This window comes from Lynx canadensis, chromosome D1, assembly GCF_007474595.2.
Source record: "Lynx canadensis isolate LIC74 chromosome D1, mLynCan4.pri.v2, whole genome shotgun sequence".
Taxonomy (NCBI): Eukaryota; Metazoa; Chordata; class Mammalia; order Carnivora; family Felidae; genus Lynx; species Lynx canadensis.
In genome coordinates, this window is record NC_044312.2 from 79286146 (window position 1) to 79358234 (window position 72089).

Here is a 72089-nt window from a genome sequence, read left to right on the forward strand (position 1 = left end):
ATTATCACAATATCACTTACTATATTTATGTGCTTTTATCCCTGTGACTTTGAATGGAACATTTTTTAAAAGGAAGGAAATAAACACATTAATGCCAAAATTAATAAAAGAGAGCATTTGTGTGTGTGAATGAGTAATCTAATAGAAAAATTTTATATAAAAGTACAGAATGCAATACACTATTCTGAGAACTTTATATTTATTAAATTATTTGCATATTATCCTTTGAAATATTTATTATTATTGTTGTTGTTATTATTCCCATTTAGCAAGGGAGGAAACAGTGACACAGAGAGGTTATGCAACTTGCCCAAAGTCAAATGCCTGTTAATAGTCTCTTAATTTTTCAATAGTCTCTGTTACCTGGGTAGTGGAAACACAAACATTTCTCTCAGTAGACATTTGGCCTGTATCTACTACACCATGAAGAAATATATGCTAATCTGTGTGTGTGTGTGTGTGTGTGTATGTGTTTGAGTATCTATCTATCTATCTATCTATTTATCTATCTATCATCTATCCATCCACGGGTTGAGGGTGAATTTTGCTGACTTTGCAATTTGTTTTGAGGCTCTATTAAAATCAATGTAAGAGAGGAATAGTCAAGTTCCTTCAAGAAGTATTCTATTCTGAAAATTTGGAAGCCAGCATACACTGTAAATAGAACATGCATCACTATCTGAAAAGTGGCTCGCAGGGAACAGTGGGGAAATAGTTCACTCCCAAGCAATTCAGCACCATTTTTGTGTGTTCAAAAGAAAGAATAGAAAGGAATATACTGCAGACAGTTGTAGCATTATTGGTGATTTGCTTGTCTCTCCCAGATCTAAGAAAGTAAATGAAATTCAATGAGCTGTAGATAATCTGGGTATCATTGCAATGAGTTTCAGCCCATATTGTATTAGCTTTGTGTTTTGGATAGGTTTAGAGAAAGAAAGATTTGTGGCTGAGTTAGGTCAGAGGAGATATCTGTTAGGTGGTGAACTGCTTTTGATGTGCTGCTTTTAGTTTATCTTAAGGTTGTTGTATTTAAAATGGTAGATATCAAAACTTTAGGTGTCGGGGCACCTGGGTGGCTCAGTGTGTTAAGCTTCAGACTTTTGCTTTCGGCTCAGGTCATGATCTCATGGTTTGTGAGGTCGAGCCCCTCATCAGGTTCTGTGCTGACATTACAGAGCCTGGTTGGGATTCTCTCTCTCCCTCTCTCTGCCCCTCATCAGCTCATGTGCTCTGTCACTCTCTCTCAAAATAAAAAAAAACATAAACTTAATAAATAAATGAATAAATAAATAATAAATAAAATTTCAGGTGCCTACCATTAACTAACTGAATCTTTAAGAGTTTTGATAAAGCCAGAAATTCAAAAACTCATGTCCAGCACTCACATATTTGTAAAATGAGGCAGGTGCAATTCTAAATGGATCCTAAGTATTTGTGAGAGTCCTCTTTTATCATTTTATTATTTTACAGAACATGCATATTGAACTCTTGGATTTCTTTAAATAATAATAATTATTATTTTAAAGCAGAAAAGCTTGGGATAAATTTGCAGGGACAAAAGAAGGTAATAGAAAGTGAGAAAATATATTTTAGCTGCTTCTCTTAAACATTTATTAAGGATAATGTCAATTAATTGGATTTTAAATAAGTTTTTAAAAAATTTTTACAAATAAAAGATAAATTGAAATAATTTAGGAGTGTTGAGTGACAAGTGATCAGGCACAAAAGAAAGCCTCTGAAATGTTTGTTATGATAGTTTCCTGACCTGTTGAGCTTTCTAGAGAGCAGCTTTGTTGAATCATGTAGGTTCTTGTACCCTCATGTAATGGATAGCCACAAAAGTCCTGGTATCTTTTTAAAAGCTAATGATTCTGAATTCTTTTCATATGTCTCTGTATATCAAACGGTATTTTCTAGTTGCTAAGGTTCATTGCGTTTTCTCTGATTTTCTCTCCTTAACAACCTCATTTGAGTGAAAACCAGCTATCAACAAGTACTGAATAACCTTTAGTTTTGGAGTCACTCAAAAAGGAGGGGGCAAAGGTGAAGGTGTGTGTGTGTGTGTGTGTTGGTTTTTTTAGTAGATTCATGTCCAGTGAAGATCCCATAGCAGGGCTTGAACTCACACACCTAAGATCAAGACCTGAGCTGAGATCAACAGTGTGTCGCTGAGACACCCCCGTGTGTGTGTATGTGTGTGTGTGTGTGTGTGTGTGTGTGTGTGTGTGTTTTAAACAAGTCAAAAGACCCTTCTGATTTTGTTTTCTCATCAACAAAATGGGGCTTGTGCTGTGCCTGCTTCCCACAATTGTTTCATATTTTGATTAAGCATTAAGTATTTGGGAAGTTTGCCTTAAGGTACTAAGGTTACATGCTGAATAAGACAAAATCCTCTGCCCTCATGAGCATATACTCGAGTTCAGTCAGTTCTTTTTTTTTTTTTTTATTAAAAATTTTTTTTTCAACGTTTATTTATTTTTGGGACAGAGAGAGACAGAGCATGAACGGGGGAGGGGCAGAGAGAGGGCGACACAGAATCAGAAACAGGCTCCAGGCTCTGAGCCATCAGCCCAGAGCCCGACGCGGGGCTCGAACTCACGGACCGCAAGATCGTGACCTGGCGAAGTCGGACGCTTAACCGACTGCGCCACCCAGGCGCCCTGAGTTCAGTCAGTTCTAATAGACTGACAGGATACTGGGTAATAACTCAAGACTATGGGCCCTAAGAAATTTTAAAGCCAAACCAAAAATTGGCTCAATGGCTCATTGGAATAGTGTTGTTATTTATCTTCCCGAACATTTCAGAGAGATTGCAAACTAAGACTCTCTCTAGCAACACAGAATGCAGGTATTCAAAAAGAAATAGAAAAAAAGTCTTGTCCTACACAGAGAGCCTGGTGGCTGACAGCTACTAAGGGAAGTTTACTGAACGGGGGAGGGAGGCATGTCTGTGGGCTCTATTAGAAATACCTGCCTTGGGGGGTGTCTGGGTGCCTCAGTTGGTTAAGCCACGGCCACTTGATTTCAGCTCAGGTTGTGATCTTACAGTTTGTGGCATCAAGCCCCACATCAGGCTTCACGCTCACAGTGCCGAGCCTGCTTGGGATTCTCTTTCTCTCTCTCCCTTTCTCTCTCTGCCTTTGCTCTGCTCTCTCTCTCTCTCTCTCCTCTCTCTCTCTCTCTGCCTCTCAAAATAAATAAACAAACAAACAACCTTAAAAAGAGAAATCTCTGCGTGGACATTAGGGAGAAGAATGGACCTGCTAGCTTGTTATTTCCCATCACTGCTCTAAAATATCTGTTAATGCTTGAGATTGATGAGGCCAGTTTATTTCTGTGTTGTTCCCTTTGTCTTTTGCATACATCTGTATAACCTTCCTGCACTGTTCCCTTAGCTCTTCACCCCCCTGAGAGTTTCGTAACCCACCTTCCATATGCATGGGGACAAATAATATAAGAAAGACCAATTTGGAAACAAGTAACAAGGAAACAGCATCATTTAAATTCTCCTTAAGAAAAATATCATTTCCTTTAAAAGATTAATGAATAACAAAAAGATGTCCCAGAAACACATTCTTCTCTTACCATTCAAATTCAACCTTGTATTAGAATAATTAGGTAGTGAAATGAGAGAAGAAAGAAAATCAGAGGCATGCATATTAGAAAGGAAGAAGTAAAACTGTGGTTTTTTTGTAAATGTTATGATTGTCTACATAAAATATCCCAAGAAATCTATAAAAAGCTCTTAGAACTAGTAATGGTTTTATAAGATTATGAGATAAAAGATTTTATACTAAAGTCAATTTTCTTTCTATATACTAACTCATCACTGGTATTTGAATTATGTTTCAACTGATAATTAAAACAAAAAAATAAAACAGTACTATTAATAATAGTACCAAAAAATCCCAAATGATTGGATAAAAATCTAATTAAATATCTAAAGGATTTTTATGGTAAAAACTAAACAATACTTACAGATGAATTAAGATGTTAAAAATGGTGGGGCGCCTGGGTGGCGCAGTCGGTTAAGCGTCCGACTTCAGCCAGGTCACGATCTCGCGGTCCGTGAGTTCGAGCCCCGTGTCAGTCTCTGGGCTGATGGCTCGGAGCCTGGAGCCTGTTTCCGATTCTGTGTCTCCCTCTCTCTCTGCCCCTCCCCCATTCATGCTCTGTCTCTCTCTGTCCCAAAAATAAATAAACGTTGAAAAAAAAATTAAAAAAAAAAATGGAGAGATAGACCATGTTTATTTATGCATTGCAAGTATCAATATTAAGACATCAAATCTTCCCAAATTGATCCATAAATTCACCATAAAATTCTTTCAGAATTTTTTGTAAGTCAACAAGTTAATTTTAAAACTCATTACAAGATAAAGGAACTAGAATAGTCAAAATAACTTTGAAAAGAAAAATAACGTTAGAGGATTTGTACTATTTGTTTCCAAGTCTTGCTATAGAGCTACAGTAATCAAGACAGTGTGGGCATCATGCAAACATAGCCATAGAGAACAATGAAACAGAAGAGAAAGTCCAGAAATAGACCCACACACATAAATTGCCATAATGGTCATGTAATTTTGAGAAAATAAACAAAATTGCTAAGCAAAGTGTTACAAATGTAGCTTCAGTCAATTGATTGATCATAATCAACTTTCATCTCTCTGTACATTTCTGGCCAGTTCCTGGATATTAATTATCATATGTACTTCTTTGGAATAAACTTCTACCAATCATCTTTACTAAAACGATTAGCATTGCTGAGCCTTTCACATCAGTGACACATGGTGACATCCATTTCCAGCTTTGTGTCAGCTGTGTAACACTGCCTGGCCTAGAAAGAACTACACTTGTGACCTTTCCGATTATTGAGCTGGATAGAGTACCATGAAAGCAAAATTACACAGCCAGAAATCTAATCATGAAAGCACTCTTGCCAGAGTAGATAGGTGTTTCATCAAGCAATTTCCAAGCCTCTCTAATGTGGTAAAAAAGAGTTACTAATGTAGAACAAGCAAGACAAATAACAAAGAAGGAACAGTGTTAAAGCCTCATTAATACCGTGAAAGACTCTTAGCTGCTCAGACAGCTTTGCGATGATTAGCTCACACTTCTCTACTTAAACTTCTTCACATTTCCTATCAATGCAACAGTCAAAAGTTTCCTTCCTTACATTAAGTGGATCATTTGCATGAGTGTCCTGGGTCTGGAGAGACACAGAGCCTTGGGATTGCTAGGGGCAAGAGAGCTCCGTAATGGCAGAAATGTCAAACATCTGACATCTACCACCTGAGGATTTGACTGTGATTGTTCAGATTTCCAGGGCTAATGTGCCATGCTCTTCAGCTCAATCACGTAAATGCATTTTAAGGGTATGCAATGTTCTTGGAGTATAGTTTTATATTGGCAGATTTTAATTCTTGCCTCAGGTCTGCCATTGAGCATCCATATAAACTTTAGTGGGCGATTTCATCTTTTGAGTCTCAGTTCCCTTTTCTTTAATACAATGCCTTTGACATTTATTTACAATCAAAAATATACGAAGACAATAGACTTTAAAAGTAACCTGTAGGGGCGCCAGAGTGGCTCAGTCAGTTAAGCTTCTGACTCTTGGTTTTGGCTCAGGTCATGATCTCATGGTCATGAGATGGATCCCCGCCTCAGGCTCTGTGCTGACTGCAGGGAGCCTGTTTGGGCTTCTGTCTCTCCTTTCTCTCTGCCCCTCCCTCTGCTCTCTCTCATTTTCTCTCTCAAAATAAATAAATAAACTTTAAAAAAGTAACCTGTAGACATTTAATCATATGAAGTGTATTATTATTCCTAAAAGAGTTCCATGAGAGTTCTTAGGGCAACCAAGTTGAGAAACAGAGGAAAGGACACAGGGATCGATATTTTTGTTGTTAGAGAACAGAATACAGTTCAGGGGCAAATATCCCCAGAAAACACAGTACGACTCAGGGCAAATGGACTTTTGGTAGCTTCTCTATTAAATGAGAATTATATGCGCATACATACACAGAACCAGAGGAAGGGTTGCTGGCATCTGCTGCAGGGAAGCCCCCGTGGGCTTAGTCCATGGATTGCTGGAGAATGAGCTCATGTTGAAAAAACAGAGAGGTACACCTCCCTTGTACATATAGTGACCGTTTTCTCCTCAGATTTAACAGTCAGATAAATATGAATGGGAGATAAATACGTAAAGTGTTAGAGGCTTTCTTCTTCATACTTCCTAAAGAACACAAGTTTCAATTTTTCGTTTCAACCAAGGTACAGATACAAGAAGAAAGAATCAGATGCCCTAAGCCCTGACCAAGGCTGTAGAACTTTGACTGTGATTTTAATGACATAAAAGTGATCAACTGTGTCAGTAAAGAGAATTTTACAGAATACGATTAATTTTCTTTGAGGAGAAAAAAACTGACAAAAATTATAAACACAAACTCTAACAAAAGACAATTTAAATTTTTGTCTGTGATACTCTCTCTCTAGGAATCAGATTTCCTCATGAATTCAAAGAGTAACAAACTAGATTAGTCTGAAAAAAAGGTTTTAGTCTCAGAATCAAAAGTCAGAGAATAGAGAATGAATACTGTAAAAGGAAAAGAAGGTAAACAAAGGTGGAAGGAGTGTGCAGAGAGAAAGGAAGAAAGAATGAAGGCAATTGATCTAGAGAACCAATAAGCACATTTTCCATTTTGTTTTATTTATTTTATTATTTTTTTCATTTTAATTCCACTGTCATTAATATATAGTGTTATATTAGTTTCAGGCATACAACATATTGATTCAACAATTCCATATATTACCTAGTTTTCATCAAAATAAGTAAAATGCAAATATCTAGGAGGTTAAAGGAGTCAAAAATAAAATGGAGAATGAGATATATTCAAAACTAACCACGATTCAAGATGGAACTAAGAATATGGAATCTAATTCAATTTTCATGAGGGTTAGTGGAAGCCTAAGTGATTATATGGAAGAAAATAAGTGAGACTTTAAAAAACAGATTACTTTCCTCCTGAGATAAAATCAGAAGCAAGAAGATATTGAAAGTTTGGCTCTTAAAGCTGTTACTAAGGAGTTAATAAGAATAATTGAGAAGTCTGGAACAGAAATATTCTATCGTCACATACAACCATGAGAAATTTGAAGGGGATGATTAGATGACACATATCAACCTTTATCAGATGAGATTCAAGGTCATAGTTGTTTCTGCTGGTGTGACAATTGCATGACGACCATCCCCAGCACATTGTATCAGATTGAATCTCTTCAGAAAAGATAAACCATATGGAAGAATGTCTTGGGGAGGAATGGGAATATGGATGGAGGCACTTCCTGAGTGGAATTATCTGCTTAGGGATGTGGAGGTGAGCCAAATGGGTTGGAACATATGAACCCTCATTTACTTCATTTTTCTCGCTTTAGAGGATATCCATAAATCCAAATATAGAGAAATACATAATCAAAACAAATAGCTTGGCCTTAAGGCAAACAAACAAAATGTAAAATAAACAATGGTACACTACTCTGATCTAATCAACAGTGATAACACGGCACAAAAACAGCAAAGAAAGGCAACATATAAAATAGTCTAAAATGTTGCAGACTTAGGAAAGATGACTAGATGTGGGGGTGCAACACAGAGAGAAGTGAAAAATGAGGTCCATAGCTGCAGGAAAATTCACGGTATAAAGCAATATACTTTTGATGACCTTGTGCAGCTAAAATGTAAGAACCTATTTCAGCTAATTCCTTTATAAAAGAACATACAGGATGTGGAAGAGGAATTTATAGGCTTCAAAGTTCACCTCCAAAAGACAATGATAGTACATAGGGCTAAAAGTCTTATGGTATAATAACATATAATATATTAATTACATATAATATGATAATGTAAAAACAAAGGTGAAAGTCTAAGAATGTGGTGAATGCAAAGCTAAGAAATGAATTTCAAAAAATTTCCTTTCCAAATATATGTATTAATATATCAACATAATCAGGTGGAGTTGAAGTTATTAGAGAGAGCCCTCATTTAATTCATGATTAAATTGATTACCAGAGACACAGTTAAAATAGCCAAAGCAGTGCTCTAATCTTGTAGCAATTTATAGGTTCAGATAAATCACTTCTAATATGGCATTCTTGAAATGCCATATCCAGTAGAAAACATTGCTTTTTAAATGTATGCTTGAGGTGGTCTTTCATGAAGGGCAAACATTACAAAACAAATTTAATCCAGGGGTTTGAGTTATAACTGGTTCCAGATTTTAACTTCGAGGACTCGGCTGATCCCAGAGCCTGAATCTTCACTACAGACACTTCAGCACATGGTGATGGGCACCAACTGAGGGTGGGTCACCCAACCCAGAGCATTTATGGTGCAAGGAGGACAGCCTGTGCAATTGGATAAAAAGATACCAAAGCAGAGGCTAACAGGATGGTGGTCAGATCAGAGGAAACTGTATAAAGCAGAGACACCTAATAGGTGACACCTTTGGGGGTATAATGGCATCTCGAGAAGGAGATGCTACCGAAGACTCTTAAACTCAGGCTACCCCACATATAGATTTGGGTCTAGAATTTATGCACATGGATACTCTCTTTCAAAAACAAAAACAAAAACAAAAACAAAACCAGAAAAATTAATTAACTTTTCTTTGATAGTTAAAGTTGCAGAAGCTTAATAGATACAAATGTAATTTCTCTTTAAGACACTGGACTCAAATAATTCCAGGGAAATGAGATTACAGAAAAGTATCATTACACCCCAAAAAAAAAAAAAAAAAAAAAAAAAACAAGCCAAGGGAGATGGTTAGCAAAACTTTTTAAAAATACATACAATCAGACCCGCAAAATGGATGACCTCTCCCCTCTCATATATAAAAGTTAAATAAATTTAATAGAGCTAAGAAGTAAATAGACAGAGGTATTATAAAATAATCTGAGGCCATTGAAATTAAGATGACATAATGGAAAAAGAACAAACAGTATAAATTAATAAAGCATATTATTAATTAGGACTCTAAACATTAGTACTAAAATTTAATAAAAAGATTAAATTAGCTGAACATAAGGAGGAGACATATAGACTATCAAGTGAAATACCTAACATATCACAAGAAATAACTCAGAATAAATTTCACAGACACAAAAATAAGAAAATATTTGAAATGAGGAATGAACAATATGGAGTATAAAGTGAGAAAATTCAAAATGAATCTAATGAGAGAATTAAAAGTAGAAATGAAAGAAAACATACAAAGGGATATACAAAGAGAGAAAATGGCTGAAGATTTCCTAGAGTTAGTGAAATCTACCAGTTATTACATTTAGGAAGCCAATAAATTCCAAGCAGAATTTAAAAAAGAGAAAATATATTGACATTTAGAGACTTCACAACATAATTAAAGAACAGCAAAGTTAAAGAGAGAGATGTATAAGCAGAGAATTACTAGGAGCAGTCAAAGGTACTGGGGAGAGCTATTCAAGGTCAGCAATAGAACACAATAATAGAAACCAGTAATAGAATACCAATATACAGTAGAATCGTATATTCAAAGCCTTGAGGAAAAACAACTGTCATTCAGGAATTTCATGTCTATATTTTCTCTAAAGTACAAGAATTACATAAGCATTTTCAACCAAAGAAAATCAGAGAGCCCACTGTCAACAAGCTATTCTTTACTAAAAATACTTCTAAGGATAGTATTTAGAAGGAAGAAAATGACCCAGGAAGAAAGGTTTTAGGTGAAATCTTGACAATAATATTTACTTGGGAAGCAGATTGGATCTGTGACATATTGTATTTTTTTATGTTTATTTTATTTTTGAGAAAGAGAAAGAGAGAGCAGGGGAGGGGCAGAGAGAAAGGGAGACAGAGGATCTGAAGCAGGCTCCATGCCAACAGCAGAGAGCCTGATGTGGGGCTTGAACTCATGAATTGCGAGATCATAACCTGAGCCCAAGGTGGACAGGTAACTGACTGAGCCACCCAGGTGCTTCCATGTTGTTTTTTTTTTTTTTTAAAGGCCCAGAATAATTATGATTTCCTATGTTCTTCTAAAATTTTGAGATGATACTTTTTCCTCCTCCTTTTTAACTTGGGCAAGCCTTGTGATTGCTTCAATAAATAGAATGTGGTAAAAGTTATTTTTAATGTCTTTTGATAACTAGGTTGTAAAGGTTGATGTGGTTTCTATTTAGCTCTGCAGAGACCATATGGAAAGATCGCAAAAAGGAAGACATGCGCAAACAGTCCCAATTATTCCTGTCCTCAACTGTTTTGAGTTTCCTAGTAAGGCTATTAATGTGTAACACAGATTTCAGAAGATGCCAGCCCCAGCCACTATCTGACTACAACTTCCCCAAAGAATCTGAGTAAGAACCACCCACCTAACCCAGCCAATCCCCTAAATCATGACAGATAATCACTAAATAGGTGGTTATTTGGAGTCACTAAGATTTGTGCTGGTACACCACGCCACAATAATAACTGGAAGCTGTTTCAGCACCTGAAAGAGGAGTGATGCTAAAACATATGGAATTGGCTTTCAAGCCAGGTATTGGAAGAAAAAAATAAAACTGCCTTAGAGAAACTTAGCAAAAGCCTGATGGGTCTCAAGGAGGCTGTCAATAAGAACCTAAAAGTGAGGATAGTGATCTCAGGACCTGTGGGAAATGGGCACTTGTCCTGTGGTGACAGAAAGTTTAACAATACTATCAACTGCAGTGACATGGAAAATAGAAAAGTACCAATTAAACCAGAGGATCTAGAGAAAGAGGTTTCTAAGCACAGTGCTGAAGGTGCTGATTGTCTTCTGATTGACTATTAAAATATGAGAAGAGGGATAACCAGTGAGATAACTGGTAGATAGAAAGGCACCAGGATCTGCATGGACCTAAAATAAAACTGATTCTTATTCCTTTTTTTTTCTTCCAAGTTTTTATTTAAATTCAAATTAGTTTACCTGTAGTGTAGTATTGGTTTCAGGAGTAGAATTTAGTGATTCATCACTTACATGTAACACCCAATGCTCAACACAAGTGCCCTCCTTAATGCCCATCACCCATTTACGCATCCCCCACCCCCCACCCCTCCAGCAGCAACCCTCAGTTTGTTCGCTATAGTCAAGAGTCTCTTATGAAAACCGGTTCTTACTCTGATTATCATATTCTCAATGTTAAAATTGAGAAATCGCTGCTGGGAAGACATAAAATCCAGGGTGCTGTCAAGGAGAATGGTTTAAATACAGAATTCCAGTTATGGAATGAGTAAGTTACAGTAATAAAAGGCACAGCGTAAGGAACACAGTCAATGATATTGTAATAGCATTACATGGTGAGTGATGACAGCTACACTTGTGGTGAGCATAGCATAATGTATAGAGTTGTGAAATCACTAAATTGCATACCTGAAACTAATGTAACATTGTGTGTCAAACTATACTTACATTTAAAAAAAGGGTATGTGACAAGATATGATTTACATGCTTTTGTTGACACCTCAGAAAGATTTAAGGAGGTGGCATAAACAGAATTCCATTCAAGGATCTTAACAGCATGTCTTACAAATATTTTCTGTTAAGCAATAGAATTTCTTTCTTTCTTTCTTTCTTTCTTTCTTTCTTTCTTTCTTTCTGAAGAGAGAGCATGAGTGGGGGAAGGAGCAGAGTAAAAAGAGAGAGAGAGAGAGAGAGAGAGAGAGAGAGAGAGAGAGAGAGAGAGAATCTCATATGGGGCCCAGGCCTAGTGTGGAGCCTGACTCTGGGCTCAATCTCATGACTACGGACTATGAGATCAGGACCTGAGCCAAAATTAAGAGTTGGAAGCTTAATCAACTGAGCCATACAGGTACCCCTAAGCAATAGAATTTCTAGAAGTCTTAAGATTGTTGTCACTTAACAACCTTGTAGGAAATCCAAGACAGAAAAGGCATATTTTGAAGAGATTTTGTCTATTAAAATGACAACAGCTTTTGTCTATTAAAATGAACCATAATAAGAATTATAGGAACTACCAATGCTTTAAAAAGAATTATGTTGGCAGAACACCATCAACTAGATCTAAAATGGATAGAGACTGTACAAAATCAGCAAAGGTCTTTGGATCCTAGAATTATCATTGACAAAACTGACTCAGTTTTAAATATTGTTATTTACCATGGCAAACAAAGGATGACTTAGAAGAACTAAGAACCCAGAGGTTGAAGTTAAAAGTCATTGCAAATAGTTCCCAAAGAGTCAGACTTACTCCTAATGAAAGAAATTCCAAAATGATGCATTTTGGAACTACTATGGATCAATGACTTCTGGTACCTTGTAGTTTTCACTATTTTGAGTGGAATGGTCTATAATTCCTATCATGACTGTCCCACTGTTGTATGTTGGTTGTGTATGTGGGGGTGGGGCAGTGCAGATTAATTATTTCTTTAGTTTACACAGGTCTTTATGTCAATTAGCTGACTTAAAGTTATTGCAACAGAAGAGTCTCATCTACTTATAAACTTTACATATATTATGAGATCCTGGACCTCAAGCCTAAATCTGATGTAGTTAAGAGATGAGATATCATAGGGAAAGGCTGATTTCATTGTGCTTGTGAGAGGGATGCAAATTGTTTTGACCAGAAGATGAATTGCAGTGTATTACATTTTCCAAAATTAGCTATGGCAATATATTCAGTCTCATGTGGTCTTCCTATCTACTCACCATCAATATGAAGAACCTACTTCTTCTCTTGAAGTTGAATGGAGCTTTGTGACTGCCTGAACGAATACAATGTGGCAGAGTTGACATTGCTTGATTTCCAACACTACATTATAAAAGATAGTATGGTTTGGCCTGACGTTCTCTCTTCAGGGACAGATGTCTTTGGAGCCTAAGACATCATGAAGGAAATCTGGATCCCTTGATGTTGACATGATAGGGAGGACATGTGGAGTCATCACATGGAGATCAAAATAGAGTTCCTTCAGCAACAAGCTCTTTAAGTGTTCCCTTCTAAGGCATTAGATATGTAATCCAATGAACCTTCAAATGATTCCAGACCTAGCCTGTCTGAAATAGTATGTGTATCCGAGATTGCAATGACAAAACAACACAAAGAGAAAGCCTCGCGTTGGGCTCTGTGCTGACAGCTTGGAGCCTGGAGCCTGCTTTGGATTCTCCCCTACTCACACTCTGTATCTCTCTCTCTCTCTGTCTCTCTGTCTCTGTCTCTCTCTCAAATAAGTAAACATTAAAAAACAAAAAGTATGATGGTGTTCAATTCATGAAGCTTGTTGAAGGGCACAGGCTTTTTAAACACTTTAAAAATGTTTTATGTACTTTTTTGGGGGATGCACATGATTCTACAATTAAGATGTAAAGATATTAGAAATCTCCAGCAAAATAAAAATCTCAGTAAAAAAAATAAAATAATTGTGATGTACCACCTGGCTCTTTTCATCAGAGTAGGTTGGCCATTGATACAAGAGAGATCAATTCTCGTATATCATGGCAGGTAGTCAACAAATATTTAAATGTCCAAAGTTAATCATTTCAGAAATAACATTGTTATCATAGATCTACCAGAGGAAATAGTTAAGAACTGCAAAAAGGTGGCTGTTTTAGGAAATACAAATGGAATGGGGTAGTAAGATGTTGGGCAGGAATTTTCATAAACTTTTTTACATATTTGAATCTTTAATATCCATTAAACTATGCTTAAAATACTATAAAAGTAAATGTTAACTTTACCAGTTAGTGTAACTTCTAGCACAGCAAATTCTAAAATTTTAGAAAAATAAGATTGTTGCAAATGCTATTCTACGAGAGAGGAGACACTACGTTGTTTACCTAAACTTTGTAAACATACGGTATAAAAATTAGTCTCTAGTTGAAAGTTTTCTTTCAATTTTAATTTTAGAAGTTGAAATTCCAAAAGGTTGAAATTTTAAATCTATCAAAGACTAATTGTCTCATATCTTAGCTGGGCTGACCCAATAACTTTTATATTTGTTCTGATGATTTTTTTGAATACTTTTTACTGTCTGATACATTATGCCTGATTGGGGGAAAAAGAAGCAAATCATTAACCCTCACGATAGTTATCCCATGAAAATGATGTTTCCAAACCTCAAAACACACTGTAACTTAGAATCACATTATTGTTTTTGATGGGCAATTAGTGTGTGTGTGTGTGTGTGTGTGTGTGTGTGTGTGTGTGTATACATATATACACACACGTTATTGTTTTTGATGGGCAATTAGTGTGTGTGTGTGTGTGTGTGTATATATATATACATATATAGATAGATATATGTATATATATGTGTGTGTATATATATGTGTGTGTGTATATATATGTATACATATGTGTATACACACACACACACACACACACACACTAATTGCCCATCAAAAACAATAATGTGATTCTAAGTTACAGTGTGTTTTGAGGTTTGGAAACATCATTTTCATGGGATAACTATCGTGGGGGTTAATGATTTGCTTCTTTTTCCCCCAATTTTTCTTTTGATAAACACATGTCTCATCTTGATACTTTGGGCTCATTTAAAAAGTGAGAGCCACCTCAATGCACAATAAAAATTCCTAGACTAGAGCATATCATTTATGAGAGAGTTGCTTAAAATCTCTCTTGAAAATATTAAGATATTTCCCCCCTGTGTTGATTGAAAGTATTATGCGAAATCTCTCCCTTATTCTATTCATATTGTATATAATATTAACGGGTTTTCAGATCTCAAACATCCTTGAGATAAACCTCACTTGGTCCTAGTAAGACAGATGTAATATTCCTGTCTTTGAGATAAAGACAAAAGGTGACTAGCCATGGGATGTGGGCATCTTTTGGAAGATGGTAAAGTTGGGTAAATGGACTCTTTCCTTGAGCACACAAAAAGGAACTCAGCCCTGCTGGCATATGGATTTTATCCAGTGGGAATCATGCCAGACTCTGATACACAGAACTGTAAGATAATAAAAATGTGTTATTTTAAACCTCTAAGTTTGTGGTAATTTGTTACAGAAGCAATAAAAAACTAAGACAACACTCCTAGCTGAACTATTTCCCAGGCAATGACAATGATATAAAATTATAACACCCCTATATAAGGGGAAATGAAATGATAGAACGTGCTATGACTGTGTGTAGCTTTTGCTCATGGCATTGCAGGCAAGTTCTCATTGAGAAATTGATTATGGTCTTTAAGCGTAATCACCTTGAAAAGCATGATGGGGAACACAATGTTGTATATACCTTTTTATTTTCTGTGTGTACTCACTCAACATTAAATCTGTATTCCCAGTCTAAATACGAATCAAATTCAAACTTATCCTCAGCAATTTATAGAGTACTACAATTTAGGCATTTTAAACATGAGTTAGCATGACCCTACTTCAGCATTTATCTTACTTCTTTTTAAGACTGTTACAATATTATTAAAAACTATTAGAAGAGGAGGTGCCAAATTTAAGGGATACATACTGTAGGGTACATTTCCAGATAATGTATTATTACAACCGAGTAAATCATAGTAGTATGCTCGAATTTAAAAATGTTACCGAGCTCTTACTATTTGCTAACCTTGAGAGAACGAAGATGAATAAGATAAAGTCCTAGCCATTAGATAAATCATAGTCTCTCCTAGCAGGTGAGAGAAATATAGTCCAAATGCAATGCATTATGATAGTGTGTATAAAGCACATGCACATAGATAGGCTGGGAATAATAAAGGGGGAGTGTAAACGGCAAGATGAAAAATGATAGGAACCGAAACAGGCAAAGTAGTCAAGTTATGAGACAAGGTTATGAATGGCCTTACAACCTGTGCCACTAGGCTTGGACTTCACCTCTAAACCATGTTTTTCAAATGTAATTAATTTGTATGCTATTTTTAGGATGTGTATTTTCCACACATCAACTGAGGAAAAAGCTCTTATTCCATGATCTCTCTGTAGCATATATATATATATATATATATATATATATATATATATATATATATATATAAATGGATCAGTTCTGTCTCATTATCTAAAACATAAAGTATAGGCTCAGGGACACCTGGGTGGCTCAGTCAGTTAAGTCACCAGCTCTTGATTTCAACTCAGGTAATGCTCTCACTGTTCCTGAGATTGAGTGCCATGTTGTCCTCTGTGCTGAGCATAGAACCTATTTGGGATTTTCTCTCTCCCTCTCTCTCTGTCCCTCCCCTGCTTGTGCGTACTCGTGCACTCTCTTTCTCTAAAAAATAAAAGTAAAAATAAATAAATAAATAAATAAATAAATAAACAAACAAATGAATAATAAATAGATTATAGCTTCATGTATCATATACATTTATATCACACATGTCACATGTGTATATACATAAAGTAGGACTCTTATTGAATGAAAGTTTTTACATGCTTTTATGTGTATAAATTACAATATAGACATTATTACTCTGGTTCTGTTTTGCCATTTTTCTAGATTATCATATTTTTAAAATATTACTGTATACAATGTATCTAATATCTCCAAAAGTATTTTATGAAGATGGAAAAAGTGCTAGACTTAAGCCCTACTTCTTATTCTTCCCACTTACTACACTGCTTCCTAAACCCTCTGGTGAAGTAGTGAGCACTATGTAGAGGCTGAGGGCTGGGGTAACTGAAAGCCTGGGGTTGACCTTTCCTGAGCCAAGATGGCAGACAAAGACTGCCCTGAGATTACAGCTGGATGAAGGAGACAGAGTGGCCTAGACACAGAAGGCTAATAACCTATCCAGACAGAGGAGGAAGCCAAACAAATACCTGTGTGTAAGGCACAGATTGGAAAGTCCATGGTCAGGAGGAACATTCCTTTTAGGTGAAAGAGAGTTCCATCACCCATAAATCCCCTCGTTCTGGCCCCTGGGAATGTTTGTAAAATTGTCTCAGTGGAATTGAATACAAAAGGAGCCTAGTCAATATTCAGGATCATGGAAATAATTTACCAATGACCAGGTCAAAGTGGCCAATTGACCTGGAAATACTAGAGGACCATGGGAGAAACATCAGTGAGGGTGGTAAGGCTGGAAAACAGAAGCAGAAATAGGAAAGCTATCTGGGAAGATGTTGGGTAAGGACTTCTCAGGAGACTGAGAGCTGACCAAAGCACCAGACAATCAACAAGGTGGTACATGCTTAGCTTCAACAATTAACAGACATAACAACTTCATAAACATAACCGCTATAAATAGATTAGAGCACAGGGTAAATATAGATCCCATGGTAGAAAGCCCTGTAACTGGTTAAAAGCATGGATATAATCTGGATTCCAATTCTTATTTTTCCACTGTAGGATCACCCATCTTACATTGTTTAACCTCTCAAATCTCAAAATCTCATGTATTAAACTAAACCAGCATATTAATAACATAGGTTGCAAATACAGCTGTGCAGATTCAATGAGTACACTCACAGCAATTAGCAGAATGTTTGTGACATGGCAAATCCTGGATAAATGTTAAGGATGACAACTGATTATGATGATTAGAAACAACAGTCACAATGGCAGGGGAAGGGGTTAATTGACTTGGGGAAAGCGTGAAATATCAGAGTAATAATTATATCTAGTATATAATGAGTGTCTTCTAGATCTCAGGTATCATCTTAAGTCCTTTATGTTTTTTAATTCATTTAATCCATACAACGCCTCTGTAGTAACTGCTACTGTCTTTTCTATTTTACCAGTGACAGATAGAAGGTACAGGACAGTCGGAGTAGCCAAAATGAGAGAGCAAATAATGGAGTTGGATTTCACATGCAAATGGCCTGTTTACTCTCCATGATGGTGAGTTGGCTTCATAGAAACCGCGTTGAGCAGAAAGTTAAAGAAAAAATTGTAACAATTATCACTAAAGAAACTTGAGTATGATGACACCTGAGGAAAACAGGGATTTGAAACAGTTTCTAAAGAGAAGAGTCACTGGGGAGCCTAGGTGTCTCAGTCAGTTAAGCATCTAACTTTGACTCAGGTCATGAGCTCACGGTTTGTGAGTTCCAGCCCTGTGCTGACAGCTGGAGCCTGAAGCCTGCTTCAGATTCTGTGTCTCCCTTTCTCTCTGCCCCTCCCCAGCTCATGCTCTCTCTCTCTCTCTCTCTCTCTCACTCTCTCTCTCTCTCTCTCAAATAAATAGATGTTAAAAAAAAAACATTTTGAAAAAGAGAAGAGTCACTGTAGAAATCTGGGCAAAGTTTTCAAAATCCAAACTTTGCCAACAGCAAAAAAAGAAAACAAGAAAAAAAAAAACCCAAAGAAACCCCAGAAGTTTCAAAAATTTCTCAACAATACCCAAAGGATCCAGCTAACCACACTATACTGATTAAATAATTTATTATGCTGAAACACAGAAAATTACTGTACTAAAATAGAAATCAAATGAAAATTATTTTTTAAAAAATTCATTTTTAAGGAAATAAAATGAAGAAATCTTAGCTTTATCAAAAATCCAATATGTGTGTGCATTTTCATACATCGTTCTCAGAAAGCACAGCAATATCAAAATTACGGCAGAGGGTTAATTTTAGCATCAGCCTCTTCACAAAGGAAAACGAATTGGATCTCCAGAGAACATTTCCTCTCACTTTCCATGAAGTGAATTTCAAGACTTGAAAAAACTTGTAAAAATTATGAGAGAGGCTTTAATTCGAACATTCATACCAAGAAATCTTAAATCACTGTATTTCTCTACATATCATCATTCTGAAAGTAATATTGCTTTAGTACTCTAGATTTACATTGGTTTTTAGAAATAAAACTCTATTGAAATAAAACTATATGAGAGTCTCCAGTGTAAAAAACAGCTCTAAGCAGGGCTCTCCTAGACAGGTAAAGTAGTGGTGTGGATCCCAAATCTGGCCCTCTTACATTTTCTTCTCAACCAGGAAGTCATAGAAAGGAAAAACATAGATGGATTTTCTGAAACAATCCAGCTCCAATTAAAATAAATACAGTGATTTTACATATTCTAACATGGAAAACTGTCTCCAGCATATCAAGTCAAAATGCATTTTGCAGAGCAATATGTATAATATGATCTTTAAAAAAATAAAAATCGCAAATGGAAGGGTGTGCATGTATGTGTGAGTGTGTCTAGAAAAATGTCTGATAGAACATTTATTACAATGTTAACAGTGGTTACCTCAAGGAAGTAAGCTACAGAATTTCAATGGCACACTTTTGTGTTGTTTGACTGTTTACAGTGGAAATGTATTATTTTATAATAAATACACAGTTTTAAAAGAAAACAGTGCTCCATGCTTTCACAGTGATGACTTAAACATAGAGATTTACTTGTACTCTTGTTTAATATAACTCAAATTCAAACAACCCAGCAGCAAGCTCTTGAAGTCCAAGTGGGGAATGTTATGTAAATCTCAGGCATATTTTTCGCTGGCCAAAATATCCTGCTCTTTTGAAAAAAAATTTTTTTAACGTTTATTTATTTTTGAGACAGAGAGAGACAGAGCATGAACGGGGGAGGGTCAGAGAGAGGGAGACACAGAATCTGAAACAGGCTCCAGGCTCTGAGCTGTCAGCACAGAGCCCGACGCGGGGCTTGAACTCACTGACCGTGAGATCATGACCTGAGCCGAAGTCGGACGCTCAACCGACTGAGCCACCCAGGCACCCCTATCCTGCTATTTTGAATGGTAGTGTTCAAAATCTAGGTTCAGCGCTCTTTGACACCAAAGATAAGACGTTTAGTGAAGATAACAATTCTTGAGATCAATCATCATCTCTCTGCTCATGGTGAGAGTAGCATCCTCAAGAATTATATGAATTAATAGAGAACATATTTAAGTAAGGGTAGGAACATTCTTTAAACTGTGTTTTAAATGATAATTTCACTTTATAATTATCAGCTTATTAGAACTCAGGGTAAGAAATATAGGATCTGACAAAAAATTCCCTTTATTTCTGGAGGTTCACTCCTAGCTTCAAGCCACAGAATATAGTAGAGTAACTTAAAAAAGTGTTTGAGTACAGTCATCTTGCACTTAGAAAATCATGATATTTTACTTATGTCACAGATAGAATGCTAAATTTTTCCTTGAAATATCTCTTAATTTACTTACGAACTTGCATCCCCTTTCTAGTCAGGTATAAATGATATCCTAGCAAAAGTAATATAAAGTAGGATGGAGGTGTCACAGCTGAATATTAAGATAGCTTTGGTATGGGGCACCTGGGTGGCTCAGTCAGGTAAGTGGTTGATTTCGCCTCAGGTCATGATCTTCTGGTATATGAGTTGGAGCCCCACGTCAGGCTTTGTGCTGACAGCTCAGAGCCTGGAGCCTCGTTCAGATTCTGTGTCTCCCTCTCTCTCTACCCCTCCCTGTCTTGCACTCTGTCTCTCTCTGAAAAAACAAATAAACTTAAAAAAAAAAAAAAAAGACAGCTGTGATATAAATCTGTGAAGGTAAAACAAATGGGCTGATACTTATTCAGAAATTCAAGTATTCATTTCTCATTATTTACCAACTAGATGTAATACACTTTGCTAGTTATTGAATTTACCTATGGTTCATGTCCAAATCTAAAAATAACCTGCCTTTTACTTTTGTCTTTGGTATCTAAACTTGAGGCGTGACATTTAGTATCTGATACAATAGCTTTTATTTGTTGTTGTTATACGTAATTAAATTCAATAAAATTTATTCGAGTTAAATGCATACATCGTGGCTACCGGCCTCCAGTATCTCAAAACATAAAGATTCAAAAATATATTTAAAGTACAAATGAGAAGTCTGAAATAAAAAAGTCTGGCCACCAGATCTCAGAAAATCAGACAATGATACTGATGATGCCTATGCTGGTTAACTCTCTCCTACTCAAAATTACCAGAAGTAATTAGTCACACCTTTAACAAGGCCTCTACTTTGTTTCCCAGTCTCTAAAATCAGGTAATTATTTGAAGCCCAGTAACTGGGCTTATGAATTCATGCTTATGAACTCATAAGACTTCCTCTGTATCCAAAACCAATTCAAATTCTGTTTGCATGGCTGTACCTACTATAATTCCACTTGAAAAATTCATAGATATCATGATAGATTTGGGATTTGGAGGATGAAGGGAGAAGTTGGTAACTTTTCCATCAACATAAGAAGAAGAAAGAATGAAGGAGGCAAATGATGAGGTTACACATTCCCAGACTTAGCCTAAGGGACCAGCTCCAAAACACACTGAAAAGGAAGGTCATGACTGGAAAGGCTAACAAACCTGAATGAATAAAAAGGTTTTTGAGACTCACTACAAGTTATGCTACCAATTCCAAATGGCTTTACCCTACAGAGTTACATTTCTACCTGACAACTTAGAGCAGAGACAGCAGTCTTTGGCATGGCTGATGAGTGGACACGAGTGGGGAAATGTGAGCTGATATTTTTCTTGGCCTGCATGATTCTGACTTCATAGATCTCCCTGGCATAACCAAAAAAGACTAAGGATTTTGGTACGGTGGGAAGGGTGAGGCCCAGTCTGAGTGGCTGAGAGCTAAATGCTAATGTGCTCTAATCCTGACAACAGGTTGGAGACGCAGTTCGTGAACATTTACATTACCCACAAGCTCCTGCTTTCCCTGTAGACTAGTTACTCCCTACGTCTTAGCTCATCTATCACACAGTATTCAATTCCTGCTCATGCCTTCTGCACATTTATTTTGAGCAAAAATATCCCTCAGGGAAAATGGAATTTAGAGAGATTATTGAAAAAAAGATAAGTAAATTTTATCCCTTAATAGGTTTGAGGGTTTTTTTAAAATAATTTGGGGTTTGCAATAAAGGAAAATATAAAGTGTCCTTGGGGTCTAGACAGACACAACTGTTTAGACCATTCCTAATAAACATGATTCTGCAGAATTTTGCAGTTGTAATAGATTGTAGCCAGATAATATCCAAATATTACAAGGAGAAGGACCATAATGAATATACAAGTGGTCTCCCACTCCATTTATTTAGAGATTCTGTTTATTTTTATTGAAAAAGATATGTAAGTAGTCAATGAAAACAATATGGGATAAAATATATACACAAAGAAATAAGAATAAATCTTATCCTGAGAATAAAAACAGATTATCTCACCATTATGTGAATTTGCTACATTTAGAACACTCAGATCTGCTACTATGCAACCTCTACTGATGATTCACTCATGTATTTAAAAAAGAAAGGAAAATTGGGTGGTTATATTTCAATCATGCACCACTGTAGGAAGAACGAACAGATATTCTCCTATATGTGTGGACTTTATAATCCAAAAACAGAGCTAAACTTAAAAATTTTTTTTGAACATTTATTCATTTTAGAGAGACAGAGCACGAGTGGAGGGGTGGGGCAGAGAGAGACACACAGAACCCAAAGCAGGCTCCAGGTTCTGAGCTGTCAGCACAGAGCCCAACACGGTCAAGCTGTGAGATCAAGACCTGAGCTGAAGTCAGATGCTTAACTAACTGAGCCACCCAGGTGCCCCAGAAACTTTAAAGAAATAACCACCCTTGAATTGTAAAATTAGAACTGTATTTGAAAAAGGTAAAATGCATAGCTCTATATTATAGTAGGGAAATTTGATTTCTTTAAAGAAATAGAGAAAGGGAAATAGAAGGAATGTAATAGTTGAGCTGAAATATGAAGGTATTGATTACTAACAGTTGAAGAAGAGAAAAGGAAATCATGCCTGGCAGAGGATCTGAATATTCAATTCCCTTATAGGTGTAATGAGCAAAACACCTGTGGATGCAACCAAGACAGTTGACAAAGAGAAGATTAGGGTGTGTCAGTGGAGACAATGATTCTAGAATCATTCTCCAGCCACTGATTGAGACTCTGGTAGCTGGTCTTGCAAAGAAGTACAGAATATCAATATAGCTCTTTGAGTCTCCTGGACACATTGTGACTTTGACAGCTTCAGTAATGCTTTTATAAACTGTCTTAATTTTACTCACAGCAAAATCTGCTTTATATTACAAACAGCAAAATAATCCAAGGAAGGAAGATGTGAAAAACATTGCCAACTTTATAAGAACTATATAAACAATGGATCTTCATTAGATTTCAGGAATTTGAGGCCATCTTCCTATATTTTTACTAGAATGATGATTAATTTTCTTACTCAGCTTGTAAACTTGCAAGCAGTGTGAGAAAGGTGACAATCAGTGCAGGTGCATCACCAGCACTGATTACATGCCATGATGGTCACCTCCACAGTAAACTGGGAAACTTTGTTTGGTGGTTACTCTCAATGCCACCAAACATGCTGTCTTGGTGAACATCTTTATGATATTGAAGCCCATGTGGTACCAGGTGAACTTTTGCTCAGAGCTTCATGCTGCATATTTCCAGATTTAACTTCAATCTGACCATATAATGGCATGGGTGACCTGGAATATTAGTCCCCTGGGAGGAAGGGCTTCCTCTGTTCATTCACTGCAGCATCCTTAGCCACTAGGACAAGGCCTGTACACAGTGGTTCTTAAATGACATTTGTGGGATGAATGACTAGCTTCCTTCGAAGAAACTTTGGTTATGTCAGTGCCATGGGAAACTGCCATATAGGAGAAGTGACATCTTTAGTGTAAATCTGCCTTTTATATGTTATTATATAAAAATGAATATAAATAGATGGGATGATATTGTGATCCTACACTCTACTTTGAAGACAAATTTTGTCTAAAGGGAAAACTAATTGAGGCTTCTCTTCTATTTACTTACTGATTTTACTTATAATTCTGTTTTTAACATTTCCCCCTACGTTGAAATTAGTTATGTCTATCCTTTCACAAATGTCCGTTATCACTGTAGAGTTTAGTTGATACGATTACCATATAAGAACTAACATAATACACCAACATAAATCATATACATAGAGCAAATGAGAGGTTTTTTTTCTTATATAAATGTCCCATGGTTTTTCCTACCATTGATGACCCTTACCTTTTTTAACACCTCTCTATAACATAAGCTGATTTGGAAATTTTTTTACCTACCTGTCAATGACTGATTTAGTTTTGTGTGCATGTAAGCAGATTTAAAGCCTCAAGCTAAAGGCATGTGACTCCTAACTTTGAAAATGGATTTCAAGCTTCTTTCAATCAAAGAAAAGGTATGTACAGCTTAGAAACTGTTGGCATACAAGTATCTAGATCTTCATATCTCTACATAGACCTGGTCTTGAATTGGAAAAAAAAAAAAGAAAGAAAAGAAAGGAAACAAAGAATAACAATCATCTTCTGTAGTTAGGACAATCCTTTATTATGTTGTATTAAAGGCACTCAACAGAGAATGGCAGAGATACATGGACCTTTATAATTCAAATGTGGAAACTGAGGGGCAAAAAGAAGGGACTTAACATAAAGTTTCATATCTAATGAGTAACAGCAAACAAAAAAGACTAGAACAGTTGTCTCTGGTACAGAGCCATTGGAATTTTTCAGTATTCTTACAAAATCGAGTCTTAAATCTCAGGCTATCTTAAAACATGAAATATTAATTCAGTGGCAAGAAATATGAATCTAAAAAATAATTCAACACTACATGATCAGAGAGGCATGGAATAGATATAGATCCAAATAAAATAAAAATCAGTATTAATAAAAATTCACATTTTAAACCTTCTCTCTGTGAAGAAATAATCATGTTTCATTATAATTATTAGTATGTCATTGCAAAAAAGGTGTCATTTATGATTCTTATAATCATATCTGTAATTTTATATGGCTCATAAAAATGTGACATCCATGAAATAGAATATCAATTGTAAGATGCCTTTTATTTGCTTTACATTTTTGGAGAATCGATTCAATTAGCTTTCATGATTAGATCCAAATATTGAACCTGCAAGTTATAGCTCAATGTGTAATGGGTGACTTAATGGATATCTTAATAACTTAAACAAAATATGCTATTGACATGAAATATATTAGTAAGTAAATAGGTGATTATTTAAGTGAGTATAAAACAATAACAGAAGAGAGAGAAGAAATTAGATTATCAAGCTAGGGAGGTTTATTTTCAATATCTCTGTTCCATCTATCCCAAATTTCAAAGACCATTTTATTATCCTTTCTAGCTCCCCAGCTACCCTGGGCTCGAATATCGTCCTTAAATTCATCCTATATGATATAGCAATGAACCAAACGCATTTAATGTATTTTTTATTAACTTACAAGAGTTTTAGCAACGTCCTGAAATACCCATATTGTGTGCTCAAAATTTTTAAGAGGATAATGTTTAATCAAAACAAATATATATTGGTAGAATCTCAATTTTGTGCCAGGTTTTTGGAAGGGGGAAAGGAACTAAGAATTTTGAGCATTACAGTATATATGAATGACAATCTACAAGGTAATTTATGTCTAAAATTTTATTTAAATCTCAATTCTGTAATGTAGGTGTTAATTTTAATTTTAATAATTTTCAAGCTGAAACTTTTTTCGAAATAAATAGAACTTAGTAAAATTTTCATGTTTATCTTACTAGGAAATGATTTTTTTTTAATTTTTCAATGTTTATTTATTTTTGAGAGAGAGAAAGAGACAGAGAGTGTGAGTGCAGGAGGGACAGAGAGAGGGGGAGACACAGAATCCAAAGCAGGCTCCAGTCTCTGAGCTGTCTTCACAGAGTCCCACGCGGGACATGAACTCACAAACCTAGAGACCATGACCTGAGCCGAAGTCGGACGCTTAACCAACTGAGTCACCCAAGTGCCTCGGCAGGGAAATGATTTTGGACTGCTTGCATTGTTAGCATTTTACTTAGGATTTGCACTTCTAAATTCTTTTTTTTTTAAATTTTTTTTTTCAACGTTTATTTATTTTTGGGACAGAGAGAGACAGAGCATGAACGGGGGAGGGGCAGAGAGAGAGGGAGACACAGAATCGGAAACAGGCTCCAGGCTCCGAGCCATCAGCCCAGAGCCTGACGCGGGGCTCGAACTCACGCACTGCGAGATCGTGACCTGGCTGAAGTCGGACGCCCAACCGACTGCGCCACCCAGGCGCCCCTGCACTTCTAAATTCTTAATGACAGAGTTCTTATTTTGTGATTTTGTTGTCAGATTTCATGCCAGTATTCGTGTCTCTCAATAAATTTACATCAGTTTTCATAACTTGCCTAGGCTAAAATTTAACTGAAACTTTAGGAAACAATTTTCTTTATTCATTACATAGGCAATTATGCCTTACCATGATGGAACCGAAAGGTACAACCTTTGAGAATTCAAAGAGTAATAAATTTTAGAAAATACAAACTAATCTATAGTGACAGAAAGGAGATCAGTTGTTGCCTAGGACCAAGGTGAGGAGGTAGAGAGGGATAGGGAGTAGAGATTATAAAGGTATTTGAGAAGGGGTGCCTGGGTGGTTCAGTCCTTAAGCATCCACTCTTGATTTCAGCTCAGGTCACGATGTCCGGGTTCGTGATTTCAAGCCCTGTGCCAGGCTCTGAGCTGACAGTGCGGGACCCTCTTGGGATTCTCTCTCCCATTATCTCTGCCCATCCCCTGTTCATTTTCTCTTTCTGAATGAATGAATGAATGAATGAATAAATAAATAAATAAATAAATAAATAAATGTATATAGACACACACACACACACACACACACACACTAAAAGGTATTTGAGGAAACTTGGGAATCTGGATTATGTTCATTATCTTGTTTGGCTTAATGGGTTCACTGGTAAATACATATGTCAAAATGTATCAGATTGTGTACTTTAAATACTTGTAGTGTTTTTTTTTGTGTCAAGGACTCCTCAATAAAGGTGTTAAAAAGAGAATTCAAAGAGCAGACATAAGGGAATTAGAGTTGTACTAATTCCATTTCTACTGCTTTGTTTGATGAGCTTTAAATTTTGTTTACCATAGCAATTAGCAATACAGTTGTAAAATTGATAAAAATGTGGGCAATGTTTAAAAAGGGCTTTACTCAACATAATACATGTTGCAGTAGAAAACGAAAGTCCCATATTCTTGACTAAATGTGAAGAAATCAGATGTAGATATACTGAACGATGCTTTAATTTTATTGCTATGTACAGAAAACTATTACAAAAGCCAACTTATTAGTAAAGTTCATGTAGGAAAAATATTGCTCCTCCAGAAAAATGTCTGAATTTTAAAGCCCAGAGCCCTCTCTTTTCTCATTGAAATAGTTGTATTTGACAGCATATTTTAAAAATAAAATTCGATATCTTAGAGATATCTATCTCTAAGAGATAGATAGAGATAGAATTCTATCTTAGAGATAGAATTGTACCACTATAGCATATTGCTGTGATTTTTGCTTAGCTTTTGAATAGTTTATATACAGCATGTGAATTATATTCACTTTAAAAGTTTGACAGAAAACGGAATTAACGTCTCCTGGGTTTATAATTGATCATTATTGGAGATAATACTTTGATAAAGTTTTCAAACAATTCCACATTGCTTTTCCTGCAAAGCATTTTATTTCTTCCTTTGGTGATTTTTTTTCCAGAAAATTCTGATTAAGATTTTTGTATGTATTTGCACAAAGATGTATATATTATTCTCATATCATTCATTGCCTCTGAATCTGGTTTTTATTTTTTCTTATTTTGAATATTATTTCTACTTCCTCCTATTCAGATCAAGAATGAAGTCATCATTAACATCCTTACTTCTGTTAGTCTCATTGATGGGTTTCTTGTATCATACTCATATAGACATTTTCAGATTAGTAATAGTAAAAACACTATTTTTTGTTAAACAGTAAAATGCTTTTTATTTTTGACATGATTTTTAAAACTCTGAGCCTTGTTTCTTTTCAAATCTATTTTTATTTTCTATGTTATATTCTGACTCAACATCCATATTTATTTAGTCTTCTTCTAGTCCAAAGATGGTGACATATTCAGGCTTATTATAGGTTCTTCAAGAGAATTTATAAATGGAATAATTTGTTATGTTTTTATTGTTTCTCAAGTTTCTACTTAAATTCCAGTTAGTATACAGTGTAATATTAGTTTCAAATGTAGAATTTAATGATTCATCACTTACATAACAACAGCTAGTGCTCATCACAAGTGCCCTCCTTAATACCCATCACCCATCTAAACAATTTCCCATCTATCTCTCTCCATTAACCCTCAGTTTGTCTTCTGTAGTTGAGTCTTTTATGATTTGCCTCCCTCTTTTTTTCCCTTTCTGCTATCTTCATGTTTTGTTTCTTAAATTGTACTTGTGAGTGAAAGTCATATGATATTTGTCTTTCTCTGACTTATTTTGCTTAGCATAAGATTCTCTAGCTCCATGCACATCATTACAAATGGCAAGATTTCATTCTTTTTATGGATGAGTAATTTCCATTATACACACACACACACACACACACACACACACACACACAGACACACACTATATTTAATTTCACTGAGTCAAAACCATTCCCGGGAAATTCTTAGGATCTCACATGAATGCTCAAGCAAAACTGAAATAAACTTATGTGTTATGCCCTTTTCTAATTACAAAGTTTTGAAATCGAAAAAATGCATTTTTCTATCCTTCCTCTACCCATTTCCTTTCAATGGATCCTCTTATTTTACAGAAAGTAAAATGATACATGGTATTATATTGTCCTAAACTCAAATGACTCCCCTTCTGCCAGTCAACTTCTTGACTACTTCTTATCCATGAGTTGTTCATATATGCATGCTCATATCCATGAGAAATATGACTAGATTTATATATTTTAAAAAATATTTATATATGATATTTTTAATCCAAATTTACTCTCTCAACTTGGGTTATATATTATACACAGAGTATCCATTATATAAAAAAAAAACAAGCCTACGATATCTGAAATTTAAAAATTATATACAAATAGAAAAGAGGAAATATAGTTAAACATTTTTCAGACACATAGACCACAAGCAGTTATTAATATGATACAATTAGTTTTGGTAGAGTAAAAAGGGAACAAAATTCAGATATAAATGTAACTTACTGAAAAACCCACACACTCATACTGAAAATCAATATGGAAGTTCTATTTGCATAATTTATTTTCCAATCATAAGACTTACTATATTGCTGAGAATATTGTTTTAAAAATAAAAATCATTTTATGCCATATTTTTATATTATACAAATATAGACATTAAACTCAATTTGATAACAACATTGCCACCAAATCTGACATTTATTTGCTGACTTAGACTCAATATTAAATGGGAAAATAATGGTTTTATTGTTTATTGTCTTTGAGGTAACATGATTATCTTGATTTCTGAAGAAATCTAGTATTCCTAAGAAAAGTGCTGACCAGCTTTCAAGCTACTCAATAAGTACTTATTCTGTACTAAACAGTTTTCTAAGTGCTTGATAAATTCTTGCTTGTTAAATTATTTCAGTTATCATTCATATGGGAGATAGATATTATCCATGTGTTTCATAGATATCAAAGAATATATCTTTCATATTTTAATATCTCTAAAATCAGGATTTATCTCACAAGTAATGATATCTTACAAGCAATGATAGCTTGAAATTGATGTTGGCTGGGGGTTAGATGTGATATGGTTGTTGATACCTAGGCATTAATAACCATCAAGAGTAGCAATATCAAAATTTGTAGATAGGATGTCAAGAGTTTGGAAGAATATCCAAGAGCCACTACTGAACCATTATTTTAACCTTGAGGGACCAAACCATTGTGGAAAGGGGAGGTAGTGTACCAAACATGTTTATAAACATTGCTAAAACTGAAGCAAAAAATAGGCTGGGTTTACCTAATTTCAAAGTCAGTTTAAGAGCTCAGTACCATTTTTTTAAAAAATATTTTATCAATTATCTTGAGATGCTATATCACCAATGCTATTTATGGCACAAAAGATGGCACTGTATGGAAAAACAAGGAGATTAATCACTCCGAGCTGAAAATTGAATTGGGATCATTAAAGTCTGAATGTGAAAATATTTAGAAAAGTCTTAATATTTTTCTTATGTTTTCCTTATTACATACAATAGTGTTGTATTAATAAAACCTCTATCTAATAAAGATTAAAAGAATTATTCTAATCAGTATAAAATAAAAATTACTAAAAATTAAGTTGAATCGACAGATCTTTTTTTTTCTTAAAGGTATATCAAAGAATGAAGTACCTTTTATAATCAAAGTTATTTCAAAATAAATAAAATATTATATTCCTGTTTTATTGATGGGAAGCTAATGTTTAGTGAGGCTAAAACCCCTTGGAAATTCTGAGATCTGAGCACGAATAGAGAATGATATAAACAAACTGTAAAAACCTAATTCTTGATCCATACCACAACATAATAAAGCTAACTTAGCATGGATATTTAGTTACCATAGCAGACAAATTAAAGCACCTGAGGTTTGCTCCTGGGGAAGGGATTTCTGATTCAGTTACACTGAAGCAGGAGGTAAAAGAACAGATCAAAACCCTGGTCTAGAAGTGCTTGCCCTGACCTTTGACCTTGGACATTAATCTCAACCTATGGCTTTGGAAAAGTGCATGAAACCACCTCCAAATCATTTCCTGCCCTATGTTCCCCCATTCCTTGTCGGCTGAAAAATGCGTATTAGATAGCCTGTATAAATGAACAAACTGACTTCACTTTGAAATACAAAATCTCATATTTAAGAAAGTTTTCAATTCCAATTATTTTCAAAGCATGCAATTCATCTTCACTGAGCCTTCACATTTTATAATCTACCTGTCAAGAACCCCTTATCTCTGATTCTCTCCCTTTAGCTCAAGCCTCAGCTCAAAAAAATGTTTCTTCTTTCTTGAAGCTTTCCTTGGCATGCCCCTACTCACCTTGATAGGGTTATGTTCTCCTCTGTGTGTTTCTAGAATACTAATGTAATGGTCATACAAATGTTATATTTAAGCATGCTTTGCCCCTATGCTAACCCTGTGTACCTAGCATTTAGGCCCTCTGTAAGTTAGCAGATAATGTTAACTGAAAAGGACATATTAAAGATATTTTGATCTCATAAACTTAGTCTGAATTATTTTCCATTGCTGATCAAATTACCTAATACAAAACATAATACAAATTTTGAAACAAATTAGGAAAAATAAATCCTTGATGAAGCACTACAGAAGAGATTTTGTCTTATCTTTCCTAAAGCAAACATGCAGGGATTTAGCAGGGAGATCTGGACATGGGTTCATCCACTGAAGCAATTCCTGGTCTAAAATGAAAAGTTTTTCATTTCTTTAAAAATATTAGACCAAGACTGCAACTCAGTCACCTTGGTTAACTTATCTTAGCAGAGGTGCCTGAGGGTCTACAATCCACTTGAGATTCTTACTGTAGCTTCATTAAAAATATACTAGAGAGCCGAGAGTGAAAAAAATGTTTCATTTTCTTCATTTGATATATAATAAATGTTTATTGGACAGATTGAGGTATTTCCTTCAGGAGAAAAGTGATGGAAGCAATCATTTGGCTTACTATAGTCCTTCCAATGGATTTCTGGTATTTGGCTCCGTATTTTGTGTTGTTTTTTGTAAACAGTTTGTAAGAAGTAGTGAGATGTTCCACTAAATAAATAAAAAAAAAAAATAGAGTTGACCTCTGAGATTTAAGCTGATCAAATCTGCAGACAATAGGATAAGATAGACAGTTTGCTAAAACCACTGGAACTACTGTCCAGATTGTAGGAATTGGACGGGAAATTGAAGGAAACACAGTATCGGGGCACCTGGGTGGCTCAGTCAGTTAAGCATCTGACTCTTGATTTCAGCTCAGGTCATGATGTCATAGTTGATGAGTTCCAGCCCCACATCGGATTCTGTGCTGAGAATGCAGAGCCTGCTTGGGAGTGTCTTTCCCTCTCTCTCCACCCCTCCCCTGCTTGTGTGTTCTCTCTCTCTCTCTCTCAAATAAATAAATTAATTAAAAAAAAAAAAAAAAAACATAGTCTCAGAAGAAGGAAGTGACCAACTTAGAAAATTAAGTTTAGACTATCCCTGATCCCTAAATCTTTTCTAATCATTTACTCAACACAGCTATATCTTGCTATTTTGGCTTCCCAAAGGCTCCAATAAAATGCAAGTCCATGTATGTGAGTGTGTGGGTGGAGAGGAGCCTTGTCGTCTTTCTCCAATACAAGAATAAAGATCATCAGAGCCTTGCTAAGTCCTTCAAATTAAAGTCCAGTATGAGGACTCCTTGGGCTGACATTTTGTGGGTCCAAACACCTCCTCTAACTTAACCACTGCTGTCCTGCTTTACCAACATCAGTTGTTTCTTTGCTTTTCATCCTAAAAATGTATGTGATTGCATCCTGCATATTTGCCTCTTTTTCTTTCAAGTTACAAAAATCAGTAACTATCTACACGCAGTGATTACAATGATCTTCCCTCCTAAAATCCATGGTAATCATGTGATATTACTAATGGGCTGAAATTTACCTTCTAACTGTGTTTCAAAGTATAATTTACCTCATTCCCCTCATGATCTGAGAGATTATATCTAACATGTTACAAATTGCCACATCATTCAATAAATTCACTTAACAGAACCATTGGGCGCCTGGGTGGCTCAGTCAGTTGAGTGTCCTGACTCCTGATTTCTGCTGTGGTCATGATCTCATGGTTCATGGGGCTCTGCACTAAGAGCACAGAGCCTGCTTGGGATTCCCTCTTTCCTCTCTCTCTCTGCCCCTCCCCTCACTCTCCCTCTTTCTCTCTCCCAGAATGAATAAATAAACTTTAAGAAAAGTTAAACAGTTCACTGAACAGAATCATAGAACCAAGAGTCAAATGGGACAATATAGTTACCTAATTTAACCTTCTCCCTGAATATTTAATCTTGTATAAATTTCTTTAAATTGTAAAGTGAGGCCTGGATCTTGAGGCACTGGTTACTGAGATACTGGGCTAACCTATTGCATCAAAACCTCTGGCTGTAAAAATGTGTATATCTAAAGCTTCCAACACCTGCTACCAGGTCATGGCATAAGTTATACAGAATCTTAAATGTTTTTCTGCAAATATACTTCCCCAGGCTGAACTTTACGCTAGTTTCTTAATTTGTTCCTTAAATAGTTTTGACACGTCTCCAGACTAGCCGATTTCTTTTGAATACATTTCATTTCATCTATATGGTTCTTATAAAGAGCAGTTCTCTAATGATTGTATTATCTCAAAGATATTCTGATAACAGGTACAAAGAAGAGTGGTATCTATTTTTTAAAAAATTGTTAATGAAATAAGCTCTATGCCCAACATGGGGCTTGAACTCATGACCCTGAGATCAAGAGAAGCATGCTCTACCAACTGAGACAGCCAGGCACTACCCCCACCCCTCACCCTGAGTGGTACCTATTTTTATGTAACACTCCCACTATCTATGCTGGCCTGGTTAGGGTGAGTGAGCAAGACTGGCACACTGTATCATTGACATATATTGCATTTATAGCCAGTTGAAACCCCTGAACATGATTCCTACTGTGAATTATGTGGGACCTGTCTTCTGCATCCTATTGATACATGGCACTTAGATTGAGTGAGGGACCTTGTCTTTCCCCATCCAGTTGACTTAACCATAATGTGATAAGATAAATTATATTTCTGACTATTCTGAAAATTACCCATAGTGTCTTTTGAGCTGTGTTAATTACCTTTGGTCTTAAGAGGCCATCCAAATGTAATCCACTGAGACAATTCTAATTAAGGAGTATTTTTATGCTATTTGAGTTGTAGTCCTTGTGATCTCTGGGTTAGAGTACTACAATGACCAATTTTGGAATAATTCCTTGAAAAAGCTTAGTCTAGCAGTGGCCCTATTCTCAGGCTCTGCTCCTTAATGGAAATCTAACACTGGTGAAATCTTTCAGATTCTTGTTCCTGGTCACTGTGATCACCATGTTCTTCCCTTATGTCTAGAGGTTTAATTTCTCTGCAGAGGAAATTCAGTTCAGAGTCTATTTTTCAGGGGTTCTGCAATTTATCTTGACTTATTTGGGCTTCTAAGATAACTATGGACAATTAGAGTTGCATGATCATACGAATTCAAGAATCAGATGGATGACTTCTTGGTAGGTTTTGTGGTCTCTGCATGGTGCTTGTTATCTGGAGCAAAGAGAGGCAGTGTGACAGAAAGATTAAGTGCTCAGAGTCTGGAGGTAAACCGACCGGGATTTCAAATTCTAGTTGTGTCAGTTATTAACTTTCTGACCTTGGGGAATTTACTAACCTCACTGTGCCTTGGTATCTTTACCTTTGAAATGGTTTAGAAATCTCACTGTGTCCCAGTTTGCTCATCCACAATGCACAATGTGGCTAATGTTCACATTGTAGACTACGGATAGGTTTGTTTGGCAAAATAAATGAAAAAAAACATCCAAAAAGTGCTTAAAATTGCTTGTCACATCGTGTGAATATATATATTTTTTGTTTTATCCCTGCTGTTCTATTTTTAGTATGGAGGCAAAACCTATCTTCTTTTAATTGTTCCATGTGTGACTGTGTATGCACAGACACACAAAAAGGAAGGTGTTAAGTTGTGAATGGAAGCAAAGATGTCACTTGTGCAAATCAACAGAAATTTACAGCATGTTTAGGGATCTGAAAACACATATATACATATGCACAATATCGTGTATGGCTTTGGATAAAAAAAAAAAAGAGGAAAATATAACTCCACAACTTATTCTAAAACATTTTTGGATGTTTATCTTTAAAACAATGAGATATATATACATTTTTTTTTCCAGGAAGCAAGATCATTGTTCCTGTAATATAATCATACTGGGAAGAAAGTGTGGGCTTCATGATTCAAAAACTGAGTCAAGAATTCACTAGACAAATGTGAATGGGTAAGGAAGTCTCTGTTCAAGGGTGTTACATTGGAGGAGACAGACCAGACATGCTGACCTCATCTTCCCTGAAACAAAGAGTAGAAGTATTTCTAAGAGTTGGGGTATGAGCATTGCAGGCCATGTATGTTCACAAATTGGCTTTAACCAAAGGAAAATTAAACTTTCTAGTATCTTCATGACAGGTGGTATAGTCTCACAACTTGGAGCAAGGCACCCACCCAAATTGGGCTCCTACCCTTCCATAGAGACTGGGAGATAGGGAGAAACACTATCTTCCTGGATGATTACATTTCATTGTGATAACTTCCAGGGCCTTGAGAAAAATAGACCTGGGTTGTAAATGACAAAAGACCATAAAACAAAAATTTATATATCAAAGGCGCAAAGAAAGAATTTACAATGAAAGGTTTTTCTGAAGTAAATGCTTCAAGAAAAGGGAAATTAGAGGCCTAGAGACAGGAAGAAGCCTGCCCAAAGTTTCATCATGCTGAGGGAAATATAAAGGCACTCTTTTTCAACATTTAACTTGTAAATTGAATTATAAATACACCAACAACAGGATCATCTTGGGAAAATTACTTAACCTTACTTACCTCAGCACTCTCATCTCTGAAATAGAGATTTTACTACCTGATGAACTGGATTAATTGTGAAGGTTTAAGGAAACACTGTAGGTAAAACACATAATGCATTGCCTAGAAGATTGTTACTCAACATAGCAGTTGCTATTTTATTACTGTCATTGTTTTTATGACAGAGTACACTTGTATTTGCTCCATACAACATCGACCTATCACTCTGAAATGTAACACTACAGGTATTTTTAAACAAAATTAAAAACAATTTCAACCTAGTGTTTTGGCATTAAAAGCAACACAGCTATTATCTTCTTGCTAGTTAATTGCTGACACAGTTGAGGTTCTGTTCTGAAAAAACTTTTGAACTGCTTCAATAACATTAAAATCTGACATTATAAACATACTTCTGCATTTAAATATGCTTTTTCATTCTAATGAAAAATTTTATGTTTTAATACATCATTGCTATTTTCCCTATAATTATATTTTTTAGCACTGGGAAACATAGAATATCAAATCATAAAAATGTTAAGGAAAACTAGAAGTTTCTATATCACCATCTGCTGCTTGCAAGGTTCATAGTTCCAAAGTTAATAGTCAAATTCATTAAACAAAAAACAATTCATGAAAATGTGATGTTAAATTAATGGTCCCCATCTTATGAGGTAACTAGATGAGTAAAATATGTTCTCTTTTTTAAGAATAGTTAGTACTAGCTTTTTGCTGTAAGTAACCTCTTTCAAGAAGCCAGCTGGTAAGTGGGAAAAGTAATTGAATTATAAAAGTATAAAATTTAAACATAGAATTGGATCCAATGTGTGTGGCCCCAACGTACATATGATTGCACAATAAGGAGCTTTTACAATATTTTTAAGTGAACAATTCATTGGAAGGAATCAATAAGGAAATATAATAGGAATCATCCAAACTATATAGATCTGCCTGTTTCCCAAGTCTAGAACTAGGACCAATTTTGCCCAGAGTATAGATCTATATGGACAAGCAAAAAAATCTTACTATGTCCAATTAGAAATCTTTATTCTTTGAAAATATTTTATATGCTCATTTTTACAGACCCTTCAAGAGATATAATTTCTCAGTATGTCAAAAAGGATCAAAATATTCTCATATTGAATAGGTCATTGATGCCTACTCGTTTGATTCAAGGATTTGGTACTTAAGATTTGTCAAACATCAGTCCACTTGAGTGAATATTTTCTAAGTAGTTTCCAAGTACCCACTAGACTTTAAAGATGATCCCAATGAGCCAACAAATATATTCTGAGCACCTTATTTTCTTTTAGAAGCATTTATTAATTGACTTAGGAGGAGTATAAAAGAAACTGTATACTTAGTGTGGTAGGTAGAGCAATGGCCTTCAAGTATGTCCATATCCTAATCTCCTGAACATGTGAATACAGTACTGTAAATAGAAAAAGGAATTTTCCAGATGTAATTAAGGATCTTGAAATGGGAAGATAATTCTTATCTGAGTGAGCTCAGTGCAATCATAAGGATCCTTATAATGGGGAAGTCATGTAAGTCAGAATCAGAGAAAGACATGACAATGGAAGCAGAGGACAGAGTGATACAGAGAGTCATGAGCCACGGAATGAAGTTGGCCTCTAGAAGGTGGAAAAGACAAGTAAAGACATTTCCATTTAGAGCATCCAGAAAGAATAAAGTCCTGCTGACACCTTGACCTTAACCCAGTGACACTTGGACAGTTTTATAACTGAAAGATAATAAATTTTCATTGTTTCAAGCTGATAAGTTTGTGGTAATTTGCTACAGCAACAATAGGATGATAATACATGTTGTATTATCACCTATGTTTATATTTAATCATATAGATAGAAATCACAACCTAAAATAATGTATAAAATTAATTTTAATGTAAAGGGAAAAAGAAAAGAATGTGTGTGATCAGAGGTCAGCAAGGTCTTTTGTAACATACAGCATAAATGAGACAGATTTTGAGTTGGAATTTCAAAAATTAAAATTAAAAATATATAAACAGAATACCTCTTCATTTCACTGAATTTCACTAAACCATTCTACCTTCCATGCTATTTCATTTCCTACTAGACTGCTGGCATCCCAGATTGCATCTTTCAGGTACTAATCAACATTCTTATCATACATTTGTTCTCAGCATCCTCTTGGGTGCCTTCTGTCCAAAAAGCCACTGGAATTCTGAGTTATGTTGCTACCATAGCTGCTGAGACACTGCAGGACAACCCTGATGCCATTGCTAAGTATGTTGGTTCCCAGGACTACCTAAACTAAAACAAACAAACGAACAAACAAGACTCAAGTAGTAAAAGTGAAGTTGTCTTCTACTAAGACCTCATCATCCCAGGGCCATATAGATACTACAAAACTTCTGTTTCCTAACTTCTGAACATTGCCAGTTGTCAAAAACTGAGTGAAAATATCTCATTCAACTTTTGGCCTTGATCTATATCTGTCCATGGTTAGGTTGGGAGTTTTTGGAGCCAGAAAGAGGAGGACCTATCTAACTCAGATACTATGTTGTTCAGCCCATTCTAACACAGCTCAAAATTCAACCCCCAAAATCAAGAAAAACTCAATTCATTTTTGAACCAATATTTTTCATGTACATTAAATCCTTGAGTCTCCCATTTCTAATTATGTTAGATATCCTTGCATAAAATCAATATTTTCTGAGAAGAAAAAAAAAATGCTGAATGCAAAAGAAAGCAATACAATAGTATTGTGGCAGCAGGGACTCTTTAAAGGAAACAGGGACTTTTGAGACCATCAGAACTTGAGCATAGAAGATCATAGAGATTATGGAGAAAAGGAAACTGGGAGAATGGACAATGACATTCTGAAAGTTCAGGATTTGGCTGTTCTTAGGAAGAGGAGAGATAATAAAATTTCAGTGGGCGGATTTCAGCTAAGAAGCAGAGAAGTTAGCACAGCTTTGGGCTGTCTCACAGGCTGAAAAGGACAAATTAGAGTGTGAAGCTATCAAGAGAGCAAATCTGAAGGGCCAAGATTCCCAAGAGAGTAGTGCAAGTAAATAGGCTGAACACTGTATTGTCTTCCATTTGAGGCATTTGCTGATGTGTTACGCTGCATCTGGGCAAGAGGCCAAGACATTCTACAAAAGGCCACTAAAAACCAGAGGAAACTTTAATATTAGAGATGGAAGAAGTGAGATGGAGTATCCATCAAGAAAGAAAGTCCCTAGTAAATAAAATGAGTTATAAGCTGGAGAGGGCAAAAGGAGACAATCACTGACCTTATAATAACTGTGGCCAAAAACAGCTTGTTTTTGGTTTTGTTTCTTAATTGGAGTAAAGTGACTTGACTTCACTTGTGTAGATGACCAGAGAACAGAATATACCTGAAAGAATAAAGTATCATACAGACCACCACAATTTTTATGAACATTTTCCATGCATAACAAGTTGAACCAAGAGAGAAAAACAAAAACAATACACACCCAGATGAAGTAACCATCAGTTTTCAAAAATAAACATTAAAACATCTATCGTTACATGTTGCAAGAAAATAGATGACACAGATGAGGATATTTCCAAAGAAGAGCAGTTATGGTTTTGAATAATTGAAATTTTTAAAAACTGAATATCATAGTTGAAATAAAAGACTTAAAATGGGTGAGTTTAACATAAAGTAGATGCAGCAGAGGAAAGGATCAGAAAACCATGGCCAGGCAAATACACAAAATGAGAAATGGGAAAAATTCAAACAGGTCTATGATCTTGTGGCAAAAGGTTTGACCAAGTGGAATTATAGTGCCATAGAGGAATGGAAAATTGAAGAAGCAACATTTGAAAAGATATTGAACAGTCTTCCCAAGAATATGTAATAATTTAAGCTAGGTATTTATAAAGCTACAACAAGCTCAAACAATGTAAAATATACTAAATAAATACTCAGATCCATTATAATAACTCTGCTAAAGATAAAACCATAAAGACAAAATTTTCAATACAGTTAAAAAAAGACACATTACCTTCAAAGAGCAACAGAAGATTGATAAGTGACTGATGAAATGATGGAAAACAGAAGGCATTTTCAAATGATAAAAGCACAAACTTCTAATATAAAATCTTATAATCTTCAAAACTAACCTTCAAAATAGAAATGATACTGATCTCTTTAATTCACTTTGAAATTTACTTTAATTTCCTTTGAAAAACATCAAAATAAATAGGATACATTAATGACTGTGTTGGAGTTAAATGAACAGCAAGATAATGTGATACAGCCAATATAGTAAAACATTAATGGTTATCTAGGTAGTGGTTATACTTATTTTCACCATGAAATCTGTCAACATTCATCTGTGTTTGAAAATATTCATAATAAAATACTGAGAAAAATGAAAGCATAAGTCTCTTCTAATGGATAAAAACATCAGAATAAGAAAGCATCTGATATGAAAAGATGTTCAGTATACTAACTCATCAAGGAAATATTATTTAAAATTCCAGTGAGCTACCATCGTAATTCCTGAAGAATGGCTAAAAATTAAAAAAAGAAAAAGGAAACTGATAACACCAAGTGTTGGCAAGAATGTTCAGCAAGTGGGAGTTTAAATTAATACATCCAGTGGGGCGCCTGGGTGGCTCAGTCGGTTAAGCGTCCGACTTCAGCTCAGGTCATGATCTCACGGTCTGTGAGTTCGAGCCCCGCGTCGGGCTCTGTGCTGACAGCTCAGAGCCTGGAGCCTGCTTCAGATTCTGTGTCTCCCTCTCTCTCTGCCCCTCCCCTGTTCATGCTCTGTCTCTCTCTGTCTCAAAAATAAATAAACATTAAAAAAAATTTAAAAAAATAAATTAATACATCCAGCGATAATAGCTACTAAAGTCAGAGTTCTGTCTGCTTTAATACCCAGTACTTCCATTTCTATGTGTTTACATATGTACAACATATGAAATACACACAGTTGTTTTTTTTTTTTTAATTTTTTAATGTTTATTTTATTTTTGAGAGAGAGAGACAGTGTGAGCAGGGGAAGGGCAGAGAGAGAAGGAGAGACAGAATTTGAAGCAGGCTCCAGGTTCCCATTGTCAGCACAGAGCTTAACACAGGGCTCAAACCAACCAATTGTGAGATCATGGCCTGAGCCAAAATTGGACGCTTCACCAACTGAGCCACCCAGGTGCCCCAACACTCAGTTGTTAAGAGGAGTAGAACTTATTATTAGCCCAAACCATAAACTAACCAAATTCAAGGGATGTGTATTTCACCATTGGTTGAGAGCCAACAGTCTAGAGGTGTAATCTTGTTTCAGCTTTATCAAGGTATAATTGACAAAACCATAAAATATTTAAAGTATATATCAAAAAATGGCAAGTAAAGACAAGTTTATTCCTGACCCAAGTTGCAAAGATAAAAACATAATAAGCTTCTCCTTCATGTGTCTAACAGGTCCATGAATTTAGCAGGACATCTACCCTGATACCCAAGGCCACAGTAACCAATGGGTATTGATAAGCAAGGTGGACAGCTATACACAGGTCATTTAGGAAGCTGGAAACAGAGGCACAGGAAGCAAAGGACTTTATTTTCATTTATAAGAGAGACTGGAACATGGAAAATAAAATTACCTATTTCCCTGAAATGAATTCTCAAAAGGCCAGTGTAGTTGTCACGAACGGAAAGATATGTAAAAAGAGAAGCATGAGGACAGGTGATATGTGAAAATATAGAATTAAATTAAGATGTTGACAAGATGGTATTCTTGCCTGTGGAAGGATTTTTCCCAGAGAAAACCATGGCAAGAGTAGAATAATTAATTTAGTAAACATTTATAAAATTGATTCAATTCATATTCCTGTCCTTTCAGAACAGATGACATCAGGAAGGTCTGTTAATAAGTTACTACAAAAATTCTAAAACCGGGAAGACCAAGAAGAGAATGGTAGGCCTTACCCTAGAAGAATTCATGCAATCTCCATTTAATAAGTATATTTCAGTATGCACGTGCATTTGAGAAATGTTTGTTGGCCTTGTCTACTGTAATAAATGAAACAGAATCTCTGTCTTCGTGGAGCTTGATTTATAAATAAAGCTTATAAATAAGTAATAATAATAATAAATAAGGCTTACTTTCTGGGGCACCCAAGTGGCTCAGTCACTTAAGAGTCTTACTTTCTTTTAGGTCATGATCTTGAGGTTCATGAATTCGAGCCCCACACTGGGCTCTGTGCTGACAGCTTGGAGCCTGGAGCCTGCTTCAGATTCTGTGTCTCCCTCTCTCTCTGTCCCTCCCCCACTCACACACTCTCTTTTTCTCTGTCTCTCAAAAATAAAATAAACATTAAAAATTCTATAATACTTTATTATGAATATAATTTATTGCCAAATTGGCTTACATACAACACCCAGTGCTCATCCCAATATGTACCCTCCTCAATGCCTATCACCCATTTTCCCCTCTCCCCACCACACATTTCATATATATATATATATATATATATATATATATATATATACACACACACACACATATGTATGTAATATATACATATTACACACACATAATATACATAGTATTATGTATTATGTACATATTACATATACATATGTATATGGCAAATACTGCATTGAAGGCACATAAAGAACCTCTCAAAATTGTCTTAGAGATCAAGGGAGCCTTCTTACAGAAGGTAGCTTGGTAATATTTACATGCAGGGGTTTAACAAAGAGTCCTAGAATGATAGAGTGTTTTTTATATTAATACTAATGATAATAACTGTCATCCAGTACTATTTGTCATAGGCACCGTGCAAGGAACATTTCACACATTATTTCTTTGTATCTTATATTATTAATGAGGAAATAAAGTATCAGTATGGCCATAGCACTTCACATTTGCTGTATAATGTAACATAATCAAAGGACTAATATCCCATCATGTTCACAGTTACTCAAGGGAAGGGGATTACAGAGGGCCATGGGTTATTGGGAGTCAGCTTAGTATTCTGCCTAGCACACCACTCAAATCCTTTTGGCGTTAAAGTCATACACTATCTTTCCTATCATTGCTATGCTGAGGTTTATAAATCTGTCAGGATGTTTCCTTTGGTGGCACAAGGATCAGAAAGCTAAGAAGCAAGGGTCCCAGTTGTCTCCTAGAGTGATATTCTGCAAATGATCCTCCATTGGGAATGTAGTATATTATACTTACCATCCCTATTCCAGAACCATGTTTCTAGGCTCTGCTGTCTCTCTGGTCTCTAGATGAAAATTTCATCAGCAGTTAGCTCTTGGAATGCTTTTATACATTAGTAGTGAAGACAATTTGGGGGAGTTTCTTATTGATATGGCTAAAGTTACATTGCTTTCAAATAGTATTTCACTAAGCTTGTCATTGGTTGTAGTTCTTTTCAGCCATAAAAACAAATGAAAAAAAGCACAAACAGAATAGAAGAAAAGTAACTGTAATCACTGTACGTTAACATGAAAATTCCAAAGATCCCTTGAACATACATACACCTCTTCTCTGTAAAGGTCAATTTTTGTTGCAAAACAGGATGCAACTTGAAGGGTGAAAAAGAAAAAAAAATACACATACTTAACTCCAACCATGACAAAATTCTGGTATTTTAAATAATTCAACATTTCTAAAATTCTATAAGGAAATTAGTCTAAGGGAAATAATCTGTTTTCTAAATAAGGGCCAAGTGAGAGAGAGAGAGAGAGAGAGAGAGGTCCCTTTTCATGAATGAAATGTTATTTTCTAGTTTCATCCCAGGCACCAATCAGTAATATGAGTTGCTCTTGGGCTTCAAAGTAGAAAACAATCAGCTGCACATATTTTCAGAAAACAAACAAAACAAAACAAAACCAACAGCACTCTTCAGGTTAATTTAAAGTCCTAGTAATATGGCAAGAAACATGTCCTTGGAAATGTTTCCAAAAACAATGCCTTATACTAGAACTTTTCATTTTATTGAGTTAGAAACCATCAGACTCATGAGGTCTTCAAGTCCATTATTTCCATCATTTGAACGTGTTGTGGCACCTGGATGAGCATAAACTGATATTCGTACTCTCCAAAGATAGATCCCTTCATATACAGGAACTATGCACATTAAATATCCCAGTGTTATTTGAGAGTTACTTCCTCATACACAATTAGTGCAGCTGTCACATATAAAATGTATATGTAAATGCACATGTATGTAGTTCTAGGACCCACTTAATTTAGAGGAAAAAGCAATTTTGTAAGTATTTTTGAATGTTAAAAATCTCTGCAACATTATAAATTAGTGAATTAATCAATGTCTAAGCATATGGAATGGAAATTTACCTATGAAGTTGATGTAAAACTTTGACATTGAACTGTTTTATACTTCCCAAACTGGTCATTTTATTTTATTATTTTTTTTAATGTTTATTTATTTTTGAGACAGAAAGAGACAGAGCATGAACAGGGGAGGGGCAGAGAGAGAGGGAGACACAGAATCTGAAATGGGCTCCAGGCTCTGAGCTGTCAGCACAGAGCCCGACGCGGGGCTCGAACTCACGGACTGTGAGATCATGACCTGAGCCGAAGTCGGACGCTTAACCGACTGAGCCACCCAGGCGCCCCCCAAACTGGTCATTTTAAATGGTTTAAACTAATATAACACCTTATTATAGCATCAAGCTACTATTATTAATAGTATTTGCTATTTTTACTTCATCTTGAATAAAGGAAAATCTATTTCTCTTTGTGCACCCTGTGATTATTTATTAGGAAAAAATTAGCTTAACTTTCGTATAGAATGATTTGAAACACTGGTGTAAAATACGCGAAAGTGAATATTTATCTACCTTTCCAGTTGTATCTCCTGCCACTCTGTTCACACCTACTCTGAATTCATAGGAGACTTTCTGTCTTTCTTTAGCAAATCTGGCTAAAGCATGCCCATGGTTTATTTCACTCTTGTAGTTTTCTCTGTGTCTAGTGCCCTCCCCCATAACCTTACCATAAGAGGCACAAGAGAGGTCGCCTAGAATTTCATCTCCTATTTGAAGCCTTCCTAGAATTGTTCACTCAGATCCCACACACAACGAGACTTGGTTTAACTGTGATTGAATATATGTTATTTGTACCAATAGAGTGCAAGTTGCTTGAGGTGAGAGATCACATCCATTTGTTTGTATGTGATTTGCAGTCAGTGTAAGGTCTGTATGCACACAAAATGTGTTCATTGAATTGAAGATTGCTACTAAATGCAGTGCATTCCAAACACTGGAAGTACTGTAGCAAATCTCCCAAAGGCATTTTCTTATACATGGAATGTTCAGTTATCTACTGGTGTTTTCTAATTGCCTTACCACACATTTCCTACTACATTACCAGGAGTCCTGCTGAGATAGTACTGCCAGCAGCTACATATCTTGCCAATTTGTGTCAGAAAATGTTGAAATGTTGCCGTTTCAGTGATGAACTAAACAGTAGGGGCTCTGAACAGTTACCATGGCAACAGAGACCAGGGAAAGTAAAAAGGGACTGACAAATTCCATTGGAGGGATGAGAGGGCTGGATCTCCCAACAAAGATGAACTGACAAAGTCCCCAAGGCCAAATACTTCTCTCTTCTAGTTTTGAATCCTCAGGGTCTTTGTAATCAGAAGACTATCCTGACTCTGCCCCAAAAGATGAGGCCAATCCTCAGCTCTAGCTGACTCAACCTGTGCTGACTCAATGTGTGACACATGTGGCTCCTTCCCAGACTACTCCCCTTGCTCCAGAAAATGAGATACTAAGACTCTGAATCATTTAAAATTTACTCTGAAATCAGTGACCTTTTCACCAACTGCAAGGTGCTTTCAATTCCTCTTGAATTAATAAACAATTCAGGTAGCCAAGGTGACAAGATTTGAACCTATACTTCGTAGGAATTTCAATTCTAATACTTCCAATATAAATAACAGTTCAGATCTCCTCATGTAGAACTGAACTGGAGTTCTCTGTCAGAATGCTTACAATATGGTGAAAAGAGGCACGACAATATTGGATCCCTGAGAAAATGCTTAAGGAAACTTAAAGATAGGAGTAAATATATTATTTTTTATTACATTATTATATTTCCCTGAAAGCTTGTTCTTCTCTTTACAAGATGACAACAACAAAGACATTTTATATGTGCTTGTCATGACTTCTGTTTTAGGTTTTTGAACTGGAGTTAATTCCAAAGGTTCAGTTATTTTGTGATAACATTGATCTGTACATTTATGATAGGTAAATTTTTGTGTACCCAGGGTATAAAATTTTTAGAGGCACCTGGGTAGCTCAGTCAGTTGAATGTCCGACTTCGGTTCAGGTCATGATGTCACAGTTTGTGGTATCGAGCCCTGTGTTGAGTTCTGTGCTAACACTGGGAACCCAGAGCCTCATTCAGATTCTGTGTCTCCCTCTCTCTTTGCCCTTCCCCCGCTTGCACTCTGTCTCTACCTCAAACAAAAATAAATAAACATTTAAAAAAATAAGTAAAATAAAAAGAAATTAAAAAATAAATTTTAAAGGTAATATGTCATTTTAGGTATCAGTACATTTTTATATAGGTATAGACATGTAAATAGGTAATTTATGCTGACAAGGAATGCATATTATCTATAATAAATAGAAAGTAAGTTGGGTGATAAATATAAAATAATACATTCTTGAAAATAATATGCCATAATATCATATCACATATTCACCTGTATATACTCTTATCTACAAGGAAACACAGGAGCATTTAACAGTCACTTCTTGGAGTGGAATTGAGAGAATTCAGGTAGAAGAGGTCTTTATCTATTAAATTAATTAGATTAAGGGTGGATCTGAAATTATTACAAAATAAGCCCATGTTATTTTCTATGAAACATACATTTTTAAGGCAAAATTCTAAAACAAATTACATTGCACATCTTCTCTGTTCGATGTTTATGTAATTATTTTCTGTTCTTATTTTCATTATTTCTTTCATTCTTATATGTTGAGTTTGCTGTTGCCTTTTCTCGCTTTTTAGATGGCTACTTAGATCATTGATTTTTAGTCTTCTTTTATAAAGGAGGCATTTATAGCCATATGAATTTTAGTAAAGGATGGTGACAGCTGCATTATATAATTGTTTGTTTGCTTTGTTTTGTACATTTTACTTAAGCTTATATACCAAAAAGTTCAGAAATCATCATGTTAGGGTCAAATATCTTTATCATAGTGAACACATCCATGTAGACAGCACCAATAGGAGGAAACATTATAAATAGGACACCAGAAGTCTCTGTGCTTCTTTTAGTAACATTTGCTCACCCCAAGGGCAATGCTATCATAATTTTTAAGTACTTGTATTAGTTTTGCCTAATGAAATTTTTTTACAAATAGAGTAATACAGCATGACTTGTTCATGTCTGCCTACTTTTGCTTAATATTATAGTTGTGAGTCCTCCATTTTGTTCTATGTATTTGAAGTTCATTAATTCTTGCTGATGTGTAGTATATCATTGCATGAATATGCCACAGTTTTTCATTCATTCTTTTCTAGATAAGCATTTGAGTATTTCCAGTTTGGACTATTACAAACAATTCTTCTGAGAGCATCTGTGTGTGTGTGTGCACATTTAAGACCATATGTAGACATACATTTAGTGAATATATGTAGAAGTGGATCATACATTCAGAGTTCATAGATACTAAGAAACAACTTTTCCAAATATCTGTACCAATTTATAGTTCTACAATTAATTTAGGAGAGTTCCAGTTATTCTATATCCTTATCGAAATTTGGTAGCATTTTTAAATTTTTCGATGCTACCATTTTAGTAAGTGTATAGTGATATTCAATTGTAACTTTAAATTGCATATTCCAAAGGCTAATGTGCTTGAGCAGCATTTTCTATTTTTATTACACTTTCATATACCCTATTTTGTGAAATGCCAATTCATGTTTCTTGTACCTTTTCCTTTTAGTTTTTGCTATTTTCTTTTTTTTTTTTTTTGTAGGAATTTTTAATGGATTTGAATATAAATCCCTTGTTCAGTATGTGCATTGGAAATATTTTATGCTATTATGCAACTTGATTATAACTCACTTAATGATGCCATTTGATGTTCTGAAGTTTTTTATCTTAAAACTGTACAAGTTATTTTTTTTTCATTCATGGTTAGTTCTATTAGAAGCTTCTTTCAAAAAAAAATATCCACTCCAAGAATATTCTATTAGGCAATTTTCTAAACTTTGCTGTATTACGTTTTGATAAACAATTCTGGGAGTAGTTTTGTGAATTGTGTAAAATAGTAGTGCACATATATTTTTTTCCTCTGTGAATGTCCAATCCTTCCATTTATGCAAAAATCATCCTTTCCTCACTGCACTATCACCTAGACATCAAACAGGTGAGCATATGTGAATGGAAACGTCTTCAGTGATTCTAAATGCTTCCACCAGATACCTATTCTACACCATCTTTATTATTGCATATTTATAATGCGTCTTATATCTGGAGTGTAGAGCTAACAAATTTTGTTTAACTCAGAATGTTGTCTGAACATTGCCCTTTGCATTTACATATAAATTCCTGAAGTCAATTTGTTAATTGCCACAAAAACTAACAAACAAATCTGTTGGGATTTTAATTGAGATTGCTTGCAATCTCTAGATCAACTTAAAGGGTATTGCTATCATTTTAAAAATTAAGTCTTTCAACTCACAGTGGTATATTGCTTCATCTATTAAATCTTCCTTTAATTTTTCTCATTTTTTGGACTTTTCAGTATTAATGCCTTGTTCATTTTTTGTTAAATTAGTTTTCGGTTAATTGCTGAAGTTACTGTTACCATATGATAATTTTTACATTTTTTTCGGCCTATTCTTTTTCCTCACGTAAAAATAAAATTAGTTATTAAAAAGAGAACTTGAGGGGCACCTGGGTGGCTCAGTTGGTTGAGTGGCTGACTTTGGCTCAGGTCATGATCTTGCTGCCCATGAGTTCGAGCCCCGCATGGGGCTCTGTGCTGACAGCTCAGAGCCTGGAGCCTGCTTTGGATTCTGTGTCTCTGCCTCTCTCTGCCGTCTCCCCTGTTCACCCTCTGTGTCTCTCTGTCTCTCAATAATAAATAAACGTTAAAAAAATTTAAGAAAAAAAAGAGAACTTGTAACAAATGAGCTTGATAAGTAAACTTATTCATTTAAATATTTCTTTTCAGAATAATCTCCAACATTTGTAACTTTATTATATGGGAATTTCTTTTATTATTCTTATTCCAGTTCCTATTCTTTGTATTTTTTTCTCCCTGTTTTAACACTGACTTAACAGAGCAGGAGCTAGAGGGCATTTGTGTTTTGCTTCCAGTTTTAGAGAGTATATTGAATACTTCCATTTATTTCACTGAGTTTTTATTTAGTTTTGTGTGTGAATTTGTGTGTGTGTGTAAAAGAAAGACGTTTGCCTTAATTCCAATTTTGCTGAATTTTATCATAAGAATATTTTTTGCATGCTTGGTCCATATTTATTGCAATAATCATACAATTTTTTTCAATTGTGGTGAATTATATTGTTTTATTTTTTAATTATAAATTGTCCTTGCTTACCTAAAATAAATCTTGTTTGTTAATAATGTTCATTTCTATCATTATATTAGATTTGCTATTGTTTTATTAAGGAATTTTTCATCTACATTCAAGAGAAAATTTTATTTTGTCTCAGATTTTCTTTACTTGCTGTATCTTTTCAAAGCTTTAGAAGCAAGTTTTTATTGGTCTTATAAAAAAGAGTTAGGAATTTCTGCCTCTTTTGCATGTTCTAGAATGGTTTATTAAAGAGTTGCATTCCTCTGTTAAAATATTTGGAAAAAATAACTGGTAAAACCATCTGATCTGTCTTTATGGGAAAGTTTTTCAATGATGATTTAATTTACTCAATTAACACCAGATACTTCAGATTTTTTTTCTGCTGTCATCTTTGTAAAGCATTTATCAAGAAATCAATTTGCTTTCTCCAAATTGTCAAATAATGCATGATGAAATAAAATGTTCATAATCCCTATTTAACTTTACTTCTATACATATTTTCTTCCACTTATGATGGAGTTACATCCCAATAAATTGATGTAAGTTGAAAATATAATTAAGTCAGAAATGCATTTAACACATCTAACCTACTGAATATCTTAAGTTTAGCCTAGCCTAACTTTAACATTCTCAGAACACTTACATTATCTTACACCTGGGCAAAACCATCTAACACAAAATCTATTTTGTAATAAAGTGTTGAATATATCAAGAGAATGTTTGTATGAGTATGAAACAGTTATATCAGTTGTTATCCTTGTGATGGTGGGGCTGACTGGGAGCTGTGGTCACTGCCTCTGCCCAGAATCAAGACAGAGGATCTTATCATATCTTCAGCTTGGGAAAAGATCAAAATTCGAAATTCAAAATATGATTTATACCAAATGAGTATCACTTTTAAACTATCATCAAGTTGAAATATTATAAGTTGAGCCACTGTAAGTCAAGGACCATTTACATATTTTTTAATGATTCTATAATTTTAATTTTTGCTACTGATATTTTTTCTTTTATTACTGTTAATTGCTCTTTCAAGTACTTGATTTTTATATTTTTTTCAAAGAACCCATTAATTTTTGCTGATTTTCTGTTATTTCTTTAACATCTTATTGATTTTTTTTTGTTGTTCCTTCTAATTTATTTCATTTTTACTTGCTGATTTTCCTAGCCTTAGATATAAAGATTTAAGTAATTTCTTTTCTTTTTTTAAGTTTTTATTTATATTCCAGTTAGTCAACATACAGTGTAATATTAGTTTCAGGTGTAGAATTTAGTGCTTTGTCACTTACATACACTCTTTTTCCCTTTATACTGTATCCCTAAGTCTATGCATTAAGTCTATACATTACCTGAGTCACACATCTTTATCTGTACTTAATTACATTCATTTAAAATATTTGCTAATATCTTCTTTGACACACGTTATTTATAAATATGTAGCTTAATTCCCGTTTAGTTGATATTTTTCTATTTATTATTTTTATTGATTTTTATTTAGCTTAGATCCATTGTGGTTAGAGATTTACCAAGAATATTCCCAAGTGTGGGGCGCCTGGGTGGCGTAGTCGGTTAAGCGTCCGACTTCAGCCAGGTCACGATCTCGCGGTCCGTGAGTTCGAGCCCCGCGTCAGGCTCTGGGCTGATGGCTCAGAGCCTGGAGCCTGTTTCGGATTCTGTGTCTCCCTCTCTCTCTGCCCCTCCCCCGTTCATGCTCTGTCTCTCTCTGTCCCAAAAATAAATAAACGTTGAAAAAAAAAAATAAAAAAAAAATAAAAAAAAATTAAAAAAAAGAATATTCCCAAGTGTTAAAATTTATTGAACTTTTCTTTATGGTATGTGTCTGGCCAATTTGGTGAATATTCAATATAAACTTCATACTATGGTTATTTGTCATTTACTGCTTACACTATTTTCATATGATAATTAGGTTAAATCTGTTAGATTTTTTAAGCTATTTAACCTTATAGAAATTTTGTTTGTTTTTTCTCCCAGTTTATTAGATGTTTGCTAAAAATATGTCAACATTATTATGAGCCTATTTTCCTTTTTCTGCACTTAATTTTTTCTTTATATGTGTTATTTAGAGTATAGACTTAGAATTATGACATCTTTTTCTTAAATTAAATTCCTTAATAATTATGAAATCCCTTTTATCTCCAAGGACGTTTTCTGCATTAAAATCTACTTTATGTGATATTAATGAGTTGTACCAAATTGCTTTTGATTTTCTATACAGCATTTTTTTTTAAAAGTTCTCATCCTCGGATGTAAAGTGTAACTCGTTTAGGCAGTATATAAGAGGAATTTGTACTTTTATTCAGTCCCCAAATTGAGTCATTTACTTGGAGTATAATATATATTTACATTCATTATCATCATTGATATGGTTCTGTTTTCTTTTACCTTCCTGTTATTCATTCCCGTATGTGTGATTCAGTTTTATGTTCCATTTTTCCCCTTCTCTTTTGAATTAATCATGCATTTATATTTTGTAAACTCTATTAAATTATCATTTACACATTGTTTAATTCTTCTTTAAATTATTACTCAGAGGGTTGTAACATCAACCATTATCTTATTACAGTCCAATAAAAACAATATTTACATTTTTCCCAATTCTACTAGAGCCCTAAATCTATTAAATTATATCCACAATATGTATCTTTTATTTCCATGATTTCAGTTCTACATAGGGTTAACCTCATTAGACCAGTATAAATATTGTTCATTTTTATTTATTTAAGTTATTCATTTTTTGTAATGTTTATTTATTTTTGAGAGGGAGAGAGAGAGCGAGTGCAAGCAGGGGAGGGGCAGAGATAGAGGGAGACACAGAATCCAAAGCAGGCTCCAGGCTCTGAGCTCAGCACAGAGCCCAAGGTGGGTCTTGAATCTACGAACAATGAGATTATGACCTGAGCCAAAGTGAAATGCTTAACCAACTGAGCCACCCAGGTGTCCTTAAGTTATTCATTTTTAATCAACACTTATTTATATTTGCCCACTTATTTGCTCTTTTTAGTCTGCTTCATTTTCTCCTACACATCCATGTTTCCATTGTTATCTCTTGACTATAATCTGCAATATTCCTTTCTTTACATGTCAGCCTGCTTGCCTCCAATTTCCATCTTCTATTTCTTGTCTTTATTTTTAAGGATTTTCTTTCTGAGTATATATTACTAGGTTGGTTGCTATTTGTTCTTAGTACACTAATGCCATACCATTGCCACTAGTTTCCATTGTTTCTATTAAGAGGTCAACAAATATTTCTTTCTTTGATAGTAATGTATTTTTTTCTTCCCTGTATATTTTCAAGATTTTCACTTTGTGTCACTTTTTAGCAGTTTTACTATTATGTATAGAAGAGAGTTGGTTATGTGTGTGTGTCTGTGCCTGTCTGTGTGTAAAGTTATACTGCTCTGGTTTGCTGCCCCTTTTGAGTCTGCGTATTCACGTCTTACACTCATTTTTGAAAACCGCTCGTTGTATTTTCATGTACTGCTTTTCTTCCATTTTCTCTCTCTTTTCTCCATGGAACTTGAATTGCCTGTATGCTAACACATTTGACTGTGTTGCATATGTCTCTCATACTTTTAAAATTTTTTAATTTTCTTTTTATGTTCCAAGTTGAGTGTTTATATCTGTATTTCTATATCCAGTTCATTGGTAGGTTTGTCTTTATTGCTTTATTTCCCTTTTACAGTTAGTCATATTTTATTATCTCAATCATATGATTTATCTAAATCATAAAAATTATCTATTAATGTTTAGAAAGATTCAGTCAGCAGCCAGTTTATCCCTATTTTACCTGATGATTCTTTCAAGGCTAAGGTTTCTTGTCTCTCAGTCCTATATTCTTGGGTTCCCAAATCTTAGCTATTCTTGGGTTCCCAAGTTAGCTCTTCAGCTTCCCAGCCCATGCAATTTTAAATTTTATAAATATCTCTAGGAGAGACTATATTTATCTTGAAGCAGGACCTCACCCCATGAATATCTTTTTCCCCCTAAACATTGAAGATAGTGAACTCTCTTATATATATGTTTTTGGCTTAGTTTTCCAGCCCTGTGTCCAATCCCAGAGCTAAGAATTAGCTTCAAATTTGAGACCACTGAAAGGTTCATGTGTTACTCTAGCCCTGAGTTTCTGCAAAATGCATTACTGGATTATCTTTCTGTCTTTGGAAAGTATCTTGTCTGGAACAAGCTTGATTTCAACCGACAGGCAGAAGCAGACAATGTCACAAGTAGAGCAAAAGTAGCTGGTCATCCTCAACTCATCACAATTCTTTTTTTTTAATGTTTACTTATTTATTTTGCATGAGCAGAGAAGGGGGAAAGATTGGGAGAAAGAGGGAATCCCAAGCAGGGTCCATGTTGTCAGCACAGAGCTGGACAGAGGGCTCGATCTCACAAATTGTGAGATCATGACCTGAGCCAAAAGCAAGAGTGGGTCACTTAACCAACTGAGCCACCCAGGCACCCCCCAACACAGTTTTTTTTCTGTGAATTTTAGCTCATGCAGGCCTTATTGCCTCCAAAGTCCCCCAATGCCTTTAAAAGTATGGTTTTGTTATTTATTTGGCTAGGTGTGACAGGAGCATTACTCTGCTGCAAACTGCTGCATCTTACCTGGAAATGTTTCTGTGGAGTTGTTTGAGCAAATTGTAGATAAAAACTATATAGTTTATTTGGTATCTGTGTACATAACTTCTAGATAGGGTTTAATTTTCTTCTGGCAGGCAGCTTGGTTAGGACTAGATTACCTTAATCTTCTCAGAAATTAGGTGCTTCAAATTTATTTTCAGTGACAACTGGTTTATCTCCAGTCTAGTTTATCTCCTTAGATAGAGTCTTTTGGATTCTAGTGGAAAATTCTGGGTGTTTACAGAGCCTCTAATATGACAGGAGCTCAACTCTAATTTTTATTCTACCAATCTCCTGATATGATGAGGGTACAGTTTGGACTCTCATGTTCAGCCTCAGATTTCTGCTTAACTTCTCAGCTCAATACCCATCCCCACCTCCAACAATCCCCCTACTCCTCCCCCTGGCAAATTGGAAAACTACTTCAAAAGGAAAAGTGTTTCCAAATGTCTGGTTCATTTTGCTTAGGTTATTTTCTCTCTCAGAATTATAATTTAATAAGTCTTTGCCGTGGTATGCTCTCAAATATAATTTTTGTCTTTTTTTTACCCCAGCTTGGCTAGTTGTTCTCAGTGAATGGATTGGTCCACAACAAATTATGGTGCTGCTTCCAAATTAATTATCATGTATTTTAATTCTATTTCTACTTTTAACCACACAAGATGTTATAAGTATAGTCACCATGTATTTTTGGCCTACTCTACATATTTAGTTTTTTCTTTTTCCCCATTCCTTCTTTTAATCTCTTTTGTTTCCTTAATAAACTTCTAAAATTCCCCTTAGTATAGCTATGCTGTTAACCTATTCTCTGCAAATAAAAGAGAACACATTTAAAATTCTCTTCAATTATTCAGAATAACCTATGGGAAAAAATAGGTGCTGCTCGACTTAACATAACATGAAATTATATTTTTAATCAATAAAGCAACGTACTAAACTTTTATTCACAGATAATGTCAGATATTTATAATTATTAATTTATAGAATTGTTACATTTTAGGGTAATGAAATAAATTTATAATTCATTTGATTAATGGGACTTCTAGGGGCCTGTGAAAATGACTATACGATTTCTTTGACCCAAATAGGAAAAAAAATTAAAAGACATAAAACCAAAAAGAAATTGATTTACTTGAAAAGAAAAACACTGCATTCTGAGCATGGTGGATTTTACTATATATATATATATATATATATATATATATATATATATATATATAATGAAATTTATTTTGAAGCCTAGCTCCATTATTCATGAGAAAGAAATCACTTCAAAATTTGCCCCACAAGGAGGAGTTCTGACCCTTCTCATTAACCTTCTTTTTCCTCACCCCTAATCTCAGCCTTCACACATTTCAACAGATCTCTGATGTTATTGATGCATGTTAGTCCTCAAATTGAAATGTCATAATCCACTTAAAATTCTCCTCGATTCACATCAAACTCAGTCATCATCCCTGTGCAACAGAACTCTTAAAGAGTTAGAAATAGAATTTTGTAGTGCTCTATGCATTTTTAAAACAATCCAGTAAGTACAAGAAATATATAATACTTATATAGGACATAAAAATAAATTAAAATCAGTTGTCAAAAGTCCTCTTTAACCTAGTAATTTTCTGGAAACTTTCGTGGTTGCTATAGATATAATTAATTGGCACTCTGTGCCTTCACAAAACAAGAGGGGATTTTTCGAGTCATGTGCATAACTAATTTCCTTCTAAATCAAGCATAATTTCCTCACATTAATGGTAGCGAAATAAGCCTGAATTTCCAGGTTATTTGTGACTGACTTTATAAGAGAATCTTATTTTCTTATTTCTAAACCACAGAACACAGAAGAAAAAGGTATTCCAAATGACTTTGGATCAAGCTGAGTCTTATGGACAAATAATTATCACTACTTAGTGGGCCGTCGACTCTGCAGGGTTGCCATGCATTTCATTTCAATGACCATGCAATTTTGGCATCAAAGTGTATTTATCAATTAGTAAAGGATGAACAGTTTTTGATAATCTTTGATTTGTCAATGACAAGAGAGAGGTGACTTTAAAAATGTAACACATATAACAAAAGTCACTTAAAAGAGAAATAAGTATATAGCTGATAAAAACAATTTAGCGCTGGCGGTGTCAGCATGCTTCTTTACTCCTCAAAAATGTTACATAAGACATGAATAGACACTTTTCCAAAGAAGACATCCAGATGGCTAACAGACACATGCAAAGATGCTCAGCGTTACTCATCATAAGAGAGATGCAAATCAAAACCACAATAGATAACATCTCACACCTGTCAGAATGGCAAAATTTAACAACTCAAGAAACAACAGATGTTGATGGGGATGAGGAGAAATAGAGTCCCACTATTGGTGAGACTGCAAACTGGAGCAGCCACTCTGGAGAACAGTATGGAGGTTCCTCAAAAAATTAAAAATAGAACTATCCTACTACCCAGCAATTGCACAACTAGGTATTTATCCAAAAGATACAAAAATGCTGATTCAAAGGGGCACATGATCCCCAATGTTTATAGCGGCACTATCAACATTGCCAAATTATGGATAGAGCCCAAATGCCCATCAACTGATAAATGCATAAAGAGTGTGTGTGTGTGTGTGTGTGTGTGTGTACACTCTGGAACCAATACTACACTGTATGTTAACTAAATGGAATTTAAATAAATGCATTAAAAAATATTACATAGCTATGGTAGAATGGGGATAAATTGCAAGGCCATAATTTGTACTGGAACCCCACTGTAGGGTGGAGCAGGCCCTAGAGGACCACACCCAGTTGGAGTACTGAAAGAAACTTTTGACAGCATGGGAGATAAAAGACTAGACATAAGGCAGACCGAAACCAGCTTAATCCTGAAAAAAGAACACAGAGTGAAATCATAGATAATTGTCAGCAGTCAGTACATAAGAAGACAGTAATCTGGAAATATGAGACAGAAATAAAATCTCAGGGGAAAATATAAGGGACGTGGTATTGGCAGGACTGGAAAACATTACTAGTTCCAGAAAACCAAGTACTAGACCATGTTTGATAAGATGTATCTCAGACACAAGGTGATAAAAAGGAAACCTCAGTCTGAGACCTGGAATAAGAAGGTCAAGACTGGAGTAGCCACAAGCCTGATTTAAAGTTGAGAGTAAAGATTTTCTGAGCTACCCGGGGAGAGTCCATAGGGCATTCTTCTGTATTCTCATCATAAACTGAAGGGAAACTTTCACAGTGTCCAAAGCCCTTGATATCTTGCAAATGAAGGAGGAAGATGTGCTCAAATTCCTTACAGCAGGAACTCACTCACGTTGCAACAACCTGACTTTCAAATGGAACAGTATATCTACAAAAGGATAAGTGCTGGTATTACATCATAAATCTGAAGAGAACCTGGGAGAATCTTTTGGCAGCTCATGCTATTGTTGCCATATAAAACCCAGATGATATCAGCATCGTATCATCCAGGAGTACTGACCAGCGAGCTGTGATGAAGTTTGCTGTTGCTATTGGAGCCACTCCTATTGTTGGCTGTTTGATTCCTGGAACCTTCACTAATCAGATTCAGGCAGCCTTCCAGGAGCCAAGACTTCTGGTGGTTACTGATCCCGAGGCTGACTACCAGCCTCTCACAGAGGCATCTTATGTTAACCTGCCTACCATCATTCTGTGTAACACAGACTCTCCTCTGCATTATATGGATATTGCTAAACCTTGCAACAACAAGGGAGCTCACACAGTGTATCTGATGTGGTGATTGCTGGCCCAGAATTTCTGAGCAGCATGGCACCGTTTCCCGTGAACACCCATGGGAGGTCATGACTGATCTGTACTTCTATAGAGATCCTGAAGAGACCAAAAAGGAAGGGCAGGTGAAAAGGCTGTGACCAGGGAGGAACTTCAGAGTGAATGGACTGCTCCAGCTCCTGAGTTCACTGCTACTCAACCTGAAGTCTCAGACTGGTCTGAACGCATGCGGGTGCCCTCTGTGCCTATTCAGGAGTTCCCTACTAAAGACTGAAGTGCTCAGCTTGTCACTGAAGACTGGTCCACGGTTCCCACTGCTCAGGTCACTGAATGGGTAGAAACAACCTTAAGCTCCTCTTCCACAAAGGCAAACAAAATGGAAATAAGTTTGATGGGAAACAAATGGTATCTTACCAAAAAAATTGACCATAAAAATAAAACAAAAACATAAGATCACATGATGAAAGAAATCCTAATTTTCCAAGAATATAACTTTAATCACCTTATATTCTTTTCATAAATGAAGAAATATCAATGAGCAGAACTAGTTTTAACAATTTAGAATAAGGTATAGTTATGTTTTTAATTATTTTGGTTTTTGCTTTTATTTTTAGGCATATAAATTTAGATGGGTCACTGATATAGAGAGATTATAAGGAGGACACAGTATTCTCTAAGGACTTGAACAGACTGTGAAAATACATTCAAGAGTATATTGCAACAGAACAAAGAAAAGTGTAGACTTTTATCTCATATTCCAAAGAATACAAATGAATAAAATATCATCAGGAAGAGAATGATTGGCAGGAAGAATTTTTTGCTAGGGAGGCATGAGTCTGAACTCTATTTATAAAAATCTAAATGTAGAGCTGTTTTCAAAAGCAGTCATAGTGCCTGAGGCACAAAAGAGTTAAATATTTCAGTAACTGGAAGAGCTTTTATCCATAATCACACATACCTACTCACTTACCTGTCTGTTATATTGATTGTTTTTAAATGGACATGGACAGGCAATTTTCCAAGGAACAAATGGAAGTGACCAATGCACGCGCGCGCGCACACACACACACACACTTTAACCTGTTCAGTAATTACATTATATTGAGATATTATTTTTTCATCTATGGAGATAACAGACTAAATGAATGGCAATATAAAATTGTAAGATGTGCACACCGAGGCATATTCTTGTCAGTAGATATATAAATTGCTACAATCCCAAAGAAATCAAGTTGACAGTTAAAGAACTGTCAGATGTTGCTGTTTTTTATTCAGCAATTCCTCAAAAAAAAAAAATAGATATACTGGCAAATATAAATTCATATGGATACTTACTGCAGCATATTTTAAACTGAAAAATACATACATATATACATATGTACCCCCAACTAGTATTGGAGAAATATTTAAGTTAATCATGATATACTCATCTAAAGTAACAGGGTATCTGTTTTATGTAGGCCTAGCATTCTTTAGCATCTTAGGAATTTACGGATGTCGACAAAATGGCACCTATTGTCAAAGGATGCAAAATAAAGTTAATTACTGGCAAAATAAATAGCAAAAGAATACCTAAAATTGAATGAATCAGGTCTGAACTGGACTGAAACAAGAGAGAAAGAGATGTTTCAGCTATACTGTGTATATATCCTAGGATAGATAGATGATAGATAGATAGATAGATAGATCTAGCAAAGAAGAAAAAAAGGCCAAGTTTTTGCCTCATTAAATTTATACTCTAGTGGGGGAGAGAAACAAGTAAACAAATAAATATATAATGCAATTTCAATTGTGCCAAGCATGAAAGATAATAAAGCATAGTAATAATTACAGCAGATTTTCTAGTTTTATATTTAAAAAATCAGACCTGGAATGTGTCAGTGACATTTGAGGAGGGATCTGAGTTAAGCTGGATAACCATGTAAAGGAAGGAGACCAAGGGGGTATCAAGTATCAAATTCTGAGGAAGAGATTTTCTTCTGGGAAGAACAGGAAACAGGAACGGCAGGACCAGTGATGGAGGTAAGATGCGTAAAAAAGTAGATCTAGGAGGTAGCATGGATCAGGATGGTATGAAAGGATTCAGTGAATAATTTCCCTAGCCAATTAAAAGGAAAAATAAAAGCAGCAGTGGACACAGGAGTCATACAGATGGGGGATATTTGCACTAGTAAATGGTAGATTAGTAGAAATACTAAGCCTTGTAGCAAAAAGGGCTTGATAACTTTACCTTAGTGCTAAATTCGTACTAACCAGCCCATAGTTGGTGCAGGCCTCTGTTACCGCACGGCAAAGAGCCAAATAAAATGCATTTTACCTGCAGTCAGGTAGAACTCAGCAGGAGGAAGAGAAAAGAAGACTTTCGAACTGCGAATTCACCAATCAGGGGGTAGGTAAGTCACTGCTTCCTAAACGGGAAAAAATAAGGGGAAAAATTAAGTCCCTTCTCTGGGCATGGAGAGAGAAGCAAGCAATATTACTTCATCAAATCCAGAGAGTCATGATGGTTGGTGGCTAAATGTTCTAACTGCAAAGTTTTTTAGTCCATAACAATAAAATTAAAAAACAAAAACAAAAACAAAAAATACCCTGGCTTACTCAGAGCTCTTGCATTTTCCTGACAGGTAGTGTCCACTTCTGATGGTAAAGATTAGCATTTATGAAAGTTTTCCTCAGCACAATCTGCCATGAACTACAGAGTTTGGAAGAGGAACTGCTCTTTAATTTTCATTCTTGTTGCAATGTGTATTTAAGATGAAAACCTAATATGATGTAGTTAGAAATAAAATAGTTTTCCAGGCACCTGGGTAGCTTCACCAGTTGGTTAAGCATCCAACTCAATTTCAGCTCAAGTCATGATCTCAGGGTTCATGATATTGAGCCCCACATGGGGCTCCACGCTGATATCGTGGAGCCTGCTTGGGATTCTCTCTCTCTCTTTCCCTCTCTCTCTGCCCCTCACCCTGCTTGCATGCAAGCTCTCTCAAAATAAATAAATAAAACTTAAAAAAAAAAAAAAGAAAGAAAATAGGTTTCAAGGAAGTTTGGGTTTAAAATTCAAGTTTGCTGGTCACTAGATTCAGGTTTACACAAATTATATAATTTGATATAATTTGATATCACAGATCCTGTGTTTTTTCATTTGAAAAGTCAGAATGTTACTACCTATCTCATAGAGCTGCTGTTGAAATGGAAAGCCAAGTATTGTAAAGGAGCTTGGAAGATTTCTTTAACCTCTTTCTGCACCTATATTTAAAAACAAAACAAGGGGCGCCTGGGTGGCGCAGTCGGTTGGGCGTCCGACTTCAGCCAGGTCACGATCTCGCGTTCCGTGAGTTCGAGCCCCGCGTCGGGCTCTGGGCTGATGGCTCAGAGCCTGGAGCCTGTTTCCGATTCTGTGTCTCCCTCTCTCTCTGCCCCTCGCCCTTTCATGCTCTGTCTCTCTCTCTGTCCCAAAAATAAATAAACGTTGAAAAAAAAAAAATTAAAAAAAAAAAAAAACAAAACAAATAATTTCCAGATATTTTATATAAAAATCTATTGAGTGTACACACAAAGATAGGGGAAACACAAATTTAATTTTGTCTTTGAGTTTCCAAATGTCATGTTTTCCATCCTGAGGAAATGTCTTTAAAGGTGGAGCCAGGGGCGCCTGGGTGGCTTGGTCGGTTAAGCGTCCGACTTCGGCTCAGGTCACGATCTCGCGGTCGGTGGGTTCGAGCCCCGCGTCGGGCTCTGTGCTGACAGCTCAGAGCCTGGAGCCTGTTTCCGATTCTGTGTCTCCCTCTCTCTGTGACCCTCCCCCGTTCATGCTCTGTCTCTCTCTGTCTCAAAAATAAATAGACATTAAAAAAAATTTTTTTTTAAAGGTGGAGCCAGAAGCCTTACAACACTCCAGTGAGAGATGCTCCAATTTCCATGATTTATCATGAGTAGGGAAAACAAGTCCATGATTAAATTAATCCTACTGGAAAGAAAAAACTCAGAGCAGAAATAATTTCCCAAAATAATTGACTATCAAGGAAAGAGTGAGACCGTCAAGGGGGTGAAGTGGAATGAGAGTGAATACTCGACTGGCTTTCCATCTAGTATTGCAGGTACAATCTGAACGTGACATAGTGATTAACACCAGGCACTATCAGCTCAGGGAAATATGCAAAAGGAAACATCTAGCACTAATGAAATGGAGGGTAATTTTATGTTTTTTTTTTCCAGGACAATTTTTTAAATGAGCCACTTACCATTAATGAGCCACTTAGCAAGAAAAGTTTGAGTTTAAATCAGACTTATATTTGCACTGGAACTCACTGCTGTGCATAACTTCAGCTGCATTAATGCTATACCTTAACTGTGCACAGAGGAATATGGCTTCTTACTGTATTTTTCTTATAAACATAGCATCTAGAAAACATTTTCTAAAAACCCTATGCAAGATAGATAAATGACTATGTAAATATATATTAGATATGTTGCAAACACTCATAAGGGAAATCATTAATATCTTCTTTCAATTATTTCTATTATCTATCATCTATCTATCTATCTATCTATCATGTATCCTCTATCTATCTATCTATCTATCTATCCTCTTTACTTATACATACACACACACATCTACAAAATGATTACTATTTATTATTTAATGATTTGGGGCTAATCCTGTAAGGACCAGATAGAAAACTTAATCAATAAAAGTCACACAATTCTTTCATTTAATTAAATTTATTTGAAATCTTCTTTGTCAGGCATTAATATTTACATTTGCTTTCTTTTGGTTTGAATTTACACTTATCTTGTATATTTTTTCCAGCCTTAAAATTATTTTCAGTAAAATATATTATAAGAGTTTATCACTCTTGTATATTGTACCCTCCATTTCATTGGTAACCAGTTGTGAAAATATTGCCCTTCTGTCTTCTGCCTTCTCTTCTTGGGGGTAGCCTAAGCTCTAGATCACTCAGCCCTTATTTATCCATGAGGATGAATACAATTGGTTCTATCTTTAAGAATCATTGAACACTTTCTCAATCATTCATCAATCTATTCCCCTTTGTAGTCATTTCCCTTTATCGTCATTTCCAATGTTCTTATGCGTGAGGTTAAGCCTTTTATCCTAAACTAGAAGCCTCTCAATCTTTTAATTTCAGTGCTGTTAGATCTGGCATATCTCTCATAAAGTGCATATTTTTAAATTGTAGATTTATCCCATTTTACTTCATGTCATAACAGATTGGTTGATGTTGTTTTATTCTACATTTTATAGTTTTTACTACTGCATTTTCTATGTATGTTTATATGTATATATACGCTATTATACATGTATAATTTTCTTTAGTTCTTTGATATATATGATCAATACCTTAAACTATTTTAAGTGCATGTAATGGTATATATTTAAATAAGTATAACCTCTGACTTTAATTCAGAACATTCAGAAATAATATATCTTTTCTTATTCAAGATGGAAAATAAATAATATTTTTCATTTTCTCCACCTCATTACCCACCTCCACTTCAGTTTTAACTGATATGCAATAAATTTTTTTTTTTTTATTTATTTTTGGGACAGAGAGAGACAGAGCATGAACGGGGGAGGGGCAGAGAGAGAGGGAGACACAGAATCGGAAACAGGCTCCAGGCTCCGGGCCATCAGCCCAGAGCCTGATGCGGGGCTCGAACTCCCGGACCGCGAGATCGTGACCTGGCTGAAGTCGGACGCTTAACCGACTGCGCCACCCAGGCGCCCCGCAATAAAATTTTTAATTCTAGTAGGTAAAAGTTACATTTTTATCTTTACTTACGTATAATTTTTTATTTAGATTACTTGATTATTTAAATAGAATTGACTAGGTTTTCTTTCTTTTTTTTTTTTACTTTTTTTAATGCTTATTATTTATTTTTGAGAGAGATAGAGAGACAGAATGCAAACAGGAGAGGGACAGAGAAAGGGGGAGACACAGAATCCGAAGCAGGCTCCAGGCTCTGAGCTGTCAACACAGAGCCCAATGTGGGGCTCGAACCCATGAAACGTGAGATCATGACCTGAGCTGAAGTCTAATGCTTACCCAACTGAGCCACCCAGGTGCCCCAACTAGGTTTTCTTTTTAATAATGTTTCCTCACACTTAATATTTTATTCTAATTTATCTTTTATTAAAATAATATTTTTCAGGAAAAATTAGTTGGATAGTGAAATTCATGAGACTTTGGATATTAAAAAATTATTTTTGTATTTGTTGCATAACTATGAATATATGTAACATTACAGAACTGTATGCTTCAAAATGATTAAGATTGTAAAATTTGTGTTATATGAATTATACCACAATTAAAAAAATTTTGTGGCTTTAAATGTAGATAATATCTTGGAAGCTATATTTAGAACTCTAGTGTCACAAACTCTTTTTCCCCCCCTCAACATTTTATATATATGAGTGATATATATATATATATATATATATATATATATATATATGAATGGTAAAATTCTCATGTAATTTTTTTCACACCCACAAAAGCCTTGGGTAGATATACCACCTATAAGATTGTGAAAACATGAAGACAAATATATATTATATAAATATATATTATATTTATATATTTATATATATATATAAATATATATTATTATATAAATATATATAATATATATTATATATATAAATGTATTTTCTCCTTTGAAGGAGAAATAGTGGCTTGCCCACTTCTATCAATGTTTATTGTATTTTTTTAAATTTTAATTTGATACTTTCACAATGTTTATCTTTGTTTCACTTATCATTGGATTAGCTCTGTCAACCTGTAGACTAATACATATATCAGTACAATTTTCTTCTGGTATATCTAAGAGTATTGCTTTTGTCTCTTTTTTGTCTATGTTTTGGTTCTCTATTTCTAACCATATATATCAATATATGTCCTTCTCTAAAAATATTATTTTTGGACTCTTTTTGAATTTTGGATGATTTCTCTAACCTGCTGTCAACATCATTAGTTTCATTTTCTTTAGTTTTTACTGTACTTTTTGGCTTCTAATGTCATTTTAAGCTCTGTGATGATACAATTTTTTTTTTCAACGTTTATTTATTTTTGGGACAGAGAGAGACAGAGCATGAACGCGGGAGGGGCAGAGAGAGAGGGAGACACAGAATCGGAAACATGCTCCAGGCTCTGAGCCATCAGCCCAGAGCCCGACGCGGGGCTCGAACCCACAGACCGCGAGATCGTGACCTGGCTGAAGTCGGACGCTTAACCGACTGCGCCACCCAGGCGCCCCACAATTTTTTTCTACCATATATCTTTCAATTTCCTTTGCCCTCAGATTATAATTTTATCAATCATCTTTTGTTTCATAATGCACATTGTCAAACACTTAAATAATTTGAGAATATCAAAACAACTTACGTTCCCTTAGGAGGACACGTATATAAATTTTTCACATACAAAGCTTTGTTTTTAATATTTACATTATTTTTGTTTCTGAATTTGTTTTCTTAATATTTGTCTTCATGATTTCACAATCTTATAGGTGGTATATCTACCCAAGGCTTTGTGGGTGTGAAAAAAATTACATGAGCATTTTACCTATTCATGCACGCAAAATTCCCTTGTTGGAATTTAAATTGAGACAGTGATTGATAAATGGATATCCATCCTTTTCTTTTTTCTTTTTTTTCAACAGTGGCAGTCTTATGAGATATAAGTGGGATTGTTGGGGTTCTTAGCATTTGTAGTCAGAAAACTTGGCTTCTAATATGTTTGTTTTGTCTCTCTTGTCCTCTTTAACTGTCTTATAACAGTAATCTGAAGTCCATCTAGCTCTGTGGAATTCAAAGAGTGAACTGAGCTAATTGGGGTTTACCCATTCTAAACTGCTTAACAGATTAATAATAAGACATACCTAATGGAAATAAATTAAGTTAAAGACCCATAGACCACATAAAAGGTTTTTGTTTTTTGTTTTTTGTTTTTCGTTTTTTTAATTTGTCAAGCCAAATGCAATTTCTTTCAAGTTTTTCATGATGTTTTGAATAAGATCAGGAATTGAGCTCTCAACTTGTGTACTAGCTTCCCTACCCTCCAAAATTTACTAGTCCCAATTAGGGAAAGTACTTCTATATAAGAATGATGTCATAACAATTGTAAAGTGGGATTTAAAAATGATATTGAATTATAATGTAATTTTCTTTCTTACCCAGGAAGTCAAGGCTTGTAATGCTCTTTATTTGAAAGAGAGAAAGTGTTCTACATATAGTGATCCACATCAACCACATGAAGTGCCAACGTCTCTAGCCTTTGTTTCCCAAAAATAGAATACTAGGATTTTCAAAATGTCTTCCCACCTGCTAACCATTATTCTAAATAAAAGAAAATATGTAAGTAAATTTTTGGTGCTCCCCAACTGGACTATATCCCTCAGGTATCACTTGAAGCTTATGTGATATAATCGTCACCATGACTACCAGTAGGTTAAATGGTGTCCCATCACTTCCCAAAAATAACGTCTATCTAGAACCTCAGAATGTGACCTTCTTTGGAAATAGTGTCTTTGTAGATGTAATTAAGATAAAGATCTATGTGAGATTATACTGAATTAGGATGGACTTTAAACCCAGTGAGCATGTCTTGATAAGATATAGAAAAGGACGCACAGAGAAATAGGGGAGAAAGCAATGTGAACATCTCTATGAAGACTTAGGCAAAGATTGGAGTCTAAGGCAAGAAACACCTTGAACTATCAGAAGCTTAAAGAGGCAAGGAAGGATTCTCTCTTACAGTCTTCTGAGGGAGTGTGACTCTACTGATGCCTTGATTTTGGACTTCTGACCTCAGAGCTATGAGAGCATAAATGCCTGTTGTTTTCAGTCAACAAGCTTGTGATAAGTTGCCTGACATCCCTAGGAAACTAAGACAATTCCCTGATTTAAAATGTGATGTTTTGGTCATTTCTATTTCTTTCTGAGAAGAGTTTGTAAGCTCATTCTTATGCTACCACCCTTCTCAAAAATTCTATTTTAATTTTAAAAAGTATTTAACTAAAGGTTCTGTTTTCAGGTCATATAATCAATGACAAAACTCATAAGTTGCTTTAACTAATGTAGATTTGCATAAAGTTTAATTTTGTTTTGTTCTTTGTGTGGGGTTTGATAGAAGGATATTATCTAAGTTAATGATTCTTTTTTTTTTAATTTAAATGTTTAATTATTATTTTTGAGAAAGAAACAGAGCACAAGCAGGGGAGGGACAGAGAGAGAGGGACAGAGAGAGAGGGAGACACAGAATCTTGAAACATGCTCCAGGCTCTGAGTTGTCAGAGCCGATGCGGGGCTCGAACTCATGAACAGCGAAATCATGACCTGAGCTGAAGTTAGATGTTTAACCAACGTTAGCTACCCAGGCACGCCAACTAAGTTAATGACTCTAATTTCTGTTTATAATTGTAAACACACTTCTATCTATCAACAAAAGTAGTCCACTCAAATGATGATTTTTCAACTCTGTTTAGAGGTCTTAAGACAGATATGGTGCTAAGATGGATATTGTACAATTTTAAAAATAAAATACCAACAGTCATTTTGATAGGATACCAGAAAAAGGATTTATTCTCCCCTATTTGATAATCCTTGGTCTATAATTAACTTCGGTTCTTTACTGATTGAACCATCCTTGGATGGTTCATATATATATATATATGTGTGTGGGGGGGGGTGTGTTTTAATCAGAGAAGACAAAACTCAGGAAGACCAAATACACATATGCAAACTTTGGAAAATGACTCAGCCTCCTTATGTGTTGACTTTCTGATATAATGAAATGATTAGGAAGTAAAATCTTAAAAACAAAACAAATAATTAGCATAAAGTTAATAAAAAAGGTTTTCTAGTGGTCAGAATTTTTTGATAATGGAAAGAATAGGGGCACCTGGGTGGCTCAGTTGGTTGAGCATCTGACTTCGGCTCAGGTCATGATCTCGTGGTTCATGAGTTCAAGACCTGCATCAGGCTCACTGCTGTCAGCACAGAGCCCGCTTTGGATCATCTGTCTCCCCCTCTTTCTGCCCCTTCCCTGCTTGTGCTCTCTCAAATATAAGAAAACATTTTTAAAAATGGAAAGAACGGGAATTCTTCCAATAGGAAATCTGGTACTGGATTAACTCACTCCAACAGTGAGTTACTAGAATTCCATTCTGCGACTTAAAACAAGCCAAATGTACATCCTGGTAAGAGTTTAAAGATATGCTTGACTGTAACCTCAATAAATAAAAGAAAATAATAGAAGTAGAGACTAAGATGTATATAGTGCTTGGGGTATAGAAAATCTTGAATGGGAGATTAAACAGTCCTGATTTATCTCTGAACAAGGGGGATATGGAGTAATATGAGAAGTATTTCTTAAAATTTCTGCATAATGACACAAAGTACATTTCATAAAAATAAACATGATGATGGAAATAAAACATAGTTTGAAACAAACCCCAAGTTTCTTATATTTAAAAGTTTTGGGTTTTTTTTGTTGTTGTTGTTTTTTGGTGGTTTTTTTTTTTACATATTTGTTTTTATCAGAAAGATACATTCACTCTCTAAAATTTTGTTATAGAACATTCTCACAGGAACTGAAAGAAGTGCAGATAAAGTTAAGAAAAACATCAGGGTTAAGAAAGAGAGACACAGAAGGAGAATAATAAACAGGCAAACTAAAATACATAGAAATGCAATCAAATGCACGAAGAAAAATTTCCATAGGAACTCAGTAGAATCTCATTTTCTTGATTCACATATTCTATTGCTAAATCCTTTGAAGCATCAAGGAATAAGAATTTCTATTTCTCAGGGAGGTTAGAAATTTCCTTAGTAGTCTACAGAAAATCCCACGAGCACAGAATATAGCAATAAAGTACTGTATATGGCGGAATATGATGGCCCAGTTTGTGAGTTTACAACTATTAGTTTTAATTCATAACTTAATGAGAAAACTTGCTCACACAGTATAGGATAATTGCTGGGAGAAATACAGGGACTTAGACTCAATTTTCTATGCATGTTGAAGCTGATTTTGGCTGGGCTGTAAGACTTTTAACCTGGAGGTTAGAGGATTGTGGAACATTCTGGCATAACCAGGCCTCATTTGGCTTTCTTATGCAGCATTGTCCTATTTCAGCCTCAGCTGGTCAAGACTAAGGTTGCAATTTATTTTATTTTATTTTTCAAATATCACCTGGCACTTTTCCTTCTTTCATTTTGAAATCAAGGAGTTTTTTAACACAGAATGGAAAAACATAGAATAATCCTTCTGTGTTATGGCTTCTTGGTGTTTTAACATAGCCTAGTTAAGCAGCTGGGACTAGGGGTAAAGACAAGACTTCCTGGAAGATTGCAAAGGTTGAGAATACATCAGAGAAAATAGGCAGCACACGTGCCTTTGACACTCTGAAGAATAATTTATAAATTAATTAAATCAACTCTCCAAAGATTTTGTTTGATTATTCAACATTACTAGGTGCCAAGAACTATGTTATTTAGATGCTAGAAATAAGAATTGTACAGCCTAATTGCACAGAGTTAATAGCTGACAAAAAAGTACAAAAATGGAAATAAACACCAAAATATTAAAACGATAATATTAAAAAATATTAAAAAACCAAGTGGTAATATTAAAAATATTAAAACTCTAAATATTAAAATGGTAATGATAATATCACAAAAGGAAGGTCACTTCCACTAGGGTTGGGATCATAGAAGGATTCAGTGATGTTCGAAAAAAAACTGGTGAGTCTTTGAAGAAAGACATTGAAATAGAGGGAAAGACATTCTGGAGAGTAAAAAAAAAAAAAAAACAGGGGCGCCTGGGTGGCGCAGTCGGTTAAGCGTCCGACTTCAGCCAGGTCACGATCTCGCGGTCCGTGAGTTCGAGCCCCGCGTCAGGCTCCGGGCTGATGGCTCGGAGCCTGGAGCCTGTTTCCGATTCTGTGTCTCCCTCTCTCTCTGCCCCTCCCCCGTTCATGCTCTGTCTCTCTCTGTCCCAAAAATAAATAAACATTGAAAAAAAAAAAAAAAAAAAAACATGCATTAAGGCACACAGGTAGGAATAACCAGACTGGACGAATAACACTGAAGAAAGTCAGATTGGCTGGAGAGTAGGAACCACAGTAACAGAAAATATTATCTCAACTTGAAGCCTGGATTAAGTCATGAAATTGTGTCAATAAGTATTTCATTACAACTCCAGTGAACTTTTAAAAGGAAACTCACACACCAGCTCAAGATTTGCTTCTCTAGAGAAGCAAGCCTAAGAGCTCTCTAGCCTACATTCCTAGTGTCCATGTCTGAGTGCTTAGTTCTTTCACAGATGCTATTTGGCTATTTTGCATTCAATATTGTTCATGTCATTCAACCTCATTTCCTCACTGAGTATCTGAGATCCTTGAGGATAAGGATATCTTCTTTTGTTAACATTCATATATTGATCATGACACTTATTACAAAATACTTAGTTAACTCCCTAATAATGGGATTTGAACAACTAAGCTAGTTTCCTTCAGTAAGGAATGTATTCCTTACATGTATTCAAATGTGCTAAAGATAATAAAATTTTACATTGTATTTTGATGTAAATTTTTTTTATCTTTAAATGCTTCCTGAAAGGCATATCTTGCAGAGATCCTTTTTACTATTTTATAAAAAATATTATAATATAAATCCATATCAATGGTTGGTTCATTCCCTAATTTTGGAGCTCTAGACATTTCGCCAATCAACTTAACTGATGTACCCAGATTTTTTATCATCTCAAAATTGACCTTTAATAATGGTAGCAGAAATACATGACTAAAATGTCAATATTAAGGTTTTGATAAAACATAAGAAAACTGAAGTGACCAGGGAATCTGAGATCTGAAAAGTTTAACACTCTCAGTGTAAAGATAACCCAAGAGAATGTCTGTTTCCTATGTAAGACTCCTTTTTGAAATTGCTTCCAGAATTACATGTCAGCCAAAGTGAGTCTCCTCATGTTATTGGTGGTTGGAAAAAGCACAGTTGAAACCATGATAAATTACAACCACAGCATTCTTTTACTAAAACAAATGAAAAACAAAAACGAAAAACAGAAACACTTGGTCCTTCTGTGAGACAGACTACTGGTTTATTGCCAGTCATTTTAAAAATTTTTTTTTAATGTTTATTTCTGAGACAGAGGAGAGAGAGAGAAAGAGAGAGAGAGAGGGAGGGAGAAAGAGAGAGAGAGAGAGAGAGAGAGAGTGAGTGGGGAAGGGGCAGAGAGAGAGGGAGACACAGAATCTGAAGCAGGCTCCAGGCTCTGAGCTGTCAGCACAGAGCCTGATGGGGCGGGGGGGGGGGGGGGGTGCGCTCAAACTCACAAACCTTGAGATCATGACCTGAGCCGAAGTCGGAGGCTCAACTGACTGAGCCACCCAGGCGCCCTGCTAGTCATTTTTTATTTCTAAACTTTTAATTTCTTGAAATGTGCTTCTAATTTCTTAAAATGTGTTTCTAATCTAGAAGAGATGATCTGTTGTTTATATGTACATTTCCCAAAAATACTGCCCAAAGAAACTGATAGTAAATAGCAGAGATTTGCAGATAGATTATTCTGGATTTAAATCTTAGTCCTATCCATATGATCTTGGTAATATTACCTAGTGTCTATGAGCTTTAGTTTCTCCACCTAATACCTATCTGAGGCTCTTGTGAGCATTAAGTAAGATTATATAAGTAAAAAACCTGCTAAACTTCTAGCTAACCATTTTATTGAATAAGATGGCACAACATAGTTTAATAATTTCACCCTTATTTACGTGAATATATCAAAAGACTTTTTACTGTAAAAAGGATACATATATATATATATATATATATATATATATATATATATATATGGTGTGTGAGGGGCAGGGAAAGAAGGAGACAGAATCAGAAGCAGGCTCCAGGCTCTGAACTGTCAGCACAGAGCTGGACATTGGGCTCGAACCCATGAACTCCAAGATCATGACCTGAGCCGAAGTGGGACACTTAACCCACTGAGCCACCCAAGCACCCCAAGGATATACATTTTTAATGCCAGAATTTGTTATGTGATATTGCACAGACAACACACAGTCTGGTTATAAACCCCAAATAAAGTTTTAGAGTTATCTTGGGACTTGAAAAACTCCAATTTTGTGCCTGTCATGTAATTTCTATTTCTCCATTCAAAAGAATCAGGCACATAATGTATTTAAAGCTTTGCATTTTTGGTCCTTTATTCTAAATTTTTTTTAATGTTTATTTTTTGAGAGACAGAGACAGAACATGAGCGGGGGAGGGGACAGAGAGAGAGAGACTGAGAATCACAGATTCTGAAGCAGGCTCCAGGCTCTAAGCTGTCAGCACAGAGCCCGACGTAGGGCTTGAACTCATGAACTGCGAGGTCATGACCTGAGCCCAAGACAGATGCTCAAACAACTGAGCCACCCAGGCGCCCCTAGATATATTAACTTTTAATTTCAGTAAATATCCAAGCATGGGTAGAAGATAGGTGTATATTTAACTTTATAAGAGACTTTCAAGTGGTTTTCCATGTAACTATTTCATTTTACATATCCAGCAACACATTATGAGAGCCTTCAGTTGCTTTTTATGTATGCCAAAATTTGTTGTTCTTTATCTTTCAAAATTTAACTATTCTAGAGCATGTGAAATGATATTCTATTGTGATTTCTATTG

General features: G+C 35.2%; 1 pseudogene; it reads left to right on the forward strand.

Annotated features, from left to right (window-relative positions):
* The first annotated feature begins 39098 nt into the window (after nt 1–39098).
* On the forward strand, nt 39099–57821 carry LOC115526336 (annotated as a pseudogene).
* Nucleotides 57822–72089: the final 14268 nt, after the last annotated feature.